Below are 72089 nucleotides of genomic sequence, written 5' to 3'. Positions count from 1 at the left end.
TTATATCAGACAGTTAAATATGATTATAAATATAGATAACAAATCTTGGTCGTAAGATAATTTAAGAAAGTAATTTACTTTCTACGTAAATCTGAGACAAAGGCAATCTGTTAGACATTACCTTTACTCCTTCATAAGTTATCATAAGATGCGTTGAACCTTTTTGGCCTTTAGCTTCTGTCTGAAAATATAGCTTTGACAAACACACAAATATTATACAAATAATAAACCAAGGTAGCTATATCCGAAGGAAAAGTGATCGTTTGTCCCACCTGTTAATTTGCACTTCTAATATAGTCTAGTTGGTCGTTGCCCATGCATAGCTCGTCGCACAATGACGTAGTTTATATAACATAAACTTTAAAGTATTTACTGATGCTTCAGCTAAGAAAAAAATCTTATTTATCAACATTTTAGTGGTAGTGAATTTTGTTTAAATGCTGCCAACGATTTTTATAACTGAACTAAAATTAAAATTATGTAAATGATACATGTATAATTCTTTTGTTAAATAGTAAGAATAGACATAAATAGTATAAAAGAAAATATCATGTGATAAACGTAGTAAGCTTTTGGAAATGTACATGCATCCTAATTATAATATGTCATTGCACAACATTTGGAGGCCGCTCCAATATCTAAAAAGTAATACCAATTACCGTCACAAACATAGGCACACACTACTGACAACTATTTATGCAAAAAAATCTGGAACACTTTTTTATGGCGGCCAACTATGTAAACCTTGTTAAAAAAATTGGTACGATCTGTCAAAATGTGTTTGTACATCGCATACCTGTAACGACTCGGCCGGTCGTTTTGAGAGTTATAGCCCTGTTTCCTCTATTTCTGCTTCCTTTTGTGTTTTTCAGCTATGTTATGTTATACCGGGCTAGTTAGTTCGGGTCCGGAGTGGTTTCAGAGTGGATTGAGATACTTAGTCTCTAAAGTAAAAGCTTAAGTTGGAAAAGTCAACCGGATGTTGACCTATATGTAAATGACCTCAGAATTTAATTTGGACGATTTCATTAGCTTCGTTAGGTGATTTTGGACTTAGTAGTGCATCCGGAATATGATTTGGAGGTCCGTAGTAGAATTAGGCTCGAATTGGCGAAAGTTGGAAATTTGACGATTTTGGTCGGTAGTAAAAAATTTGATATCGGGGTCGTAAAGGAATTCCGGAAGTTGGAGTAGGTTCGTAGTGTCATTTGTGATGTATGTGCAAACTTTGAGGTCATTCAGACATGGTTTGGTTGGTTTCAGCATCGGTTGTCGAATTTAGAAATTTAGAAGTTCTTAGGCTTGAATTCGAGGGTGAATTGGTATTTTGATGTTGTTTTAAGTGATTCGAGGGCTCGCCTAAGTTTGTATGTTGATATATGACTTGTTGGTATTTTTTGTTGAGATACCAAGGGCCCCGGGTGTGTTTCGGGGTGAGTTTTGAGCGAGTCCGAGCATTTTCGGAACTCAGGTATGGTTCTGGTGCTTTGAATTTTGCGGACCTCAGCAGAATTTCACGGACCTCAGCAGAATTTTGCGGACAGCATAATTCTGCCGCGGCTGCACTCTGGGGAAAAAGTTCTGCAGATCCATTGGTCCGACTTCGGAAGCCCATATCTTTTGATCTACAAGGAATTTTGAGATGATTCCAGAACTAAATTTGTAGCCCTTCGTGTCTAGTTTCCAGAAAGGTAAAGAAGTCATCATTTGGACATCTAGAGAGAAAGTTATAGCCAAAATACTAAATCCTAGCAGTGCAGCCACCAAAAGGTGCGGCTGCAGGACCTGGGAGGCGCGGCCGCGCTTGGAATTTCACGGACCGCATAGTGGAAGTTCAGAGGGTGCACTATATAAACGGGGTTTAGGGCATTATTTTACATTTTGGACCTAGGTAGCTCAGTTTGCGATGGTTTTTCGTGGGTTTTTCATCGGGGTAAGTATTTCTAACTCGAATTTGGTTAATATACATGAATATATCAATGATTTCATCATTTGATTAGTACTTTGAGGTGGAAATTTGGGAAAAATTGTAGAAAACTTCATAAAATAAATTTTTGGGATTTGAATGTCGATTCGAAGTCGGATTTGAGTAAAACTAGTATGGTTGGATTCGTGAGTGAATGGGTGTTCGTAATTTGTGACCCGATTCCGAGTCGTTGGACCGGGGGCCTGGTTTGAGCCAATTTCGGATTTTTGGTCTAAATTGGTAGTTTTTCTTTTGAAATTTATTCCATTAGCGTATATTGATGGTATTGTACTAATTGTGAATAGAGTCGGAGCATTTGGAGGCCGAGTCGAGAGGCAAGAGCATCGTGGGGAAGAGATTTGATCGGTTTGAGATAAGTAACGATTGTAAATCTAGTCCTGAGGGTATGAAACTCCGTATTTTGTATCATTTTACTATTTTTAGGTGACGCACATGCTAGGTGACGGGCGTGTGGGCGTGCACTGTTGGGGATTGTGACTTGGTCCGTCCCGTAGCAACTGTAAAGTTGCATATTTTGTTGGAACTATATGATACTTATGTGTTTTAGAAAGTGTTTCTGTAAATTGGGCTGAATGCCATGTTGGGGCCTTGTGCCAGTGCTATTTGGACCCTTAGGGGTCTTTTCTTACAATCCCCTCACTGTTTTCGATTGAAAATTTATACTCAGTCATGGTTATACTTGTTTACTGCGTAACTCAATTTTTATTACTCTATTTTGATGCATATAAATGTTGTTTTGGGCTGAATACCCAGTTTTACTGAGAGCCCGAGTGGCTTGAGAGGTTTATGACTTACTGAGGCCGAGGGCCTGATTGATTTATGCCATGATTTGGCTTGATATAGCGCTTGGGCTGAAGGAGCCCCTCCGGAGTCTGTACACACCCCCAATGAGCGCAGGTACCTACTGAGTGCCGAGTGTCGAGTGCTGAGTGACTGGGAGGCATGAGTGATGGTGAAGTATGCTCGATGGGCTGTTTACGAGTGATTGTGAGGTATGCCCGAGGGGCTGTTTATGATTTCATCATTTTTTTTCACCTTTGCATTGAGCCTCTGTTTGAAACTGTTGAAAAATATCTTTAAATGATTTTATTGGAATTGGGTTTCAACGAGATGATTCGATTCAAATACTGATTTTAAAAGCATGTGGTATTTTACTGAGATTTCATGATATGAACTTTATAGGCTTTACTGCTCGTCACTACTGCTCTGTCTTTATTTACTGTTGTTACTTATTGAGTTAGCGTACTCACGTTACCCCCTGCACCTTGTGTGCAGATCCAGGTATAGCTGGACATGGTAGCGGTTGTTGACTATTCCGGTTGCAGATTTTCTCGGGGCTAGCAAGGTAGCTGCCTGGCGATCGCAGCCCTACTCTTCTCCCTCCTATCTTTCTTTAGTTGTATTTAGCTATTTTTTAGACTATGTTAATCTTCATATTGTTAGACGAATTGTAGTAGATGCTCATGACTAGTGATACTCCGATGTAGGGCTTTCCCTCCTATCTTTCTCGGGGCTTTCCGCACTTTTGTTTTAATTTGAACTCTTTTACGAAGGCTTTTATGTTAAATGTCCTTGAAATTATCTTTAAAATAAAATATCGGTTTGTTTTAGAAATGAGCCGGCTTGCCTATTTCTACGATAGGCGCCATCACGACAGGGTTAGTTTGGATCGTGACAAACTAGTATCAGAGCCTAGGTTACATAGGTCTCACGATTCATGAGCGGATTTAGTAGAGTCTTGCGGATCGGTACGGAGACGTCTGTACTTATCTTCGAGAGGCTGCAGAACCCTTAGGAAACTCCACATTCTTGAATTTTTGTCATGCAAAGTTGTTGATTCTAGTAACTAAACATATATTATTTCATTCTCTCACAGATAGTGAGGACTCGTACTACCGGTCAGGAGGGCGAGCCACCAGTACCACCAGCCAGGGCCGCGAGAGGCCGAGTCCGCAGTAGAGGCCATGGTAGGGGCAGAGGTTCAGCCCATACAGCAGCTGGGGCAATACCTACAGATCCACCAGTTGTCCCTGATCAGGACCAGGTTCCAGTTGTTGATGCACCAGCTCAGGCACCACCTGTGCCTATTGTGATTCTAGGCCTTCAGGAGGCCCTAGCTCAGATTCTGACAACGTGTACCTACCTTGCACAGGCAGTCTCTATCTTGACGGCCGCAGGCACTTCTCAGGCCGGGGGAGGCACATGCACTCAGACACCCATCGCTAGCACACCCGAGCAGGTTGTTCAGGGACTCCAGACACCGAGGGCCCCACCAGCCCAGCCGGTTGTAGCTGTACAAGATTATGTGGTTCCTGCTATGCCTGAGGATGATCAACGTAGGTTGGAGAGGTTTGGGAGACTCCAGCCACCACCTTTCAGTGGCACAGAGAGAGAGGATGCTCAGGACTTCTTGGACAGGTGTTAGAGGATACTCCGTACAGCTTGTATTCTAGAGACTTGTGGGGTCTCATTCACTACTTTTCAGTTTTTCGTGGCTACACTCAGATAGTGGGAGACTTAAGAGAGGCATAGGCCTGTTGGCGCAGCACCTCTTACTTGGCAGCAGTTCTCCGTGGTCTTTTTAGAAAAGTTCGTGCCTCGGTCCCGCAGAGAGGAGCTGCGTAGACAGTTTGAGCAGCTTCGCCAGGGTGATATATCTGTGATGCAGTATGAGATGCGATTCTCAGAGTTGGCCCGACATTCTATCTGGTTAGTTCCCACGGATTTGGAGAGGATCATGAGGTTTATTGATGGTCTCACTTTTCAGCTATAGTTGCTTATGACTAGAGAGAGGGTGTCTAGTGCTACCTTTGATGAGGTTGTCGACATTGCTTGGCAGATTGAGATGGTTCACAGTTAGGAGAGGGTTGAGAGGGAGGCCAAGAGGCCTCGTGGTCAGGGTGGATTCAGCGGTGCTCCTTTTGAGGGTCAGTTCAAGCACGGTAGAGGTCGTCATTTCAGACAGGCTCAGTCAGCTCGTCCATTTCACCATGGTGCATCATCTGACCATGGTTTTCACAGTTATCAGCAGGGTCGTTCATCTCTTGGTGCCCTTCCAGCGCAGAGTTCTTCACGTGCTCCATCGGGTCAGAGTTCATCTATGCCGGGTCCTTTTGCTAGTCATCTCGGTGCTCAGGGCTCCCTTCAGTTCCCGCCACCAGCACCAGGGAGTTGTTTTGAGTGTGGGTAGTTTAGGCATATGTGGAGGCAGTATCTTCATCGTCATAGAGGTCTATCTCAGTAGAGGATTCAGCCTTCGACTTTAGCACCAGTTACTTCACCACCCGCCCAGTCAGCTCGGGGTGAAGGTCAGTCAGTTAGGGGTCGCCCTAGAGGGGGAGGAAGATCAGGGGGTGGCCAGGCCCGTTTCTATGCCCTCCATGCCAGACCAGATGCTATTGCTTCAGATGCTGTGAGTACAAGTATTGTCTCAGTTTGTCACAGAGATGCCTCCATATTATTTGACACTGGTTCCACGTATTCATATATTTCCTCATATTTTGCCCATTTTCTAGATATGCCCTATGAGTCTTTAGTTTTATCTGTTCATGTATCTACTTATGTGGGCAATACTATTATTGTGGACCGCGTATATCAGTCATGTGTGGTGACTATTGGGGGTCTGGAGACCCAAGTGGACCTTTTGTTGCTCAGTATGGTTGACTTTGATGTGATATTGGGTATGGATTAGTTATTTTCACGTCATGTTGTTCTAGATTTTCATGCAAAGACCGTGACGTTGGCGATGCCAGGATTTTCGAGGGTTGAGTGGAGAGGTTTTGTAGATTATGTACCAAGTAGGGTGATTTCATATTTGAAGGCTCAGCGTATGGTTGAGAAGGGTTGTCTGTCTTATTTGGCTTTTGTGAGGGATGTTAGTGCAGAGACTCCTACCATTGATTCTGTTCCGGTGGTACGTGATTTTCAGGATGTGTTTCCTGTAGACCTGTCGGGCATGCCGCCTGACAGGGATATTGACTTTGGTATTGATTTGGTGCCGGACACTCAGCCCATTTCTATTCCACCATATCGTATGTCACCGACGGAGTTGAAAGAACAGCTTCAGGAACTCCTTAATAAGGGGTTTATTCAGCCTAGTGTGTTACCTTGGGGTGCACCGGTTCTATTTATGAAGAAGAAGGATGGTTTCATGAGGATATGTATTGACTACAGCCAGTTGAACAAGGTCACAGTCAAAAACAAGTATCCCCTGCCTCGTATTGATGATTTATTTGACCATCTTCAGGAAGCGAGGGTGTTCTCCAAGATTGATTTGAGGTCCGGTTATCACCAACTGAAGATTCGGGATTCGGATATTCTTAAGACAGCTTTCAGGACCCGGTATAGCTATTATGAGTTCTTAGTGATGTCTTTTGGGCTGACCAATTCACCAACAGTGTTCATGCATTTGATGAACAGTGTATTCCAACCCTATTTGGACTCATTCGTTGTTGTATTCATTGATGACATCCTGGTGTACTCTCGTAGCCATAAGGAGCACGTTGAGCATTTGAGGATTGCATTACAGAGATTGAGGGAGGAGAAGCTTTATGCAAAGTTCTCCAAGTGTGAGTTTTGGCTAAGTTTTGTAGCATTCTCAGGACACGTGGTGTCCAGTGAGGGTATCCAGGTGGATCCGAAGAAGATAGAGACGGTGCAGAGTTGGCCTAGACCGTCCTCAGCCACGGAGATTAGGAGCTTTCTTGGTTTGGCGGGTTATTACCGTCACTTTGTGGAGGGATTTTCATCTATTGCATCGCCCTTGACCAAATTGACCTAGAAGGGTGCTCCATTCAAGTGGTAGGATGAATATGAGGCGAGCTTTCAGAAGATCAAGACTGCCTTGACCACATCTCCAGTGTTAGTTCTGCCATCAGCTTTAGGTTCTTACATCGTGTATTGTGATGCCTAGATGATAGGCATTAGTTGTGTTTTGATGCAGGAAGGTAGGGTGATTGCCTACGCCTCGTGCCAGTTGAAGACCCATAAGAAGAACTATCCTATCCATGATCTTCAGTTAGCAGTCATTGTTCACACCTTGAAGATTTGGCGTCATTATTTGTATGGGGTTCATTATGAGATTTATACTGATCACCAAAGTCTGCAACATCTGTTTAAGCAGAAGGATCTTAATTTGCATCAGCAGAGATGGTTGGAGCTTCTTAAGGACTATGATATCACTATTTTATACCATCCGGGGAAGGCCAATATGGTGGCCGACGCTTTGAGTCGCGGAGCAGAGAGTTTGGGGAATTTATCATATCTTCCAGCAGCAGAGGGACCTTTGGCATTGGATGTTCAGGCCTTAGCGGGCTAGCTTGTGAGATTGAATATTTCGGAGCCTAATCAGGTATTGGTTTGCGTGGTCTCCAGGTCTTCTCTTTATGACCATATTAGGGAGCGTCAGTATGATGACCCACACTTACTCGTTCTTCAGGACAGGGTTCGGATAGGTGATTCTAGGGATGTGACTATTGGTGATGATGACGTGTTAAGGATGCATGGCCGGATATGTATGCCTAATGTAGATGGGCTTCGGGAGTTGTTTCTTGAGGAGGCCCACAGCTCGTAGTATTCCATCCATCCGGGTGCCTCGAAGATGTATTAGGATTTGAGACAGCACTATTGGTGGAGGCGGATGAAGAAGGATATAATTGGGTTTGTATCTCGGTGTCTCAACTGTCAGCAGGTTAAGTATAAGCATTAGAGACCGGGTGACTTGCTTTAGAGATTAGAGATCCCGGGGTGGAAGTGGGAGCGGATCAACATGGACTTAGTAGTTGGGCTCCCACGGACTTCGAGGAAGTTCGATGCTATTTGGGTTATTGTGGATTGGATGACCAAGTCCGCGCACTTCATTCTAGTTGGCACTACTTAATCTTCATAGCAATTGGCTGAGATTTACATCCGAGAGATTGTTCGCCTGCATGGTGTCCCCATTTCAATCATTTCAGATAGGGGCACTCAGTTTACATCGCAGTTTTGGAGGGCCGTACAGCGAGAGTTGGGTACTCAAGTTTAGTTGAGCACAACTTTTCACCCTCAGACAAACGGGCAGTCCGAGCACACTATTCAGATATTGGACGACATGTTGCGTGCTTGTGTCATTGACTTTGGGGGTTCATGGGACCAGTTTCTGCCACTCGCGGAATTTGCATATAACGACAGTTATCAGTTGAGTATTCAGATGGCTCTGTACGAGGCTTTATATGGGAGGAGGTGTAGATCTCCGGTGGGATAGTTTGAGCCGGGTGAGGCTAGGCTCTTGGGTACATACTTTATCCAGGATGCATTAGATAAGGTGAAGTTGATTCAGGAGCTGCTTCACATGGCGCAGTTTAGGAAGAAGAGCTACACAGATAGGAAGGTCCGTGATGTGTCTTTTATGGTTGGGGAGAAAGTTTTGCTGAAGGTATCACCCATGAAGGGTGTTATGAGGTTTGGGAAGAGGGGAAAGTTGAGCCCCCGATTCATTGGGCCTTTTGAGGTGCTTCAGAGGATAGGGGAGGTGGCTTATAAGCTTGCCTTTCCACCTAGCTTGTCGAGTGTGCATCCAGTGTTACATGTTTCCATGCTCTGGAAGTATGTTGGCGATCCGTCCTATGTTTTGGACTTCAGCACGGTTCAGTTGGAGGGTGATATGACTTATGATGCGGAGCCGGTGACCATTTTGGATCGGCAGATTCGAAAGTTGAGGTCAAAGGATATAGCTTCGGTGAAGGTGCAGTGGAGAGGTCAGCATATAGAGGAGGCCACCTGGGAGACCTGAGTGGGAGATGCAGAGCAGATATCCACACTTATTCGAGACTTTAGGTATGTTTCTAGACCCGTTCGAGGACAAACGGTTGTTTAAGAAGGGGAGGATGTAAAGACTCGGCCGGTCGTTTCGAGAGTTATAGACATGTTTCCCCCATTTCTGCTTCCTTTTGTGTTTTTCAGCTATGTTATGTTATACCGGGTTAGTTGGTTCGGGTCCGGAGTGGTTTAAGAGTGGATTGAGACACTTAATCTCTAAAGTAGAAGCTTAAGTTGGAAAAGTCAACCGGATGTTGACTTATGTGTAAACGACCTTAGAATTTAATTCTGACGATTCCATTAGCTTCGTTAGGTGATTTTGGACTTAGGAGTGCGTCCGGAATGTGATTTGGAGGTTCGTAGTAGAATTAGGCTTGAATTGGCGAAAGTTGGAAATTTGGCGATTTTGGTCGGCAATGGAAAATTTGATATCAGGGTCGGGATGGAATTCTGAAAGTTAGAGTAGGTTCGTAGTAACATTTGTGACGTGTGTGCAAAATTTGAGGTCATTCAGACATGGTTTGGTTGGTTTTGGCATCGGTTGTCAAATTTGGAAATTTAGAAGTTCTTAGGCTTGAATCCGAGGGTAAATTGGTGTTTTGATGTTGTTTTGAGTAATTCAAAGGTTCAACTAAGTTTGTATGTTGATATATGACTGTTGGTATTATTGGTTGAGGTCCCGAGGGCCTCAGGTGTGTTTTAGGGTGAGTTTTGAGCGAGTCCGGACATTTTCGGAACTCAGGTATGGTTCTGGTGCTTTGAATTTTGCGGACCTCAGCAGAATTTCGCGGACCTCATAATTCTGCCTCGGCCGCACTCCGGGGAAAATGTTCTGCAAATCCGCTGGTCCCACTTAGGAAGCCCATATCTTTTGATCTACAAGGAATTGTGTGATGATTTAAAAATGAAACTTGTAGCTCTTCGTGTCTAGTTTCCAGAAGTAAAGAAGTCATCATTTGGACATCTGTAGAGAAAGTTATAGCCAAAATATAAAAACCTGGCAGTGCAGCCACCAAAAAGTGTGGCCGCACCATTTATTCGCGACCGCAGGACCTGGGAGGCGCGGCCGCGCTTGGCATTTCGCGGACCGCATAGTGGGAGTTCAGAGGGTGCACTATATAAATGGGGTTTAGGGAATTATTTCACATTTTGGACCAAGGGAGCTCAGTTTGTGGCGGTCTTTCATGGGTTTTTCAAGAAATTTATCGGGGTAAGTGATTCTAACTCGAATTTGGTTAGTATGCATGAATATATCAATGATTTCATCATTTGATTAGTACTTTGAGGTGAAAATTTGGGAAAAATTATAGAAACTTCATAAAATGAATTTTTGGGATTTGAATGTCGATTCGAAGTCGGATTTGAGTGAAACTAGTCTGGTTGAACTCGTGAGTGAATGGGTGTTCATAATTTGTGACTTTTACCTGATTCCGAGTTGTGGGCCTGGGGCCGGGTTTGAGCCAATTTTGGGTTTTTAGTCTAAATTGGTAGTTTTTCTTGTGGAATTCATTCCATTAATGTATATTGATGGTATTGTACTGATTGCGAATAGATTCAGAGCATTTGGAGGCCGAGTCGAGAGGCAAGAGCATCACGGGGTAGAGATTTGATCGGTTTGAGGTAAGTAACGATTGTAAATCTAGTCTTGAGGGTATGAAACCCCGGATTTCGTATCATTTTACTATTTTGAGGTGACGCACATGCTAGGTGACGGGCATGTGGGCATGCATTATTGGGGATTGTGACTTGGTCCGTCCCGTAGCAATTGTAAAGTTGCATATTTTGTTGAAACTATATGATACTTATGTGTTTTAGAAAGAGTTTCTGTAAATTGGGTTGAATGCCATGTTTGCGCCTTGTGCTAGTGCTTTTGGACCCTTAGGGGCTTTTCTTACTATCCCCTCACTATTTTCGGTTGAAAATTTATACTCAGTCATGGTTATACATGTTTACTGCATAACTCAGCTTTTATTACTCTATTTTGATGCATATAAATGTTGTTTTGGGCTGAATACCCTGTTTTACTGAGAGCCCAAGTGGCTTGAGAGGCTTATGACTAAGTGAGGCCGAGGGCTTGATTTGTGAGAATATTTATGGAATCGGGCTGCACGCCGCAGCATGTTTGGTATAGGCCGAGGGCCCAATTGATTTATGCCATAATTTGGCTTGATATAGCGCTTGGGCTGAAGGAGCCCCTTCGGAGTCTGTACACACCCCCAGTGAGCGCAGGTACCTACTGAGTGCGAGTGTCGAGTGCTGAGTGACTGGGAGGCATAAGTGATTGTAAGGTATTCCCGAGGGGCTGTTTACGAGTGATTGTGAAGTATGTCCGAGGGGCTGTATACGAGTGATTGTGAGGTATACCCGAGGGGCTGTTTATGATTTTATCATTTTTGTTCACCTTTGCATTGAGCCTCTATTTGAAACTGTTGAAAAATATCTTTAAATGATTTTATTGGAACTTGGTTTCAATGAGATGATTCGATTCAAATACTGATTTTAAAAGCATGTGGTATTTTACTGAGATTTCATGATATGAACTTTATATGCTTTACTGCTCGTCACTACTGTTGTCTTTATTTTCTGTTGTTACGTACTGAGTTGGCGTATTCACGTTACTCCTTGTACCTTGTGTGCAGATCCAGGTGTAGCTGGACACGGTAGCGGCTGTTGACTATTCTGGTTGCAGAATTTCTCGGGGATAGCAAGGTAGCTGCCTGGCGATCGCAACTCTGCTCTTCTCCCTCCTACCTTCCTTTAGTTATATTTAGCTACTTTCCAGACTATGTTAGTCTTGATATTGTTAGATAAATTGTAGTAGATGCTCATGACTAGTGACACCCCGATGTTGGACTTTTCTTTTCTGTACTTTTATTTTAATTTGAACTCCTTTACGAAGGCTTTTATGTTAAATGGCATTGAAATTATCTTTGAAACGAAAATATCGGTTTGCTTTGGAAATGAGTCGGCTTGTCTAGTTCCACGATAGGTGCCATCACGACAGGGTTAGTTTGGATCGTGACAATACCATCTGAGCGTACATTACTACCTCGACAAACTGTACAAATAAAATATTTATTTTAAGAAAATTAGTAGATGGTAAAATATGGTATTTGAATTTCTAAACTTGACTGTGTCTTTGGTAGAGTACTTGGTTCCCTTTTTCGTTTCTTAGTTCCTTTCACATCAGTCACAAGTATTGGCTCTTCTTCCATAGTTCCCTCGACACCTGCCACTGATGTTGACTCTTCTGGTAGAAACATGGTTAGTTTTTCAGTGTATTATAAAAAGACTAGAGAACCTGCATTTTTGTCCGGTGTTCTGGATGATGACCTTTGTAGCTGAACTCTGAATAATTTATTTGCAAGTTGTCGATTGATATGGGCAACAGGGAATAACTCATTCTGCAAAGAGATAGTAAAATAATGGATTTGTCGAAGCTTATGTTTATGTGTTAAGCATGAGAGTATTATATTAACTATGTTGGCTTATGTTAACCGTAGTGTTGTACGTGTATGTACCTTAACACTGACGATATCATATATCTGTTTAAATCTCATTGACAACATTCTTTCGGCCAAGCCTTCAGACATTGTTGCTATAGTTGTGCCGGTTTCGTCTGTAATATCTACCTCAAAGTGGCACCTATAATGTGGTATGTTGTAAATTACTTTAGTTGAGGTAGAATGGATGGCACACAGTATCAAATATTGTCAATGCATTATCTTATTAGTAGCAATTGTTACCTTGGAATTAACATTCGTTGTAGCCTGTAGTTTATGCATTGAACTTCTCTTTTTATTTTGCTCCGAACAAGATGGTTACATTTAGAACAACCTAGCAGATAAAATCGTTAGAAATGCTCAGGTAGAGAAATTTATCCTTCGACGTAAAAAATTTCCGCCTGCAAAATGTAAATGATGAAACAAGTCGTTAGTTTTATGTTTATAACGTAAACAGTGGAACCTGCTAAATCATCAATTGTTAATTGCATATAATTTTCAGCAGCCAAATAATACAAAGTTGCATAGTTAGTAAAACCTCATGAGCAGTGTGTTGTGACAGTAAAATATAAAAAATAGTTAACAAATATTATGTAAAACTAAATTGAAAACTATTCTGTTTGATATTAGAATAGATTTGTTTGAATCAACAACCTCTTTCCCAAATATTAAGATGACGTAGGATACAAATAGGATATGATATAGTGATCAAACTTTTAAAAAATATTTCAGAATAAATTTAATTGTAAAGCAAACAATATATAACTTCAATGAAGATTTTTTATAGTTGAACTTTAACGTAAGAGTTTATTCAAAAAATTTATAGTCTAATATTGTTTAAACTATACTGTTACTGGCCAACACGAACAATAGCATATTCGAATATATTGAATAGTTATCCATATTGTATAAAAGATACGCAATGGCAGAGTACGATGTGGCATTTTTTGGCATTTTCTTTTGTAATTTAATGAACTCACTGTGGAGGTTTGCATAGAAATAGCCGAAACAGATAATATTTCATCGTCAACAACTACAAGATTAAGTGATAAAGCTGACTCCGTTGAACTCTTCAATGTGTATTCGATTAGCATTTGTTTGTTCTCATTTGCCCTATAATTCGCACGGGAAATGTCAGACAATTGTTTTTTCACAGAAGTAACAATACTTAAATAATGACGTGATATATTTTAAGCACAATTTGTATTGTACCAATTTCGTAATTTTGTTGCTTGCACATACAGAGGACTGATTAACATTGTCGAGTTGTATCTTGTTGCCAAACAGGAAACTGTGTATGCAAATTTTTTTAATAAACAACGGGGAAGCATTATCCATATATAGAAACAGGAACTTCATAAGCTTACCGCCATGGTATTTTGTGGTAGCTATCCATTTCGCGAGAAAGACAGGGTATTCTTGCAGTTGTCTCACTTGTCTCAATAACTCAGTTCCTTCATTGCTTGCCAAGTCTTCCCATATAGTGAAGAAAAAAGGTTTCTTCTTGTATATTTATAAGTGTCAGCTAGAGATTTTTTTATGTAATAGAAGATTGAATGACTCACTTGTTGTCCATAACTATGGCCTCTTGAAATCTCTTAGTCTGATCAGCGGTGTATTGCATTGCCCCACAGTTTGCTACCACAACTAATAGATCTGTTGTTATAAATAGAAAATAAATATTTTGCATTCACCATGAGTTCCAAGAAATTAAGTTACTATAAGGTATATGATAATTTGGAACATAGCAAATTCAACACTATAAGGCTGTTGTTGAACATCGAGGAGCTAAATCGTAGTCAGTCTCGACGGAGGAGGTAACAGTGCCTCCTTTTCATTATTTTTTGGAATAGTGTGATGACCCATAATGTCATCTTTGAATTTAATAAGTAATTCTTTGTTCTAAGACCTCAAAAAAAATTATTTATCATTCTTCGACTTCCGTGCACAGTCCGTAAAATTTTCCGGAAAGTTTTCATGTAAAAAATGGATTTAAATGTGAAATAGAGCTTTAAAACTCAATAGAGTTGACTTTGGTCAATATTTTTAGCAACCTGACCCGTATCAGTGTTTTGACAGTTCTGGTAGCTCCGTATCGTGATTTGGGACTTGGGAGTATGACCGAAATTTAATTTGGAGGTTCCTAGCTCAAGTTATGACCATTTAACGGAACTAGCAATTTAAAGGCTAAAGACTTTCAAGTTTGACCACGAGGTTGATTTTTTGATATCGGAGCCGAAATCCGATTCTGAAAATTTGAATAATTCCGTTATGTCATTTATGACTTGTGTGCCAAATTTGAAGTCATTCCGGATTTATTTAATATGTTTTGGCACAAGATTTGCAAATGAAAAAGTTTAAAACTCAAAGTTCGAATCTAGGTGTGAATTATAATTTTGATGTTATTTGACGTGAATTGAAACCCCGAGTAAGTCCGTATTATATTTCTAGACTTGTTGGAATATTAGGACGAGGTCCCGAGTGGCTCGGATGAGTTTCGGACGAGCCACAAAGCAATTGGAACCTGTTGCCCAGTGCTGGTTCTGGTTTGTTGCACCTGTGACATTTTGTGCGCAGGTGCGTGGCCGCTCTTGCGAAATACCAGTTGCTTCTGCGACATTGGACAGCCTTGCCGAGCTCCGCTTCTAGAGAGAAATGAGCGCAGGTGCGAAACCGCATCCCGATGGATAGACGGTTATTATCGACGGTTCGTGGAAGGGTTTTCATCTATAGCAAGACCATTGACAAGATTAACCCAGAAAGGTGTCCTATTCAGATGGTCAGACGAGTGTGAGTTGAGCTTTCAGAAGCTCAAGACCACTTTGACTACGGCACCAGTGTTGGTATTACCCACAGGTTCAGGATCGTATACGGTATATTGTGATGCATCTCACATTGGGCTTGGTGCAGTATTAATGCAAGATGGCAAGGTAATTGCATATGCGTCGCAGTAGTTGAAAGTTCACGAGAAGAATTATCCTGTTCATGACTTAGAATTGGCAGCCATTGTTCATGCGCTGAAGATTTGGAGGCGTTACCTCTACGGTGTCTCATGTGAGGTATTTACTGATCATCGTAGCCTTCGTATCTGTTCAAATAAAAGGATCTTAATTTGAGGCAAAGAAGATGGTTGGAGTTGTTGAAAGACTATGATATCACCGTTTTGTATCACCCCGGAAAGGCTAGTGTGGTGGTCGATGCTTTGAGCAGAAAGGCTGTGAGTATGGGTAGTCTTGCGTATATTCCGGTTGGTGAGAGGCCTTTAGTTACAGATGTTCAGACTTTGGCTAATCAGTTTGTGAGGTTAGATGTTTCAGAACCCAGTCGGGTTCTAGCTTGCACAGTCGCTCGTTCTTCTTTATATGGGCACATCAGAGAGAGGCAGTATGATGATCCTCATTTACTTATCCTTAAGGACACGGTGCGGCACAGTGATGCCAAACAAGTTGTTGTGGGGAAAGATGGAGTTCTGGGAATGCAGGGTCGTATTTGTATGCTTAATGTGGATGGGCTTCGTGAATTAATTCTTGAAGAGGCACACAGTTCCAGGTATTCTATTCATCCAGGTGTCGCTAAAATATATCAAGATTTACGGCAACATTACTGGTAGAGGAGAATGAAAAAGGATATTGTTGCATATGTAGCTCGGTGTCTGAATTGTCAGCAGGTTAAGTACGAGCATCAAAGACCTGGTGGTTTGCTTCAGAAGTTAGAAATTCCTGAGTGGAAGTGGGAGCGTATCACTATGAATTTAGTTGTTAGGCTCCCACGAACTCAGAGAAAATTTGACGCAGTTTGGGTCATTATGGACAGGATGACGAAGTCAGTACATTTCATTCCAGTGGCAGTCACCTATTCTTCAGAGAGGTTAGCTGAAATTTACATCCGTGAGATTGTCCGCCTTCACGGTGTGCCCGTGTCTATTATTTCAGATCGAGGTATGCAGTTTACCTCACATTTCTGGAGGGCTGTGCAGCATGAGTTAGGCACGCGGGTGGAGTTGAGCACAACCTTTCATCCACAGACAGACGGACAGTCAGAGCGCACTATTCAGATATTGAAAAATATGCTCTGCGCTTGTGTTATAGACTTTGGAGGTTCTTGGGATCATTTCTTGCCACTTGCGGAGTTTGCTAATAATAATAACTACCAGTCGAGCATTCAGATGGCTCCATATAAGGCATTATACGGAAGGCGATGTCGATCGCCAGTTGGTTGTTTTAAACCGGGAGAGGCTCGGTTGTTGGGTACCGATTTGGTACAGGATGCCTTGGATAAGGTCAAGATTATTCAGGATCAACTTCGCTCAACTCAGTCTAGGCAAAAGAGTTATGTCGATCATAAAGTTCGTGATATTGCATTCATGGTTGGAGAAATAATATTGCTCCGGGTTTCACCTATAAAAGGTGTAATAAGGTTCGGAAAGAAGGGCAAGTTGAGCCCTAGGTATATCGGACCTTTTGAAATTCTTGAAAGGGTGGGTGAAGTAGCCTACATGCTTGCACTACCACCTAGTTTATCAGCGGTTCATCCATTGTTCCATGTGTCTATGCTCTGGAAATATCATCGTGATCCATCCCATGTGTTAGATTTCAGCTCAGTCCAATTGGACCAAGATTTGACTCACGAGGAGGAGCCGGTGGCTATTCTTTCCCAGTAGGTCCGACAGTTGAAGTCTAAGAGTTATCCTTCAGTTCAGGTGCAATGGAGAGGTCAGCCGGTAGAGGCATCTACCTGGGAGTCCGAGTCGGACATGCAAAGTAAATATCCACACCTTTTCTCCAGCTCAGGTACTTTTTCTAACTCCGTTCGAGGACGAACGTTTGTTTTAAAGGTGGAGAATGTGATGACCTAAAATGTCATCTTTAAATTTAATAAGTAATTTTGTGTTCTAAGACCTCAAAAAGTACCATTTATCATTTCTTGACTTGCGTGCACAGTCCATAAAATTTTTCAAAAAGTTTTCATGTGAAAAATAGATTAAAATGTGAAATAGAGCTTTAAAACCCAACCGAGTTGACTTTGGTCAACATTTTTAATAAATAGATCCGGATCAGTGTTTTGATAGTTTCAGTAGCTCCGTATCGTGATTTGAGACTTGGGCGTATGACCGGAATTTAATTTGGAGGTTTCTAGCTCAAGTTATGACCATTTAACGAAACTAGCAATTTAAAGGTTAAAGACTTCCAAGTTTGACCACGAGGTTGACTTTTTGATATCAGAGCCGGAATCCGATTATGGAAATTTGAATAGATCCGTTATGTCATTTATGACTTGTGTGCCAAATTTGAAGTCATTCCGGATTCATTTAATATATTTTGGCACAAGATTTGCAAATGGAAAAGTTTAAAACTCAAAGTTCGAATCGAGGTGTGAATTGTAATTTTGATATTGTTTGACATGAATTAAAACCCTGAGTTAGTCCGTATTATGTTTCTGGACTTATTGGAATATTCGGACGAGGTCTCGAGTAGCTCAGATGAGTTTTGGATGAGCCACAGAGCAATTGGAACCTGCTGCCCAGTGTTGGTTATGGTGTGTCGCACCTGCAACATTTTGTGCGCAGGTGCGTGGCCGCTCCTGCAGAATACCAGTCGCTTCTATGACATTGGACAACCTTGCCGAGCTTCGCTTCTGTGGATAAATGAGCACAAGTGCGAAACCGCATCCGCGATGGACAAGCCGCTTCTGCGAGGACGACCGCTTCTGCGAGGACGACCGCTTCTGCGGTCACTTTCTGCGGTCACTTGTGCGCTTCTGCGATGTCGCATGTGCGACATTTTTGGGCGCAGATGCGGCCACTGGTCAAGCTACCCTTTTCCGTAAATGCGAGCTTTGTCTCGCAAATGCGAGACCGCAGGTGCGAAAATATAGGCCGCATATGCGAAAATGCTGGGCAGAATACATAAAATCATGTCTTAGCCATTTTTGCTCATTTTTTAGTTTTAAGTCTCGAATTTTGGCGATTCCAAAGGGGTTTTTCACGACTTTGAATTGGGTAAGTGTTCTTTAACTAAAAGTGATTATATTTTACAAATCTATGTCTATATTCATCATTTATTTCGGATTTAGATGGAAGAAATTGAATTTTTTGTAAAACTTTCCAAAAAAATAAAAATTTAGATTTGAAGGTCCATTTGACATCCGAATTGGATAATTTTTGTATGGTTGAACTTGTAGCGGAACGTGTGTTCAAATTTCGTGAGTTTTTTTGGGATTTGAGACGTGGGTCCCACTATCGAATATTTTAATGAATTTTAGATTTTTATCCGAAAAATTAGTAAATTCAAATGGAATTAATTCCTATGATTAGTATTGAATATATCAAATTGTTTGTGAATAGATTTGAAGATTTTGGAGATAAATTTAAAAGAAAAAGCTGTGGTTGAGTAATTGATTGGAATTTGCAAAGCGAGGTAAGTATCGTGGTTAACCTTGACTTGAGGGAATAGAATTCTTAAATTATTTGTTATGTGAAATGCACGTGAATGACGTATAGGCAAGGTGACGAGTGTCTATACGTCGTCAAATTAATTATTTGCATAATTACTTGAAAAATCATAAATTGTTTTAAATCATGAATTAATTATTATAATAATTATTTCTCTCCTATTCTTTGCCAAATATTAATTCTTGAATTCCTGCATTAATTGTTACATGCTACTTGAATTATGTGTCTTAATTGTTATTTGACATTTAGCATATTAAATATTAAACTGCCTATTTTCTCCCTGATTTCTATAATAATTTGCTATTTGTCATTATTTATTTCATAATTAAATCATAATTATTGTATGCTTGTTGTCTTATAATTTTATATTAATTGTAGCATTTATTTGGGAAATTTCTTCTATAAGAATTGGTAAATGAATATGTTGGAGGAGCGGGTTGCACGCTGCAATAGAATTAATTATAATGAATATATTGGAGGATCGGGTTGCATGCCGTAACAGACTTATTAAAAGTCCATATTGGAAGATCGGGTTGCACGCCGCAACAGACTTATTAAAAATTTTATATTGGAGGATCGGGTTGCACGCCGCAACAGACTTATTAAAAGTCCATATTGGAGGATCGGGTTTCACGCCGCAACAGACTTATTAAAAGTCCATATTGGAGGATCGGGTTGCACGCCACAACAGACTTGACTAAAACGAATATATTGTGAGAGCGGATTACACGCTGCAACATAATTGAATGTGAATATAATGTGAGAGCGGGTTGCACGCTGCAACATAATTGAACGTGAATATAATGTGAGAGCGGGTTGCACGCTGCAACAGAATTGATGGAAATGATAATTGGTTATGACTGCTGAGTTTGCTTCAATTATTATAAATGAATTACCTGGTTTATTTTTATTATTGTTGTTGTTACTAATATTGCGTACAAGTAATGTAAGTGACCCGCCTTAGCCTCGTCACTATTTCGTCGAGGTTAGGCTCAGCACTTACCAGTACATGGGGTCGGTTATACTGATACTACACTCTGCACTTCTTGTGCAGATTTTGGAGTTGGTCCGAGCGACGTACCATAGACTTGCTCGGATTTCGGCTACTCAGAGGAGACTTGAGGTATAACTGCACGGCGTTCGTAGTTCTGAAGTCCCCGTCTATTTTACTTTAGCTGTGTTTTTATTTTCAGACAGCTTTAATTTATTCAGACCTTTATTTGTATTTATTCTAGAAGCTCGTGCACTTGTGATACCAATTCTGGGATGGTATTTAGACACCGTTATTTTTATGGATTATTCACTATATTTTAGACTTTATTTCCGTATTTGTTCTTTGATTATTAATAAATTTAAAAATTATTTTAAAAATTGATAATATTATTCTAACGTTGGCTTGCCTAACAAGTGAAATGTTAGGCGCCATCATAGTCCGAATGTTGAAATTTCGAGTCGTAACAAATAGACTCCACAATAGTGAATCTATCGACGACCCATTCAAACTAGCTAATATATAGTGAATAAGGCAGCGGATTTCTAACCTTGGCAGTTGAAATCATATACGTCTCAAAAAGTTCGAATAAGTTATCACATCGTCTAATATCGTCACCATAGAGTATTACACAAATTTGGTCCTCTTACAATGTTATTAAGAGAAATAATGCAATAATTACTGGGAGAGTACAAGTGAGAAGATGTTATGTTACAATTATAGTTGTAACTTGACTTACGTTTTCATCCTGGACAATTATTGTCTGAAAACGAACTCGTTGATCTCTACTGTCTCGCGGCCGAAATTTGTCTACAATCTGGACTTTGCAAGTCCATTATGTAGTTAGTAGTGTAATTTCACTGATACTAAGTCTTTCTTCCATTTTATCAATATAACCTGCATATTGATATTCGTAAAATTGCAAGAACAAACCATCCCACATTACAAATATGAGGCAACAAATAAAGAAAGTAAAAAAGAAGTAGATATAAAATTCATGAGAGAAATTCAATATTAATTGCAAACTAGTTGGAGAAAGACTGTTATTCCATGAAGCACATTGCAAGTATGAGTACAAAGAAAGCTTCCACTTTGATGGGGAATTCATTTCACTAGGGAAACTATTTCTAGCTTGTACTTATAAAATTTTTGAAAGTTATTTTCGCTCTGCTCTAATTCTGTATCGTTTACTCCTATAACATTTGAATATCATCTCCATTGTTTACTAATTTGTGATTATCAATGAAGTTGGTATACTATTCACTCTGTGTTCAACCAGATCAGGAAAATGACTTGGGAAAGTAGTATCCTTGAGTAAAATAATTTCTAAAATATTACTTTACACGCATATAGTTGCTCCTTTACGCCATACTGATAGGGGTATGTGTGACATTGCATAGAGGAATACAACCTAATTAATAGTTGTACAAAAATCACAAATACGTCCAATTAATCTATACCTAATTAATGTTCAGCTTTCAGGTGAGGATCCTCTTGCCAACAGTTGCTTGATTATGACCGGTATTTCTTCTGCTGAGACCAAAGATTGAAAGAAATGCATACTTGTGCAGAATAAAATAAAAACTACTTAAATACCCATAAACCTAAAGTTCTTGAAGAATCCAAGAAAATTAAGGAAAACCTTGAATATGAAAGACTTGGCGTATTCAATCAAAAAATTAAAACCCTTAGCTCACCGTCTTCGAAGAAAAAAAACATTAAACACATTGAAAATTAAACACAAACAAATAGAGTATTTGAAAAACCTTAGATAAATCAACGGACAATATAAATCAGAAACCTAAAAATAGATAAAGCAGAAAGGAAAGACACATAGTGAAAAAAGGAATATCCCCAAAATAAGAGTTCATACCGGTGAATAAATAAAGGAGTAAATGACTAATAAAATAAAAGAGCTTGAGAAGAGAGAATGGAAAAGATGAAGATTTTGTTAGTAGAAAAACAACGATTGGAGAAGAAGCACATTAGGGAAAGATTAGTTGAATTTCAGGCTTAGCAATGGAAAAAGGCCAAAGCAATTAGGTTTAAACTCCAATTTTTCACCTCAAAATTAGGTGAAGCATATAGATTTGGCAAGTAAAAAATTAGGTAAAGCATATAAAAAGAAGAATACACAGCAACACCCATAAATCACAGCAATTTTAAACCTTCTTCCGAATAAATAACTAGTACACCGGTACAACAAAACATAAAACAAAGATAAAGAACAGTAGGAAGTGTAAACTAACCAACTCAACTGCGAAAACAAAGAGGATGTACACAGGGAGAGCAGAGCAGATTAATCACTTTAAAATAGAGAGAAATCTAAAGATAAGCAGAGAAAGAAGATCTGTCAAAACATGCAGTAGAAACCCCAATTCCCTATTAAAGTAAAATTGATGTTCAGATCTAGACACAAAGAGTTTAAAATCGAAGGATGAAGGATTAAATAATGAAGAAGGAGAAGGCATGGCAATTGTAGACAAGCTAAGAGCGAGAAAAGCAAATCATTATGCGATGGCCATAGAGGTATTCCACGTGTAATGCTGTTAATATCAACCCAACATGTAAAATATGTATAAGTGGGCTTTGAAAATGTCCCAGAAATTTTCATTATTTATAAATTTCTCTAATAGCAATGAACGTAAAAAAATTGAAAAACGGGGGTAAAAATATAAAAGTCTAAGATGATGCCCCCGAACTGCATGGAATGACCATGATGCCCTCGAAGTGACAGGCAGAGATGTCATTCGCCTGCTTACTGCCTCTTATTAGATAGTAGAAAAAAATTAGGTGAAGCATATAGATTTGGCAAGTAAAAAATTAGATAAAGCATATAAAAAGAAGAATACACAGCAACACACATAAATCACGACAATTTTAAACCTTCTTCCGAATAAATAACCGGTACACCGATACAAAAAAAATAAAACAAAGACAAAGAACAGTAGTAAGCCAAACAAACCAACTGAGGTGTGGAAATAGTAGAAATATAATTTCCCGTTGACCAAAAAAAATGTACACGTGTAGAGAAGATTTCGAAAATCCAATTTTTTCACGAAGGTTTAAAAATGAAATGTCAAATTTGAAATATTTGTACACGTGTAGAGCGTGCGAGTCAGTTTTTAGGCACGAATAAGAGCCGAACGGCCTCCATTTCATGCCCCAATCCCTCCTCTATTTCTCTCTCTTCGCTGTCAAAACACACGCGCATTGTGCACTGCCGCCTTTCTCAGTCTGCTCGTAATCTCCGTCGACTCAACGATGACCGGTGACCAACGGAGAATGTCCATAGACGGCGAGAACGTGCAGGTACTCTAGTTTTCCTTTTTCCTTTTTTTTTTGTCTCGTTTACCTTAGACTAAGTGAACTGATGGCTTTTTAGCTGCTGGTTCTATTAAAACGCACATTCTGTGTTAGAGTTTGAGGCTAAGATATATAAACCCCCAAAACACTTAATTAATGCTAATAGACACTGGAAATTACATCATGCATGTATTCTGATACAATTCTCCTGAGAATTTAGATGCTTTTTTTGGCTGCTAACTTAAGATATCATTAATGTAGTATGAATCAGAGAATCTAGGGCTCCAGTTAGAGATTTTACGTGATCTCGGCCTTCTATGATATCCAACTGCATATATATATTTCACGATCATGTAGGAATTAAAGGAGGATGTTAGGATCCAGCAGAATGGGAATTTTTCAAAGCAAGAGCGGGGTGGGGGGTGCTTTTTATTTAAAGGTTGAGCTTTGAGATAAGTCTCATTAAGTCCACCACTTTTTTTTCTAGCCCGGTATATTGACTCTCAACCTACTGAAATTTTATGCTTCCCTTTTACTTTTGAACCAGAGTTCCTTTTCTTTTCATTCACTAAGAATTAAAATAACTTAAAAATAACCCTTGACTGAGGAGGGTGTCAGAAATAACAAACATTTTACCGATGGTTGGTGGTCAATCAGACCTACGTCCACAAGTTGAGAGAAGCAATTCACTATTTTAGTGATGGGTACAAGGAGAGCACAAAATTAGAGACGACGCACGACACTAGTAATATCTGAAAGTAATAGGAGAGAGAATAACCTCTGATAATACACTCACAAGGAGCTCACAGAGAGGTTTTCTCAAGTGTAAGGTTTGAGACTTTTTTTAATAAATAACCTAACAGTAAACCTAATTCTAAAACCTACATCTTAAAGTAGATGCTACTCAAGATAGTGTCAATTTATAGGTGGATTCAGTCTCCGGCGAATTCTTTTTGCATTTAATATAGCAAATCTTCAGACTACGACCTAATTTAATTCTTCAGATCACAGTTTATCAAAGAAATGCGCTTGTTGCACCCATTTTGTCGGAACAATGCATGACTTGCTAATGACTGTGTTACGTGCTCCTTGCACCACAACAACGCCCTAAAGTTAGATGATGACATTTGAAATCAAACAAATCTGGCGGCATTAAGGAGGCTGCCAAGTTGAATAAACATTGCCCATCAACTTGTATTGAGAAGATTCACCTGCTGAAATCAGGACGAAACAAACAAAGGAGTTGGGGCCTGCCTTCTTTGAGAATGAAGGCCACTTGGAGGAAAGTTGAAGATTTCCAAATGCTTTTGGTTTTATCCCCATGCCTGAACGTGACAGTTCACTTTGAGTATTCTGTTTATTTTTTTTAGTATTCTGTTAGCTTTTGTCAAAGCTGCAAGTTATCTTGTAGTTGTGCATTAATTTTCAAGAACTACTAGAGGCTAGATGCGCAAGACAGTTGTATTTCTTTTTAGATTCACATCGGAAGAGAGCAAACATGGATGTAACTAAGAGGAAAAACTTTGTCAAGTTTCATGCTAACCAACTTGATCTGTGGGAGCAAACATGCTCTTTTTGACATTGGATCCGATTACATTATTGAAGGTCCTCAAGTTTGTTTTTATGTATTTGTGTTTGTTAAGTCTAGTAGGGGCATGTAAACAGGCGTACTTATTGAACAAATGGCATGTAAACCGGAGTTGATCTTGTGGTTGGGAAATAATTGAGGACTGCATTCAAGATATCTGAGATTTTTATTTAGTCACTGCCTTATTTTATTTTATTTTATTTTTCTAATCCATTTGACTGCTCGCACTTGGGATATGGGAGAGTCATCTTCTTCTGCAAGATATGCTGCAATAGTGAGGTTGGCTAAGGGTTTCGCTGACTTGCTATTATGTTGCTAGGAAGGGTCCAGGTGGCGGATATTGGTCTGCTGGTATTCATCTGCTTGCTTATTGACTGTGGAAACCTGAGAGTCCTACTACCATTTCTTTTTTCACTTTATATTTGTGTTGTCCTTTCTCTTCAAACAGATTGAGAATGCACTTATGAGCAGATTTTTCATTCTGAGAACCATTTTTCTTTCTGAACACAATAATATCAATCCCTTTGCCGTTTCCCGTTACCAATTTCAATTTTATACCTGCAACCTTGAGGGACTTAGCTTCAAAGCACTTTCATTTGTTAAAGTTGAAGCCAGTATTTGCACTAGTAGCTGAAATAGTCAAGTTTGTCTTCCATTGCCAAATTGTTGGTCACGTGTTCAAAATTTACTAAAAATGTGAGCTGTTAAATTAAAACTACAACACCAGTTTATACTTTAGACCTCTTTCTATCTATGGTATATCGGCTGCAGAAACTTTTGGCATCCTGTATTTGAAATATGCATGTTCAACCTTTCAATATATATTTTCAGAAGGAAAGTATACTGTATGTTCCTCCTAAATGAAACAAAGATAAAAAGTGGCTTGAAGTACAATTTACATATTGTTACTTGTTACATGGTAGATATGGCGGGAGACTCTAGGGCCTTATGAATAGACACTTGTTGAATCTTTTCTTGATAAGCAACTCCAAATACTGATGTTTGCTCTTATTTTTCTTTGATTCCAGCTACCTATCAGTCCTAAGGCACTAGCTGTGCATGATCCATCAAAGTTCAATCAAGGAGGTCAGATTAATTCCTCTGTTTTTGCTGGCGACCGCGACACGATGCAAAATGGAGCTGCTGAGGCAGTTATCTGCAATTCCAAGGTTGTTAAAATTATGAAAGATATCTGCCCAGGTTGTTTTATTTTATCATGCATGGATGGAATATGCACAATAATCTTGATTTTAGGTATAGATATATCTATTTACAGCCATTATTTGAGATGATAATGGACATTTAGTTATTGTGAAATAGATGGATCAATATTAATAATTAATTCATTTAATTTTGCAGAAACTTCAAGATGCAATGCAGGAGATTGGTCTGAAAATTAAACACCATGAAGATAATATCAAATTCTTAAAGGCTCAGAAGAATATATTGGATGATTCAATTCTAGACACACAAGGTACTGTTTCCTTCTGTACAAGATACTGTTTCCTTCTTTTCACGTTTATTAGGTTGCTGCAAAATGCATGTGTAAACTTTTAAAAGGCACTGTAGTTACTTTGTTCTTTCAGTATCCTAGAATATTATGCTTTTACGCTTCTCTTTATGGAAGGGAACAATCCAACACGGTAAGATCTTCATATCAAGTGTTGTGCTCCACGTTTCAAGTATATATGGATATTTTCAGTATTCTAGAATATTATGCTTTTACGCTTGTCTTTATAGAAGGGAAGTAGGGAACAATCAAACATGGTAAGATCTTCATATCAAGGGCTGTGTTCCACGTTTCAAGTATATATGGATATTGTGATTACCTGTAGCGTGAAATATCGGCCATCAGCTTGTTTAAACGATCTGACAGAGGCCTAATATCTTCTCCATGGGTTTAATTGTTGGGTATTGCGTATTTGAAAGCACTCCATGTGGACTATATCATTCAGTTTAATTTTGTCTTTCCCTTTTTTGCATATGCTTTTTCACTGTTTCTCAATTTTAAATTCTTGTGCTTGTGTGGTACTGTAGTTGCTCTTGGCAGGTATCAATCAGCAAGTGAACCTGGCTCTCAAAATAACGAATCTTCCAATAGGCGGAATGAGGAGGAGATCATTGAACAAATTCTAAAACATGATAAATCTGCAGCTGGCATCTATTGCCAGCTGAAAACTCATCATGGACCTCAGGTTACTCATCTTCCGTTACTGAAGGACGTGATAGGAATTGTTGCTTTGCTTGGGAAGGTTGACGATGATAATCTCAGCAGGTTAATTTCACATATCATCCAGTATTTGCTTGCATTTTCTACCAAAAAAGAAGAATCTGTTCCACGTTTTTTGTTGTCTTAAATCCAAATTCTCTGCTAGTTTTCTCCAGCCATGTTTTAGAAATTATACCATTTATTCACGCTCAATCAAGATGACATGTGGCTGCATGAAGGTTAAGACAGAAAGTTTGATTATTTTCTGGTCTTTGAATTTATCACAGGTATAGTCGAAGTGATAGTTGATATTTGTAAGGCTAAGATAATATATGGTATTATCTATGTTAGCTTATATTCTAGGACATTAAAATTTTACCTTCCAAGGAAAATAGTCAAGTAAATCGAGACAGACGAAAATGGAAGTAGGTTAAGTAAATTGATATTGAGGGAGTAGTGCTTTTTGATGTCTCTTCATTGGGTTCATTTTGTATCCAAAAGGATTTTTGTTTCCAGAAATTTTAGATGTGTTTGCATTAATTATTTTCTGATTAATTAGGCGTGTTTGTATGATCATAATAGTATTATTATTATTATTATTTACTATTATTGTTGTTGTTGTTGTTACTGTTATTTTTCTCGTTTGCTTTTACAAACTGATCTGGGGATAACCCATTGTTCGGAACACTACCTACAGTTGATACTGTGAAGTTATTAAATAAGATAAACCCTTTTACTTCTGCCAACTACCAAACAAAGGGTTCCGAATTTTGTTTGGATTTAGAAGTAGGAGATGGTGAAATAGACCTATTTCAAAGCTCTAGCCGGACTTCTCTTCTGCACACCGGCACATCAAGAATCAGGTGTTGGTCATCCCCCCCCCCTTCTTGTCGTTCAATTTCCTCCTCCTCCTCCTTGCCGATGGTGGAAGGCCCTTCTATTTCCAGTGCTGAGTCACCAGAAGGCTTTCTGGTCCAAATCTAACCCCATCTACCATAAAGGAATGTTTTGCATGTAATATGCATACTTAGTTATATGAGTTTTTCTGTAGATTTGATCAGAAAATGTGTAGGACTTGCTGGTGATTTAGAGATCAGAGTGGGCTTTGACTATTGATTAAATTCTCTAGTCTCTCTCCCTGTTCTACATTTACTTGCCTAGAAAAAAATCTGACTCTCTTGCACTGTCTTATTTTTGGGCCTTTTTTCTTGAGAATGGTAAGAATTTAAGGGGAGAAAGGGAAACATAAAAGTTATAGTTGACAAACAAGCCCTTAGCATGTTGAGACTCTTTTGTGTATGAAAATAAGCTTCTCTTTGCTTGAAAAAATGTCTTGGCGTGATGTAGGAGTTAGAATCTGAGTAATTCTCTGCATTTCGTGAGCAGAAGATGATGGAAGCATGATGTTTAAAGAAGTAGGCAGATAATGGAAGTTCGTTCTGTATCATGATTGACATTTGTATCTTAATCTCTGAAATGCAGGTTGCTCTCAGATTATCTGGGGCTAGAAACCATGTTAGCAGTTGTTTGCAAGACACCTGATGGAATTAAAGCACTGGAAACTTATGATAAGGAAGGTTTTATAAACAAAAGTTCGGGTCTCTATGCCCTTGGAGCTTCAATTGGTAGGGCTTTGGATGCCCGATTTGTTGTTATCTGTCTTGGGAACTTAAGGTTTGAGGTTAAAATGATCTCCTTTTGCAACTGCTGATTATCTTTAACACCTCTTTACTCTCTTTCCATTTTTCTTTTATTCTTTTTTTTTTGGGTTATAAATTTAGACCATATGAAGGTGCATTCATTGCTGATGACCCTCAGAGGAGGCTAGCTTTAATGAAGCCAAGATTGCCCAATGGGGAAACTCCTCCTGGTTTCCTTGGTTTTGCTGTTAATATGATCAATATTGACAGTGCGAACTTATATTGTGCTACAAGCACTGGTCATGGCTTGAGAGAGACTCTCTTCTATAAACTCTTCTCACGGTTGCAAGTATACAAAACAAGGACAGAGATGCTGCAGGCACTAACTGTCATAACACATGGAGCCATATCTTTGGATGGTGGGATCATAAAAAGTAATGGTGTATTTGCCTTAGGCTACAGGTAAAGAGGCTTTCTTAACTAGTGATATATCTGTATTTCATTCATTCATTTTTTTTATTTCTTTCAAAATTCAGCTTGTTTGATGATGGTACCCTAAAGAAGCTGGTCAGCTTGTTTTATTCCTAACTATTTTTTTTGAATTAGTTATCCTAAAAGGAAAAAAGAAAAAAGGAAAGAAGAAAAAAGTTTATAACACATTTTAGTAGTTAATCAGGAAAGATGACCTATAATATAATTATCTGCAGAAGAGTTTTGACAATTTTTCACATTTAGAGTTGGCAGTGGTAATTGAATACATTTCTGTTTGATGTATGACCTATAATTTAATTATCTGCAGAAGAATTTTCACAATTTTTCACATTTGGAGTTGGCAATAGTAATTGAATACATTTCTGCTTGATGTATGATGTGAGGCTTAACTTTCTCTATCATGGTTGATAACGTGCCAAAAATGCTTAGAAGAGATGGATCAAGTATCTTGGGAGATATTCCAGGTTGGAATGGGATAAAGTTGATGAATCCTTACAGGAATATAGGAGGAACAAAAAATGATTAGGAGAGCAGGAACAAGTATTTCTCTGGTGAAGTCATGTTACGGACGCTTGCTCAGGCCCTCAGGGGTAGTTAGAGAAGGCCAGATGCATCAATATGGAAAACTAAATCACCTAAGAAAGTGGCATTCTTTACGTGGTGTGCGATTTGGGAGGCTATCCTTACGACAAAGACGAGATGCATTGGGGTGTGTGAGTTAGTATTGTATGTGTTAGATGCTGAGGGAGGATGCGGTCATTTACTGTTACATTGTAGTTCAACCCATCAGTTAGTAAGTTCCATTTTAAAAAAAAATAAATATATTTTACATTGCAGTTTCTCAATGGAGCTATGTGCCATTATATATTCTATGGGTTATAGAGGTTGTAGCAACTGAAATGTTTTGCAATTAAAAAAAAAAAATTGGGGAGACAATCACCCGTTTTGATTGAACATGCTACCAATCAATACCTTGCCTTAACCAGTTGACAAATTTACGGAAAGTTGGAGGGTGGAGAGAATAGAGGTTACAATGAAACTGATTAATGTCAAAGAATCATTTGTTTCAGTTGTTTTTTTGGTGTGAAGAAACTGTAGATAGTCGGATGGATTTTATGGATTTTTAAATGGCATACCTTTTCTAAATTGAACATTGTCTTGGTGGCCCACGATTGAATTCAAGTTACCCGAACGGCTTCTATCAGTTATTTAGCATTTTAATCTTCACATACATAATACACACACACACACACACACACACACACACACACACACATATATATATATATATTTATATATATATATCAGATGTATTTGAGTATGCTGCATATTTTATTGTTTTATTGATTGCATCACTGAATCTTTTGGGTTCTCTTTCTCTTGTACTTTTTGCGTGAAGTGAAGTAGAGGTCAAATTTCCAAAGAGTTCCGGAAGGTCAAATCTGCCTGAAAACTATTTTGATACTGAGAGCCGGTTGAAAGAGCTGAAGTGGAAAAGGGATAGATTTCTGGAAGATTTACATAGAGAACAAACATTGCTGGACCATGCAAAGTTCAACTTTGAAATAAAGAAGCAGGAGTTTGTCAAGTTTCTTGCGCATAGCTCATCCTTTGCTACCCCGGTAATTACTCGAGTTTGTCTAGTCAGAATATGCATGCTAAGTCAACGGTAATAGTTTGTGCTTTTGATACCAAGCAGAAATAAATGAAGTCATCTCATAGTTGATTTTGGTGAAAGCTTGGCCGTTTTAGCTTGATCATCATCCTGCGTTAATTAATTGACACGTGAGTGGACCCACATAGTGTTAAGAGGGTTCAAATAAACCCGCTTCATCGAAAAAATTTGGTATTTTATTGTAACTTAAATTCTCTAAAATATCGATATAAATTTTGATTGAATCCACTTGACCTAAGGTGATCTTGTGGAAAGATGGTCAATTGAGTTCAAACTTTTATGTTAGTTGGGCATCCGAAGCCTAATTGTCGCAAATTTCTCGCAAGCTAGCTTTTTAGTTTATTCTTCTTTTCCCTTTTTCTTTTTTCTTTTTAAATTATGAAGACCTATAACCTGTTTGGTCAAGCTTCTCCAAGGCTAAAAACACTCTTTTTTTTAAAAAAAAATACTTTTTTTTTCAAAGTTGAAGTGTTTGGCCAAGCTTTTAGAAGAAAAAAGTACTTTTGAGTAAAAACAGAAGCAATTTTGGAGAAGCGGAAAAAAGTAGCTTCTCCCAAAAGCACTTTTTTGAGAAGTACTTTTGAGAAAAATAAACTTAAAAGCACTTTTTAAAAACTTGGTCAAACACTAATTGCTGCTCAGAAGTGTTTTTCCAATTAATTAACCAAACACAAACTGCTTCTCACGAAAGTACTTTTGAATAAAGCACTTAAAAAAAAAACACTTCTCAAAATAAGCTGATTTTAGAAGCTTAGCCAAACATGCTACTAGCCTTGTTAGCTAATTGGCTTATTCCCCTTAGTGTGTTTTAATTTTTTTTATCTCTATTTTCTACTACTTTATTTTCTATTTTATTTTATATTTAGTCTTTCTACTCAAATCCAAAAGGAGTCATTGTACCTTCTCTTTTTTTTAATCAGGTAAGGTAATTTGTACCTTCTATTTTACTTTAAAAGATCAAAAATTTCTACAATGTGAAATCTTACATTAGTTTTGCTAAAATACGCAAGTGCAATCATTGAAATTATTTATAATTGGTTAGTTCCTCTTAAATTAGTTTATACTAATTCTTTTATTTATGTTACATTGAAATTATTAGTTTACTCTATAGCTCTCTTCTCTATAGCCTGTATTAGTTTGTTTTAAGTTATACTCACTTTAATTTTGTTGTCTTTTGTTTGTGAATTAACGACTTTGTTCTTTATCAATAAGAAAAAGATTTTAGATTTAGTCAAATTTCATTAGAGTCTGATAAATAATTTGGTAAAATAGAACTTTTTCGATTCAAGTTTAACAAATTTGAAAGTTCATTGATTTTACATTGTGAATTAAATAGAAAAATTCTTAAATACTTTTAGTTAAATTGATGATCTTTGTTAAATGTTTTATATTTCTTGCCCAACTTTTTACGAAAAAAATAGTAAAACGAATGCCGACCTCAACTTTTTAAAATTGTTCATTTTTTTGGTAGCATTATGATCCAAAAAAAGAGACACAAATCTCACTTGTCAGAATCACCCTTATAGTCGCTTAACGTCATTTTTCATTGAACCCCCTTGCGTAAAACATTTGGGTCCACCACTGGATTAACAATGACATTTGATAGATGCAATTATGCACTTGCATTTATTATGCTAGCAGAGAACTACTCTACATAGAAAGAGATGCCCTTTTTTCCATTGGAGCTTTTAAGCTTGTCCTTTCTTTGTATGCCGTTTATAGATGTTCTCTTTGAGCATTCTAAAGATGTAGAGATTAGGAAATTGAGATGCTAAAACATTGGTTAATTTTTGCTACAGTAGTTTCATGAGGAAGGGACAGAAATGGTTTTTTCTTGGATGCAGTAAAACTATCCTTTTTCAATTACGGACGTTTATACTGAACCTCATTACAGATGAGAGAGAACACATTTTTTAAGTTTGTACTGGAACATTCAAATAACAAGGGTGCGCTTACTAATGTAGCAAGTTTTGGTATCACATGTTTGCTTCCTCTGAAGTAAATTGTTACTAGAGAAGATATGGACAATAGAAAATTTAGTAGTTTAGGTATTAAATTGGTCGTTTTATTTCGATATTTTAGGAATAAATGCCAAATCTCCTAGTAATACTAGTATAAATTCAGGAGAGCAAACAGATTGAAGAAATGAGTGGAAGATATGATTAGGACACCAAAGAGAAGATTACTAGTAGATTAAGGATGCAATTTAGGAAGATCTGGAGTGCAGTTCCTTTGTGTATCATCTGTACTGTTTGGAAAGAAGAAATCAGAGCTGTTTTGAATGAAGAGCAGAGGCATTATTACATAGTATAGAACATACATCTTTGCTAAATCTAGCTTTTTGGTGTAAAATTCAAGATGCATATGATTTTTGACTCAGATGGACCTTATAATGCATTGCATTGTTGTAAGCTTTTTGGTATAAGAAGCAAGATGTATATGATTTTAACTCTATAGAATCCATTACTAGTTGTAAGAAAGGTAGTCGATGCTCTATCTACATATCTCTCCCTCGGTGCTGTTTTTGTAAATTAAGTTATCCGTCCTATAAAATAAAAAAAAAGGATGTCAGGTTATGAACTACAATTCTCTTTTGAAGGATCTATTACTTACTAGACCTTATGAAGTTTTACTATCAGTGTATGACATATTGTCTCTGTGTATGCAGCAAAAGTTTCCGGCAGGAGGGGAGCAGTCGACCCCGATATCATGAATGATTGCGTGGGAAATTTCAGACCAATTCTAGTATTAGACAGGAGGAAAAGCTTTATCAGTTAATTCAAAGCTACAGCTTTAATTTATAGTCCGGACAATGCTCTCTTGGATCACAAGGATTATATGTGCAGTTATATGGTATCCTTGTTTGGGTCAATTTCAGATTTGGGTGCAGACTTATGTCTGTCTGATTATTCTTTAGGTCAATTTTCAAAATGGATCGTTCATTTAGGACAGGGTACCCTTTTCTCCTTATCCCTTCTTTTAGGTATAGAATGTGCATCAACTGTACAGTCGTGTTAGCTTGCAAATTCTCTTGATACTTGAGGTTGAAAAATATGCTGTTTCCTTGGCCATAGTGCTAAATTTTATCCAATTCATAAATTGCAGCTACCGACCCTTGAAATGTTGAAACTACCCTATTGGTTATTGCTATCTAATTTCTATCGTTTCATTGGCAATCTGGCTTTTAGGGGTGTCAATGGATATTTAAAAATCGATTAAACCGATCGAACCGTAATGAACCGATTTCTAGGTTTCTTTTAATAAAATTGTAGGTTTTTTTTTTTTTATATAAATCTATAAACGAACCGATAACTAGGATAGGTTTTTTATTTTATAAAAATAAATCGAAAAAATATCGAATTGTACCGAATAAATTTACATGTGAAAAACATATTTATATATTAAGTTAAAGAATAATAATGAATTAAAATTTTCCTTGGGGCTTGAAATTGTGAAAATGGTTAGAAACTGAAAAATATGTATGGTACAAATTTTAGAAAGTGACTGTTAGAACCGAACCATTGACACCCCTACTGGCTTTGCTCTTCCTGGATTTGCTTTAATCGAATATTTATTAGAAATTTCGGTTGTACAGCTATTTATAAATTCAAATTGACAAAAAAAGAAGACAAGATAGAGTAGAAAAAAATTGTCCTCTTTAAATTTACTGTGTGTTAAACAAACGACAATGGAAGGAATTGAGAGAGAGGTGGTTCTCTTTTTATAACGAATAGTTTCCATTAAACTTGCTTTGTACATTATGTATAGTAATGGAGAATCTTAAAGAATAGTATCTTCTTAATGATAATGTCTTCTTCTTCTCAGTAAAAACCTATTCTTTTTTTTTTTCCTATTCTTTTGCAATGATAAAGGGAAGAATGGCTTCCAAGTACTGGTTATAAAATGAAGCACCCATTAAAAATCATCACCTACATCTATCTTCACACCCTTTTTCGATATATATACACCATCTTTTGTATACATACATAGAGATCCATTAATCTATTCTATACAAACGACACGACACGACACATACATAATTTACAGAACTATTCTCTTTCTTCGTTAGAAAATAGTTCTTGTTCATGACCAATATTGATGTTACTCCGTGATTTGCTGGTGGAAATCAAAGGATTATAGCAACAAAATGATTTTTGGCGCCACATAGGTTATCTGCTATTCTAATGGGTAGACTAAGGTGAGGTGATTGTAGTAATTCATTGCTTAGCTTGGGAAAGATTATAATCTTCTCTTATTGAAAAACGGCGAGGTGACAGTGGTTTGTTTGCAATATCTTTTCATTTTTTTTCTTACTACAAAAAAATTCTAATAACAAGAACAAAACTACCAAATCTTTACTTATACTAGATATAAGTTACACACTCCTAGAAATATAAAACTTACTCAAAATTGTTTAATATATCTTAGAATACTAATATAAACATCTTAAATAATATAGATATAGATACAAATATAGATATAGATATAGACATAGATATGGATAGATTTGCCTAGGTATTTGTCTTATTTATTTGATTTGCATACAACAAGTATTAATTTTGAAAGTGGGTCTCGATGTCTAGCTTCTGTATACTATTGCATGAAATATGTTGAAGTAGATGAGATCAGGACCAGAAGTAGTTTTATGTAAATTTTAAAAAGTGTTACAAATAAATTTTGATAGATTTCATGAAAGGTACTGTTTTTGATCGTACGCATGAGTCTTTAGTTGTAATTTTCACAATGTGCAGACTGCAGACGATATTGTCTCATGCCTTTCTAAAGAATAGTTAGTGGCAATTATGTGTTCTATTTTACCTAAAGCGTCCTTATTTATTTTTTTAATTTCAATGTGGTTTTCGTTTTTTGCAATAATTATTTTGGTTGCCTTCTCTAACCATTCATATATATTTTTCGTCATCATTTGCTTCGTAATTCTTTGAGCTTTCAAAATGACTTTATTTGGGATCAGATCGACGATATTATTTTTAACATTTTCTGCATCCATTTTTGATCTTATACTTATTCATTTAGTTGAAAGCAGAAACTACATTGATCTACTTGGAATTAAAAATCCGTGTTTGAAATAATAGCAGGAATCACATCATATTATCAATATACATTTGCCGCTAATGAAAGTTCTATTAAATTAAACGTTCTGGCTCATTGTATACGTGCTTTGGTGTATCAGTCTAAAGTTGGATGTGAAATTTTATATTTCATATAAGCTTAACATCACATATTAACAACAACAAACAACAACGACCCATTTGAAATCCCAACTAGTGGGTATGGAGAGGGTAGTGTGTACGAAGACCTTACCCTTACCCCTAGGGGTAAAGAGGTTGTTTCTGAAAAATCCTCGGCTAAAAAAGACGAAAATAGGCAATATATCAATAGCATCAATAAAAACCATAGAAAAAACAACAATATCACAAGAACCAGAAAATAGATGAAAAGCAAAATAATAACTAGTAGATAAAGCCCGGCACTACGAGGAACGAAAGAATAGTGAAAACTCAACACTAAGCACTAACAATCTAAGACTAAATCCTAACAAACTAGTCTCACTCTAGTGCGCCGTAGAAATATGCACAACTACCTCCTAACCTGCAACCTTAAATGCTCGACCTCACAACTTCATGTCTAAGACCATGTCCTTGGTAATCCGAAGCCACGCCATGTCCTGTTTGATCACCTCTCCCCAATACTTCTTAGGCCGCCCTCTACCTCTCCTCATACCCACCAAAGCCAACCGCTCACACCTCCTCACATGGGCATCTGGGCTTCTCCTCTGAACGTACCCGAACCAACTGAGCTTTGCTTCCCGTAGCTTTTCATCCATGGGGGCCATGCCCACCTTCTCCCGAATATCTTCATTCCTAATCTTATCCATCTTAGTGTGCCCTCACATCCATCTCAACATCCTCATCTCTACTACTTTCATCTTCTGGATATATGAGTTCTTAATTGGCCAACACTCAGCCCCATATAATATGGTCGACCTAACCATCGCTCAATAAAGCTTACCTTTGAATATCACTGGCACTTTCTTGTCACACAAGACTCCACACGCTAACCTTTACTTCATCCACCCCACCCCTATACGGTGTGTGACATTCTCGTCGATCTCCCTATCCCCCTGTATAGCCGACCCAAGGTACTTGAAACTACCCATCTTGGGTATGACCCGAGAGTCAAGCCTCACATCCAATCCCGCTTCCATCGGCTCAATGCTGAACTTACACTCTAGGTATTCCATCTTAGTCATGCTCAACTTGAAACCCTTAGATTCAAGGGCCTGTCTACAAACCTCCAACCTCTCGTTGACACCGCCTCAGGTCTTATCAATCAGAACTATGTCGTTAGCAAATAATATACATCATGGCACCTCCCCTTGAATATGGTGTGATAGTGCATCCATCACTAGGGTAAATAGGAATGGGTTGAGCGCAGACCCTTGGTACAACCCCATAACAACCGTAAAATACACTGAGTCGCCTCCCACTGTCCTAACCCGAGTCTTAGCTCCATCATACATGTCCTTAATCAACCTAATGTAAGCAACTGTCACACCTTTTGCCTCGAGGCATCTCCATAGAACCTCCGTAGGAACCTTGTCATATGCTTTCTCCAGATCAATAAACACCATGTGCAAATCCTTCTTCCTATCCCTGTACTGTTCCACCAACCTCTTAATAAGGTGGATAATTTCCGTGGTAGAGCGCCCCGGCATGAACCCAAACTGGTTGTCTGAAATAGACATCGTCCTCCTCACCCTCACTCTGTCACGATTGAAAATCCAACTAGTCGTGATGGCACCTAACCCAACCCGCTAGGTAAGCCAATTATCAATTATCCAATTTCAATAATAATTATTAAAGCAATTTAAGTAAAGAAATATCTTAATCTTATTCATTCCCCCCAAGAACTGGTAGTACAAATCATGAGTTTGTAAGAATAGAGTTTACAAAACTGGTACGAAATAAATACACCATATATTTGAAAAGTACATAAACAGAGTTTTATGAATCTAAGGCTACCATGAACAAGAGACAGCTACAATCGGGACGCAGGTACATCTTCAATTTCAGCTCCCGTCGATCACAGCAACGTCAGCAGTCAATATCTGCACGCTAGGTGTAAAAGTGTAGTATGAGTACAACCGACCCCATGTACTCAATAAGTAACATACCTAACCTTAGGTTGAAAGTAGTGACGAGCTAACACAAAGGTCACGATCCAGCTCCAATAACCAACAATAGTTCATAACAACATAAACAAGCAATACCAGAAGTAACTCAACAATCAAATGCTCAACAAAAATATGATTTCTGAAAATAATTCTGCCTTTCAAGTACATCAATGAAAACCCAAATCGTTTACTGGAGTTGCCAAAATATGAATAAGTTTAAAAACAATGATTTTCCCAAAAAGAAATCCTTTCAACAATGATAAGATATTTTATTTTCTTTCCAGATAACCAGTGGAAAATGCATCACTATGCCCATATGTCAATATGTGTGAGAAGTCATTAATGACGTGATACCGTACAATATGAGAAAAATGCATCTCTATGCATGTATGTCAAATGTGCATGTCAATATGATGCAACTCAGTGATAAAATCATATGTATACTCTCAGAGTATCATTTCACTTAGTCCTCCCAATCACTCAGTCCTTCCACTCACTCAGTCTTCACAGTCACTCAGTCCTCATAGTCACTCATGCCTCACAACCACTCAATCCTCCCAAATCACTCGACACTCACACTCGACACTCGCGCTCGACACTCGCACTCGGCACTCACACTCAGTAGGTACTTGCGCTCACTAGGAGTGTGTACAGACTCCGTAGGGGATCATTCAACCCAAGCGCTATATCAAGCCAATCATGGCATAAATCAATAAAAACATGTTGTGGTGTGCAACCTGATGCCATAATATCCTCACAATTAGGCCCTCGGCCTCACTCAGTCATCAATATCTCCAGTCTTTCGGGCTTACAATGTCATGAAAATAGCCAAAAAATGATGATATAATGTATTAATAAATAACAACAGAGACTGAGATATGATATGTAATGAAATGAATATGACTGTGTATAAATTTTCAATTTAAACAAATAATTTAAAACAATATGACCTTTGTGGGTCCCAATAATACTGACACAAAGCCTCAACATGATTTTTAATATGATTCTTAGCTCAATTTCTTTAACACATAAAACTGCATAGAAAATGCCAAGATTATTTGACTACAAAGTTTCACAGAAACAATTATGTCATAATTTCTATGGTGCACGCCCACACGCCCGTCACCTAGCATGTGCGTCACCTCCCAACAATCCACATAATACATATATTCAAGGTTCATACCCTCAGCTCCAAGATTAGAAGAGTTACTTACCTCGAGCAAGACGAATCCAATGTCGAGCAAGCTAAACAATGCTCCAGAAATTTTATTTTGCGTGTATCAACTTCCGAACGGCTCGAATCTAGCCACAATTAATTTGATTCAGTCCACAAAATTATAGGAATTAATTCCATATCAAAATACTAATATCTTCCACAAAATCCGAAATTACACCCCAAAAATCACATGTGGATCCCACGTCTTGGAACCCGAGAAAAGTTACAAAATATGAACGCCCATTCAACACGAGTCCATCCATATAAATTTTACTCAAATCCGGCATCAACTCGACCCTCAAATCTCCAAATTAAACCAAGAGGGTTTTCCCAATTTTCTAACTTAATTTACCAATTAAATGTTAAAAACAACCATGGATTCGTGTAATTTAACCAATATTGAGTTAAGAACACTTACCCCGTTGTTCTCCTTGAAAATCTCCCAAAAATTGCCTCTTTTCGAGCTCCAATCCGTCAAAAAATGGAAAATGGGACGAAGTCCCATTTTCATAACTTAAACTCACTGCCCAGGCTTTGCTTCTTCGCGAACGCGGTCAGTGCCTCACGTTCGCGAAGCACAAAATTGATCCCGTCCAAATTCCTCCTTCGCGAACGCGACATCCCCCTCGTGTTCGTGAAGCACAAAGTGACTTTGCCTCGATGCCTTCTACGCAAACGCGTTCAACCAATCGCGAATGTGGTGCTTTGTTTCCCCCTCACTACGCGAATGCGTAGACCAATTGCATGTGGTCCTGAGCTGCTTCCTCTCTTCTTCGCGAACGCGTAACACCTCTCGCATTCGCAATGCACACCCTGTCCACCCTTCGCGAACGCATCTTTCTCTTCGCGAATGCGAAGAGAAAATATTTCCAGCCTCTCAGTTCCTCTTCGCGAATGCGAGGCTCCACTCGCGAACGCGATGAAGGAAATCAGATGGTGCATCAGAAAAATTCTAGCAGAGTTCCAAGTCCAAAATCCAACCCGTTCACCATCCGAAACTTACTCGTGGCCCTCGGGACCTCACCCAAATATACCGTCAAGTCCCATAACATCATACAAACTTAGTCGAACCCTCAAATAACCTCAAACAATGCTAAAATCACGAATCATACCCCAATTCAAGCCTAATGAACTTTGAAATTTCAAGTTTCTACCAACGACGCTGGAACCTATCAAATCAAGTCCGATTGGCCTCATATTTTGCACACAATTCATAAATGACATAACAGACCTATCAAAATTTTTAGAATCGGATTTCAACCCCGATATCAAAAAGTCAACCCCCCGGTCAAACTTCCAAAAAATTTAACTTTCTCCATTTCAAGCTTAATTCCACTGTGGACCTCCAAATAGTTTTCCGGACACGCTCCTAAGTTCAAAAGCACCATACAGAGCTACTGAAATCATCAGGATTCGAATCCGAGGTCGTTTACACATAGATCAATATCCAGTCGACTTTTTTAACTTAAGCTTTCCATTTAAGAGACTAAGTGTCTCCTTTCACTCTAAATTCTCTTCGGACCCGAACTAACTAACCCAATAAGTCATACAATAGCTATAAAGCTCAAACAGAGCAGTAAATGGGGAATGGGACTGTAATACTCAAAACGACCAGCCGGGTCGTTACATTCTTTCCCAGTTAAACATACGTTCATTCTCGGACGTGCCAAAAGTTATTTCCAAGCCATCAAATAACTATTTCATATTACCACGCACGTACCCGGGGGTGATCCCACGTCACCCTATTCTACATAGGCATGACAACACAATACAACTGAAAATCCTTAATTTAACCTTAGCCCAAAAACCTTGAAATTCAATTCCCAACCTTCAAAATTTCTTTTCAAGACACGAATCTTACATTTACACATTGTATGAGTCTGAACAAGCTGCATCGAGCTATAACTATAATCACGAATATAATCACCCAGCATATTACACAACTCGCCCGCTCGTAGCACCATTCCTGATCATAGTAACTACTCCAAACCAACTAAGTACTTGCATTAAACCCCATATCGAACAAAACCTCATCCCAACACCTTCGTACACTGTTGATAATAAAAACACATAGAATCTCGTAACCCCTTATCAGATCAACAAGTCATGGAGCTCTCTCGCCCCAACTATAACCATAATCACTTTCTAAGCCGACTTTCAATATTATACTCCCGAATATACCGTAATCAAACCTGATAGTACCCGTTTTAGGTCCAATGACCTTATATTATTAAACACAACTATCCCACAAACACGCCACATCAATATAACTTCAGACACAACTACGCAATCCGTGTACCCAAATATGGGAGATGTCTCAAGGATGAGAACCATATTGCAAGTTCAACAAGCACCACCACAACCACAATGTTACAACCAACTTCTCAATTTTCGTGAAGAGACTAACCATAGGCATATGTGCACAATTGTAGAGGAAGGAAATTAATGAATCAAATAAATTATCATAGAAATAAAATTCCCATATACGGCACGGGCAACTCACGTGCCTATAATATGAATCGCCCGGCATGGTCACAGGCCTCCAGTCCCAGCATATCATACATGAGCAATTTAACAAGTACACTTGTATATGATAATGAAATAATATTCTCTTACTCCTGGACTGGTATAAATAACACATCATAGTGTAAGCATGTGCAAAGTCTGCTATCATACTTCAAATCGACAATTTAACGCAGAAATAGTAACTACCCCGTTTATTCGGGGAATTAGCCTATTTGTAACCTCAAGTGTAGCCCAGATAGTTCTCAACAAAGGTAAGAACACGAGAAGTATTATAACTTTACGCTTAACAGTCAACTCTAGGCATATCATAGCCTAAGCATTCTTTCGAGTATAAATACATGGCCCAATGCCCGCACATTGGCTCAATCTCACATATATGCACACTTATAGCGTGTAGCTATTACAAATAATTAACGCAACTAGTGCATCCACTGAGTTAAAATAAACTACTCACCTCAAATAGCCGCAACCCGAAACAATATACTTCTAAGAACTCCCAATCTCCAAATTCATCGAACACATGAATCACCGTAACTGATCCCAACTCCAGCACTAGAATGACTAACACATCTTCCATTCACGATAATCTCATGATGAATACTTTCATAATTCTTCCGTGCCACATAGCAATAATTTGAATAGCAGCAGTCTATCAACCAGGTGAGTACTACAATACCGACGAGCATCCGTAAGTCAAAACACAATGCGCCTTCTGAAATGCGCACCCTTCTCAGGAATTACCGGGCAGTTATAACATTCATCGAAATATCTGAAACTGATCATGTTGTCCAACATTCGTTACCTTCTCTTCAAGACTGAACTGTCACTTTGTACATGTAAATCCTAATCCCGCACAACACACCACATCTATTATGCCATCATGTGGCAAACACAAGAATCCCATTATCAACTCTGAGTCACCAACAATTTACATACCCGATTAGTTAGAAACCTTCTTCTTACTTCCTTCCAGGAGGAAATCATAATACACAACATGTTTCCCATACCAGTAGAAAATATCCGGTTCAAACCATGGCATAAACCATCAAGAACACTTTGAAATCCATCTGCACATAACCAAGCTATTAGAACTAAATTCCTCTAACTCGACCAAACCACGTAGGTCACCAAAACACAAGAATATTGCCACAACTGTAACACTCACTCTGAAAATACCTTATGTGAATTTGAAATTGTTCTTCTTACTTTCATTATACTAAAATGTAGAATCCATAGTCATACAAAATTTCCACAAGTCCAAGCACCATCAAATGCAAATCTCAGATTTTATCTATACACAAGTCCGGAAAAATTCTCAATTGCTATATATAAACCTCGAACCTATTGGAACTTTCTCAAGAGTCTCCCCCTTTGTTCAAATCCAAATTACACCGCCCAAATGGGCTGAAAGACATGTGCCCCATTAGCACAACATCACTCAAACAGGTAATCCTGCCTTAAGACCACCGATCGAATTCATACTCCGTGCGCACTACATCATTCACAAATAACAACTCACTCATCCTATGATTTTCATATACTCATAAAGTACAATATAATCCGTATCCAGAAATTTTCTTACTCGAGTCATTCTCGAACTCCACCCCTACAAGTCATCACTGATTCCCAAGTATACTTCAGACCAAAACAAATATTTGACACCTACACATGAATTGATTTGTCCGTAGCAGACTCCCCCACTTGGCTCAAAGCTATAAATTAAAACACTCAATAACTCACAATTTTCATACTCTATTACTGTCATAATACCGTAGTCAGTACAATGAAAATTTTTCTCAAGCTCATACAACGCCAACCAGAAAAATACCTCAATCTTCCGCTATACTCGCAATCATTCTCTTGTCACTCAAGTCAACTTTCTCAACGAGATTCAAATTTAAATCTCAACACATACGCCCCGCTGGAAGAAAAGAAACTCTCCCCTCACATTATAAGGAACACACCTACGTAGTTTACTCCGCAGGGGATAATCCACCTACTTAGCCTCAAATCGGTATCTCGTTATACCCTTTCGCAGTCACAATTACTATGAAATCACTTAGTCTATCAGAGTCCAAACTCATTAACCAGACACGGGAATTTAATTTGTCCCAAAATATAGCAACGTGAAAGATCTTTCAAAACATTCACACTCGAGGCTATACGTCACATCAAAACAAAAATGAAGCACCCAATGGCCTTCCTTTACATTTCAAGGAAACACTTCTCGTCACATTCAAATCGTCTTAACACACCTCGCAGTTACATCATACTCATCACAAGGCCATTCCGCCGCTCATCGAGCCATAAATTCCACTCGTAGGGACATTACCAAACATATAAGTCCAAATGTACAAGTTACAACTGAAGCTACCGAACTTAAGCTGCGGTCTAACCATGGACTCAAGTTCTTCAGACTGGCCCATCTCCAAGACACAGAATACATATCTCAAACCTTGTTTATAGAATCACAAGCCGGCGATGCACAACTGATACCGATCGCTCATGTGCGCATACGAATGCGTGGAAGGAATTCAAAGAGTTAGGTCTTAAGCTGAATCAATTTCGCACGATAAGGAAAGAAATATGGGAAGTTTATCCTAAAATGACCTGTAGACTCTCAAAGATAAGTATGGACGTCATCATACCGATCCACAAGACTTTACTAGACACTTGCTCAAGACCTGTAGAGCCTATGAACCTAGAGCTCTGATACCACCTTGTCACGACCTAAAACCCAACTAGTCGTGATGGCACCTAACCCAACCCGCTAGGTAAGCCAATTATACACTATCTAATTCCAATAATAATTATTAAAGCAATTTAAGTAAAAAATATCTTAATCTTATTCATTCCCCAAGAACTGGTAGTACAAATCATGAGCTTCTAAGAATAGAGTTTACAAAATTGGTACGAAATAAATATATCATCTGTTTGAAAAGTACATAAACGAAGTTTTATGAATCTAAGGCTACCATGAACAAGAGGCAGCTACAACCAGGACGCATGTACATCTTCAATTCCGGCTCCCGTCGATCACAACAACGTCAGCAGTCAATATCTACACGGAAGGTGTAGAAGTATAGAATGAGTACAACCGACCCCATGTACTCAATAAGTAACAAACCTAACCTTAGGTTAAAAGTAGTGATGAGCTAACACAAAGGTCATGGTCCTACTCCAATAACCAGCAATAGCTCATAACAACATAAACAAGTAATACCAGAAGTAACTCAATAATCAAATGCTCAACAAAAACATGATTTCTAAAAATAGTTCTGCCTTTCAAGTACATCAATGAAAATCCAAATCGTATATCCGAGTTGCCAAAAATATGAATAAGTTTGAAAACAATAATTTTCCACCCAAAAAACCCTTTCAACAATGATAAGATATTTTATTTTCTTTCCAGATAACCAATGGAAAATGCATCACTATGCCCATATGCCAATATGTGTGAGAAGTCATGAACGACGTGATACTGTACAATATGAGAAAAATGCATCTCTATGCCTGTATGTCAAATGTGCATGTCAATGCGATGCAACTCAGTGATAAAATCATATGCATACTCTCAGAGTATTATTTCACTCAGTCCTCCCAGTCACTCAGTCCTCACAGTCACTCAATCCTCCCAAATCACTCGGCACTCGCGCTTGGCACTCGCACTCAGTAGGTACCTGCGCTCACTGGAGGTGTGTACAGACTCCGGAGGGGCTCCTTCAGCCCAAGTGCTATATCAAGCCAATCATGGCATAAATAAATAAAAATATGATGCGGCGTGTAACCTGATCCCATAATATCCTCACAATTAGGCCCTAGGCCTCACTCAGTCATCAATCTCTCCAGTCTCCCGGGCTTACAATGTTATGAAAATATCCCAAAAATAATGATATAATGTATCAATAAATAAACAACAGAGACTGAGATATGATATGTAATAAAATGAATATGACTGAGTATAAATTTTCAATTTAAAAAAAAATTCACAATAATATGACCTCTGTGGGTCCCAATAATACTGGCACAAATCCTCAACATGATTTTTAATATGATTCTTAGCTCAATTTCTTTAACGCATAAAACTGCATAGAAAATGCCAAGATTATTTGACTACAAAGTTCCACAGAAATAATTATGCCACAATTTCTATGGTGCATGCCCATACGCCCGTAACCTAGCATGTGCGTCACCTCCCAACAATTCACATAATACATATATTCAGGGTCCATACCCTCAACTCCAAGATTAGAAGAGCTACTTACCTCGAGCAAGACTAATCCAATGTCGAGCAAGCTAAACAATGCTCCAGAAATTTCATTCTGCGTGTATCAACTTCCGAACGGCTCGAATCTAGCCACAATTAATTTGATTCAGTCCATAAAATTATAGGAATTAATTCCATATAAAAATACTAATATTTTTCACAAAATCCGAAATTACACCCCAAAAATCACCCGTGGGTCCCATGTCTCGGAACCCGACAAAAGTTATAAAATATGCACGCCCATTCAACCATGAGTTCAACCATACAAATATTACTCAAATCCGGCATCAACTCGACCCTCAAATCTCCAAATTAAACCAAGAGGGTTTTCACAATTTTCCAACTCAATTCACCAATTAAATATTAAAAACAACTATGGATTCAGGTAATTTAACCAATATTGAGTTAAGAACACTTACCCCGTTGTTCTCCTTGAAGAACTCCCAAAAATCGCCTCTTCTCGAGCTCAAATCCGTCAAAAATTCAGAACTTAAACTCACTGCCTAGGCTTTTCTTCTTCGCGAACGTGGTTAGTGCCTCGCGTTCGCGAAGCACAAAATTGATCCCGTCCAAGTTCCTCTTTCGCGAACGCGACATCCCCCTCGCATTCGCGAATCACAAAGTGCCTCTACCTCGATGCCTTCTACGCGAACACGTTCAACCAATCTCGAATGCGGTGCTTCGTTTCCCCCTCACTACGCGAACGCGACACCCCCTACGCGAACTCGTAGACAAATTTCCTGGGGTCCTCAGCTACTTCCTCACTTCTTCGCGAACGCGTAACACCTCTCGCATTCGCGATGCACACCCTGTCCACCCTTCGCGAACGCGTCCTTTTCTTCGTGAACGTAAAGATAAAATATTGCCAGCCTCTCAGTTCCTCTTCGCGAACGCGATGCTCCACTCGCGAACGCGATGAAGGAACTAGATGGTGCATTAGAAAAATTCCAGCAGAGTTCCAAGTCCAAAATCCAACCCGTTCACCATCCGAAACTTACCCATGGCCCCCGGGACCTCACCCAAACATTCCGTCAAGTCCCATAACATCATACGGACTTAGTTGAACCCTTAAATCACCTCAAACAATGCTAAAACCATGAATCATACCCCAATTCAAGCCTAATGAACTTCGAAATTTCAAGTTTCCACCAACGACGCTGAAACCTACCAAATCAATTCCGATTGGCCTCAAATTTTTCACACAAGTCATAAATGACATAAAAAACCTATCAAAATTTTCAGAATCGGATTTCGACCCCGATATCAAAAAGTCAACCCCCGGTCAAACTTCCAAAAAATTCGGCTTTCGCCATTTCAAGCCTTATTCCACTACGGACGTCCAAATAATTTTTTGGACATGCTCCTAAGTCCAAAATCACCATACAGAGCTACTAAAATCATCAGAATTTGAATCCGAGATCGTTTACACATAGATCAACATCCGGTCGACTTTTCCAACTTAAGCTTTCCATTTAAGAGACTAAGTGTCTCCTTTCACTCTGAATTCTCTTTGGACTCAATAAGTTATACAACAACTATAAAGCTCAAACGGAGCTGTAAATGAGGGAATGGGGCTGTAATGCTCAAAATGACCGGCAGGGTCGTTGCACACTCCTATTACCCTCTACTAAACTTTCATAATATGACTCGGTAACTTGAAACCCCTATAGTTGTTACAACTGTGAATATCACCTTTGTTCTTGTACAACGGAACCACCATTCTCCACCTCCACTCCTCCGGCATCCTCTTCGTCTTGAAAATATTATTAAACAGCCCAATCAGCCACTTCAAGCTTGCTCTACCCACACACCTCCAAAATCAACCGGAATTTCATCCAGCCCAGTAGCCCTGCCCCTACTCATATTACGCATAGCCTCCACAACCTCCTCAACCTTAATCTGCCTGCAATACCTAAAGTCACGGTGACACTCAGAATGCCCCAATTCATCTAGCACAATATCCCGATCCCCTTCTTCATTTAGAGTAGAAGTTTATGAAAGTAGGTCTGCCATCTCCGTTTCATCTAGTCCTCCCCCATCAAAACTATACCATCCTCGTCTTTGATGCACCTCACTTGGTCCAGATCCTGAGCCTTCATCTCTCTCCTTGGCCACATATTAACGATTTGAATTTTTTAACTTTTTAGTTTATGTCTTTCCACTTTTATAATAATATAGATAGATACTTATTATCCTTCAAAAGTGTGATGACCCAAAATGTTATCTTTAAATTTAATAATTAATTTTGTATTCTAAGACCTCAAAAAGCACTATTTATCATTCCTCGACTTGCGTGCACAGTCCGTAAAATTTTCCGGAAAGTTTTCAGGTGAAAAATGAATTAAAATGTGAATTAGAGCTTTAAAACTCAATTGAGTTGACTTTGGTCAACATTTTGAGCAAACGGACTCGGATCAGTATTTTGATAGTTTTGGTAGGTCCGTATCATGATTTGGGACTTAGGGGTATGCCCGGAATCAAATTCCGAGGTCCCTAGCCCGAGATATGGAATTTTGATAAAAAATTAAAAGTTTAAGTTCAAATAGTGACCGGATATCAAATTATGTGCAAACGACCCCGGAATAGAATTTTGATGATTCCCACAGCTCCGTATGGTGATTTTGGACTTAGGAGCATGATCGAAATTTTATTTGGAAGTCCGTAGTGGAATTAGGCTTGAAATGCCAAAAGTTAAATTTTTGGGAAGTTTGACCGGGGGTTGACATTTTTATATCGAGGTCAGAATCTTATTCTAGAAATTGGAATAGGTCTGTTATATCATTTATGAATTGTGTGCAAAATTTGTAGTCATTCCAAATTGATTTGATGTGTTTCGGCACAAGATATATAATTTGAAAGTTCAAAATTCATAGATTTTGATTTGAGGTGCGATTCGTCATTTTGATGCTGTTTGATGTGGTTTGAAGCCTCGACTAAGTTTGTATTGTATTTTGGGACATATTGGTATAATTGGTTAAGGTCCCGAGGGTCTCGGGTGGATTTCGGAAGGTAAACAGAATGGATTTCGGAAAAAGAAGGTTGCTGGAAATTTCTGTTGCAGAAATTTCGCCAATTTCTGGTGCGTGGAGCCAAATTTGGAAGCTTATATTATTGTTGAAATGTGGAAAAATATTATTGTTGAATTATTTTGACATCTTTATTGTAAAAAAATATTATTGATGATTTATTTTGGCATGAGCCGTGAGCTCTTTATTGTGAAAAAATACTGTCGTTGAATTATTTTGGCAAGTTAAATTATTTGAGCACTTTAGATACAAATTGTGATATATTGTGATATTGATACGCATGCGGTGGTATAAGGTCTTGGTGTTGAAACGCATGCGGTGAGATAAGGATGGCTTGATACGCGTGGCTAGTAGGGGTAACTACTAGAAGTCATGCGGTATGATAAGGGTGGCTAAAACGTGGGATGCTATTTCGGGAAAAAGTATTTTCTTTAAATAAATTGTGAAGGCTCCCGCGGTGATATAAGTAAATGAGATATTGTGAAATTATTTATAACTTGGGACTACGAGGCGGTACCTCGGTAGTGCCCTTGTTGATATTGATTTATGGCCATAGTTGCTTTCGATTAATTATTGTGATTTTCATAAAGTTGAAGAAAATTCTGTTTTGATTCCACGAGATATTATTTGCAATTATATGGTGTCATTAAATGTGACATACTATTTGATTCATTTCCAATGTTATTTTATTTTACTACATTGATAAATATTTTACCATGCCATTATTATATTCCAGTAGGGCCTCACCTGACCTCGTCACTACTCTACCGAGGTTAGGCTTGGCACTTACTGGGTACCGCTGTGGTGTACTCATACTACACTTCTGCATATCGTTTTGTGCAGATCCAGGTACATTTTACCAGCCTAGACGTTAGTGAGTTACCTGCGCACGGAGACTTCGAGGTATATCTGCCAGCGTCCACAGACTCCGGAGTCCCCTACTATCATTTTATGTTGCTTCCTTATATTTTATTTACACCTTGACATATAGAGACATTGAAAATAAATTCTTAAAAGCTTGTGACTTATTTCTACCGGGTTTTGGGAGTTGAAATTGTTTGAATTGTAGTTTATTTATTTCAGATATATATTATTATTCCGCATTGATAGGCTTACCTAGTCTTAGAGACTAGGTTCCATCACGACATCCTACAGAGGGAATTTGGGGTCGTGACAAGTTGGTATCAGAGCTCTAGGTTCATAGGTGTCATGAGTCACAAGCCGGTTTAGTATTGTCTTGCGGATCGGTATGGAGATATCTGTACTTATCTTCGAGAGGCTATGGAACTGTTAGGAAATATTCACTTCTTTGACTCTTTATCGTGCAGCATTGATTTATCTTGAAACATATATCTTATATTCCTTTGTATCCACTCGTGTATGACATTACGCACTCGGTATCAGTTATGCGTCGACGGTTCGTGATGTCGTAGATGGACTATGAGGGAGCCAGAGATGCTCAAACATTGCCTCAATGTGTGGTTCCGACTGAAGATACGGACGTATTGAGAGATCACCTAGTGAATCATGCGGGGGTGCAACGGACGTTGGCGTCTAGTTGATTTATCCAAGCTGTGAAGGTTATTATTGTGGAGTATCGGACGTTGTGACCTATGACTTCGCGCCGAGTAGGGGAAGTCTACTACCAATGGGTGGATTGCGGGATCATGTATTATATCAGTTTTGGCCTGAAATATATATATGTGGTACTGAAAGGTTCCCTAAAATTTACACATGTTTAAGACCTGAGATTTTGTAGAGGATAAGGTTGGGACTTGCGGTATGTCCGCCTCCTTAATAATCCTATACTTCAATACCAAAGGAGTTATAGAAACAACTCTAAATTTGTAGAAGGTCTACTCAGCGTGGACGTCACTGTTGCGAATTTTGGGGTGCTTCGGAGTAAGTACACTTGTTGACGAGAGTCTAGACTATGTGGTTCGTGACAAGATTTGTCTGTATGGAGCTCTAATTTAGTGATCGTTGTGTATAAATAGGGGTAAGGGTTACCCCAAAGAAGAGTCAAAGAGTATGTTAAGAAATTGGTCAGCTCAACAGTGTAGAGTCAGTATAACAAAAGAAGAAATTCACCTTGGGAGAGATAATTCTCCACCGGTGTTCGTGGCAAGCCTATAAAGAGAGCAGACCAACTAATGCAACACCGCCCACTTGGCTCAGTTCTCAGAAATGCTTTTGAAAGAGTTTGTTTTCTGGACTCTCCGTAATGCGTGGCACATAGGGTTTGAACGGTTGCGTCATGTCACCATTGACGATGTCAGAATATGCCATCAAGTTCAATAAGTTAGCCCGTCATACTCCTACTTTGCTTCCTACAGCCAGAGGGCGAGTCCATAGACTCATTAAAGAACTCAATTATGATCGTATAATTTTGTACGACTCGGGAGCTACAAGCTGATACTTTATTTCTGCTAGTTGTCAGCATAACAAAAGAAGAAATTTGCCTTGGGAGAGATAATTCTCCACCAGTGTTCGTGGTAAGACTATGAAGAGGGGAGACCAGCCAATGCAACACCGCCCACTTGGCTCAGGCAGTCGTCCAGTCCAGTCTGCACATCGGATTACTCGGGGTGCTCCAGTAAGTTCTTTTAATGCACCACCGACATGAGTTCCTACAATGGTTATTCCAGTTTTCTGGCACAGACTCAATATGAGCAGCCTAACCCGCAAAGGAGTTGTTATGAATACGGTGATACTAGGCACATCATGAGAAAAATTGTCAAAAACTTGGGAGAGACTTATTTCATCAAAGCACTCAGGCTACGTGCCCCATTGCAGTTACTACACCACCCACACGACCAGTTAGGGGTGAAGGTCATATGAGTAAAAGGCGTCCTAGAGGTGGAGACCCAGCCGTTGATATATTTGTTTTACGGTATGGCGGAGGTCGCTACATCAGATGGTGTCGTTGCAGGTACGACCTCGATTTAATATAAAGGAATAATTTCCTTAAGTTGATTCGGTTCTCAATATCGAAACGAGTCTTCCTATTGTGCTCCACTTATGAGTGAGCTTCATAATTCTATAATCTACTTATGTGTTTACCCCTGTTGGGAGATTTTATGGAGATAACTACGCCTATCATTTCGTGTTGGTCACTAATAAGAGCTGCGAGGCTAAATGTGGCTTTCTGTTACTCATTTCGATAAATTTTGATGTAAATTCCGAATAATTAATTGCAAATTATGAATTATATGTCCTACTGGTGTGGGGTTCATTATGTGTTGTGATTTGGTGTAACCGAAATTATTTAAAAGGAGAAAATGGAAATTTTCAATTGGCACGATGTGCATATTACTTGTGATTCAGAACTGAGGACGAGATCCTCACATTTTTATATAAATTGATATATTTAAACCGGGCTACGAGCTACGGTGGAAGTTATATAAGGACGAGATCCTTGTGAGGAAAATTCTTGTGTTTAAGTTCTCCCTTGTGAAATTAAATTTGTACTATAGTACTAATAAGGAGTCATGCCTGTTAGGCTTATTTGAAAATTCTTATATGAAATTCTCTGTGCATAGTTATCAAATTCGTGCTGTAATTATTAATTTTTAACCTACGAGGTAGGTGCCCGCCTAGGTGGCGTTAAATGTGACTCGTTAATTCGGGTAAATAATTATGAAGTCTTCATGTCTCGCATCTAGTTATCAGTATTGTGAAGGTTTGCAACGAGATTTTTGTTAACATGAAGTTAAATGACGATTCTGTAATTGATTATGAACAACTATTAAGACCAAATTGATCCAAGAGGGTGCCCCATTTACAGGGTCAGACGAGTGTGAGTTAAGCTTTCAGAAGCTCAAGATCACTTTGACTCCGACACAAGCGTTGGTATTACTTACATATTCAAGGTGTTATACTGTGTATTGTGACGCGTAGCGTATTGGTCTCGGCGCGATGTTGATGCAAGACGGTAGGGTGATTGCCTACGCGTCCAGACAGTTGAGGAAGCACGAGAGGAATTATCTGACCCACGACCTCGAGTTAGCTGCAATTGTCCATGCACTTAAGATATGGCGGCATTATTTATATGGTGTTCATGTTGATGTATTTACTGATCATAAAAGCCTACAATATATCTTCAAGCAGAAAGAGTTGAATTTGCGACAGAGGCGATGGCTTGAGTTATTGAAAGATTACGATGTTAACATTCTCTACCATCCAGGGAAAGCTAATGTTGTAGCAGATGCCTTAAGTCGCCGATCTATGGGTAGCTTAGCACATGTAGAGCCCGAGAAAAGACAATTAGCTAGAGATATTCATCAATTGGCTTCGTTGGGGGTTCGGTTAGTAGATTCTGAGGATGGTGGAGTTGTAATCCAAAACACTGCAAAATCATCCCTCATAGCTGAAGTCAAGGAAAGGCAGTACGAGGACCCAGAGTTGGTCGAGTTGAGAGAGCGAGTTCCGCAGCAGAAGAAGCCATTGTTAGAGCTCAAGGGAGATGGGGTTCTCAGATACAAGGGTCGTTTGTGTGTTCCAGATGTAGCAGGGCTACGAGACAGGATTATGTCAGAGGCAAATTGCTGCTATTTATAAAGATTGGCCATGTGTGGCATGCATAGTATGTTTCTGGCTACGTGCAGGTTGGTTTTAACCTAGTGTACGAAGGATACTCTGGAAAAAGTTTCCAAAGTCTCCAAGAGTAAACATTCGAGGACGAATGTTCCCAAGGGGGGAGTGATGTTACACCCTATATTTTCGTATGTAAAAATGCGTCGTAAGCAAACTAATGTAGGACAAAAAAATGAGATAATATTTAAAAGTATATAAAGTAAGTTAATCATGTTACCTCTGAGGTTACAAATATTGAAGATCATGAACAACAAGTACAAAGAGGGTTGGACAGTTCAGAAGCTAAAGCAATTAAATAAAATAATGTTTCATCGAAAGTCGACAAGTTGGGAATGTTATAACATGTACCTTTGGGGTGAGACTAGGGTGATTAACATGATAAAGAGATTATGTTATGATTTATATTAGTCGTATTACATCCGTGTGTTATGTTTTTAAGTCAAGCGAGTTGTGGAACAAAAGTCGATGAAAGTCATCACAAGTTACATTCATAAGTTTTACTGAAACTTTGGGTCAAATGTAACTGAAATTTTCTCCCAATATACTTAGAGTTATGGTGTGTTACACACATCAAATTAAAGATCTATGAGTCTATTTTCCAATGCATTAAACCATTTGTCAATACGACATCGGAGTAGAGAGATATGTGTATTTTTGCGATACTGCGCAAGCTGCTAGGTGACAAGTAGGTGTGTCACCTACTTGCTTAAATGAAAGCCCAAAAATGGGCCATTTCGGGTCGTCCAAAGAGGCCTTTTAAGGGCCTATTTTCTTCATATATTAGACTTAAAATAGAGCATAATAACCAGACATAAGCTCTGCAAAGAATCCTCCCAAAAATTTCCCACAAACCCTAATTGATTTTCTCTCCCTTTCAAGTTCCAATTGGAGGTAAAACTTAGAGTTTGAAGAACCAAGATAGGAGCTGAGTTATCCAACAAATAAGGTGAGTTTACTGCTCTCTTTCATCCATTTTTTCTTCTGTAAATTCATGGTAAGTCGTTCTATACTTGTAAGAACTCACGGGATGGTGATCGGAAGCCGTGAGTTCGAGTTATTCACTTGTAGCGGACTGTTTTGTGGACTGTTTTGTGTTGCTGTTGGGCTGCATGTTTTATTACTATTTTGTGGAGTTTTGGAGGAGGAAGGGGGTTTATAAACACCATATAAATGTAGGGTGGTTGGCTGGTCGTTCGTCATAACATTTTCGGGTCGTTTGACACTACTACGGTGGTCGTTTTGTGTACGAAGAGATTGGGGTGTGTTGGGCTGTTTTGTAGTATTTGATGGTGTATATAGGGCTGGAAAATGATGTATATATGTTGTTATTGTTCTGTCCTTGTATTGTTGGTGTTATCTTGAAGTTGGAGGAAGGGCATATTATAGGGGAGATGCTGCCCGTTTTAATACAAAATAGGTTTGTCGTTCGTTGTGCGATAGTTGTACCTTTCGTAACTTAACGATAGTATTATTATCATTCTTGTAGATTAAGGTGCGAAGAGGTGAGTTCAACTTGGTGATTGAAAAGATTGTGATAAGGTATGTTAAGGCTAAGCCTTCCTTCATTTTGGCATGATCTCGTAGCTACATGTGTTAGTAATGAGACAAAAAGAGAAGTTCATATTCATGAATTTATTCACACTATTCTAGTCTCATAAGTTACAATATTATTCCTTATCGAGACTCTATATTCAATTTTAGTATTGTCTTCTTTCAGTCAAGAGAGCAGCAAGCCTATATATACAGTATTACAGTATTTTCATTACCATCGAGCTATAATCGATGGGCAGGCCCCTATTGGGCAACCACTGATCAGATGGAAAGTTATATACCGAGCCTACTGTGGCCGAGCGCCTATGAGCGAGCCCAGCATGGTCGAGATACATAGCCTAGTATGGCCGAGCGCCTATAAGCGAGCCTACTATGGCAGAGCAGTTATATATACCGAGCCTTATAAGGCCGTACAATTATTTTACTTACTATATTGAAGGAGTTGAGTCAGTATCAGCAGGTAAGTATATCTCCAGATCATCTTTGACTCCCAGTTAATTTCAGTTATCATATTATCAGTTCAGTTTTAGATTTCAGTTATTTTATTGCCTTACATACTCGGTACATTATTTCGTACTGACGTCCCTTTTTTGGGGGCGCTGCATTTCATGCGTGCAGGTTCAGACAGACAGACGGGTAGACCTCCTCAGTAGGTGTTTTCCGAGTTCCGCCTGATCGGTAAGCTCCACGTCTTTCGGAGTTGCCAGGACTAGAGTTTTGTGTACATCTTATGTATATCTGTATATATGTTATGGGTAGGTCGGGGCCCTGTTCCGATCACAGTACATCTATCAGTAGAGGCTTGTAGGCATATCCTGTTGGTTAGTGCAGTATGTTGGGTTTGTATAAATTGGTGGTTTGTCAGCTGTAGTAGCTATGACGGCCTTGTCAGCCTAGCTTTATATTGATATTTAGTTAGTGCTAGTTTCCATTCAGTTTTATATTTTGCTTCGCAAATTGTCTTGCAAGGTGGCCCCATGGCCAAAGTATGACATTATGTGTTCAGAGTCCCTTAGTCGCAATTTGGTACGCCAGGTTAGGTGAGGCACGGGGTGCTTGTCTCGCTCCTAGGTTCGGGGCGTGACAAACTTGGTATCAGAGCAGTTCTGTCCTAGGGAGTCTACAAGCCGTGTCTAGTAGGGTCTTGTTTATAGATGTGTTGTGCACCACATTATATAAGCAAGGAACTACAGGGCATTTAGGAGTTGGTTACACTTCTTTGAAATCTAAATCGTGCTATAGAACTGAGTTATAGGAAATTTGAATTAAACTTATGTGTTGGTGTTTGCATGCACAGATGACGGTGACTAGGAAGACTACGGCTAGCCAGAGGAGAGATACAGTAGTAGGTGAGGGGACCAACAGGGTACCCCCAGTAGATGGGGCCCAGTCTGAGGCTCAAGGGGAGACCCCTACTCAGCCATTACCGGCTCCTCCACCAACTACGGAGATTCCTAGGGAAACCGCACATCCAGTTCCCCCTCCACTTCCATCAGATCAGGACTTAAGGAGTGCGGTGCATTTGTTGACACAGTTGGTAGCTACCCAGCAACATGCTAGGGCATCAGCTAGTGCAGGAACTTCTGAGGGGTCTGGGAGTTCAAGGGTCCGAGAGTTTATTGCTTTGAGTCCCCCAGAGTTCACGGGGACAGATCAGAGGGAGGACCCGCAGGATTTCATAGATCAGCTTCACAGGATCTTTCGTGTTATGCATGCCACGGAGAAAGAGGCAGTTGAGCTAGCAGCTTTTCGACTCCGAGATATAGCCATCCTTTGGTATGAGGGATGGGAGAGGTCCAGGGGACGTGATACACCTCCAGCTATTTGGGAGAATTTTTCAGATGCTTTCCTTGACCAGTACTTACCGCGGGAGATCCGACAGGCTCGAGTCGATCAGTTTCTAGCCCTCAAGCAGGGTAATATGAGTGTTCGAGAGTATAGTCTCCGTTTTGACTCATTGGCCAGATATGCACCATCCATAGTTTCTACTATGTGGGACAGGATTCACAGGTTTATAGCAGGGTTAGCCCCAGAGTTAACCGAGGCATGTGCCACCGCTGCATTGCAGGATAGTATGGATATCTCCCGGATTCAGGCATTCGCCCAGAATATAGAAAGGGGTAGGCGTCGGCAGCAGGGTACAGAGAGGGCTGAGCAAGGGCAACGTAAGAGGATGAGATTTCCCAGGTCTCAGGAGCAATCTCAGGGTAGTTATAGGACCCAGTACTTCGGACGGCCACCTAGGCCTCCGCCACCTCAGTTACAGGGTTACGGGTATGACCGCTATACTCAGTCAGGACCAGGTGAGAGCTCACGGGCGTCGGGTTTGCAGCGACAACGAGGTTCTGCGCAGACATGGTCATTTCCTCCGCGGTGTGACATCTGTGGTAGAGGACACTTGGGTCAATGCCGAGCAGGTTCTGATGCTTGTTATACATGTGGGCGTCCGGGGCATATGATGCGAGATTGCCCAAATAGAGATTCTGGGGGAATGGCACAACCAGCGAGTTCAGCAACAGGATCGTCTATGTCCGTGCATCCTTCAAGGCGTGAGTCTCAGTCTTCGGTTGGTAGAGGTCGAGGCAGAGGTAGAGGTTCCAGTTCAAGTGGTAATCAGAACCGTATCTATGCTTTAGCGGGTCGACAGGACCAGGAGTCTTCACCAGACGTTGTGACAGGTATATTAACCATTTGCTCTCACGATGCTTATGCTTTGATAGACCCAGGATCTACTTTATCGTATATTACCCCATTTGTCGCGAGGAAGTTTGGTATAGTGCCTGAAATACTAAGTGATCCTTTTGCGGTATCTACACCGGTCGGAGAATCGATTATTGCTAGATGGGTTTACCGAGGTTGTACGGTGACAATTTGTAGTCGTCAGACCTCAGCTGACCTAGTTGAGCTAGAGATGATGGACTTTGATGCTATCATGGGCATGGACTGGTTGGCAGCTTGCTATGCCACAGTTGATTGCCGAGCAAAGGTAGCCAAATTTCATTTTCCGGGTGAGCCAGTCCTTGAATGGGTAGGTAATACACCAACACCCAGAGGTAGGTTTATTTCCTATCTGAAGGCGAGGAAAATGATCGCAAAAGGGTGCATTTATCATATTGTGCGAGTTAGAGATGCAGATGCTGAGATACCTACACTTCAGTCTATTCCCATAGTCAAAGAGTATGCAGATGTGTTTCCAGATGAGCTTCCAGGTATTCCTCCAGAGCGAGAGATTGATTTTAGCATCGATTTGCTTCCAGGAACTCAACCAATATCCGTCCCTCCGTATAGAATGGCACCTGCCGAATTGAAGGAGTTGAAGGAGCAGTTAAAAGATTTGCTGGAGAAAGGTTACATTAGGCCCAGTACCTCACCTTGGGGTGCACCGGTACTATTTGTGCGGAAGAAAGACGGCTCGCTGAGGATGTGTATCGATTATAGGCAGTTGAACAAGGTAACTATTAAGAATAAGTATCCACTTCCAAGGATCGATGACTTGTTTGATCAGTTGCAGGGAGCTAGATGCTTTTCCAAGATTGATTTGAGGTCGGGGTACCACCAGGTCAGAGTTCGGGAAAAAGATATTCCGAAGACAGCCTTCAGGACCCGATATGGCCACTTCGAGTTCCTTGTCATGTCCTTCGGGTTGACTAATGCACCCACTGTATTTATGGACTTGATGAATAGCCTATTCCGGCCATTTTTAGATCTGTTCGTGATAGTATTTATTGATGATATTCTGGTTTATTCCCGTTCAGAGGATGAGCATGCGGACCACCTGCGAGCGGTACTCCAAACCCTCCGTGATCGTAAGTTGTATGCTAAGTTTTCTAAATGTGAGTTCTGGTTAAAGTCTGTAGCATTCTTGGGGCATATTGTATCAGATGAAGGGATAAAGGTGGACACTCAGAAGATTGAGGCCGTGAAATCTTGGCCTAGACCTACCACTCCGACAGAGGTTCGTAGCTTTCTAGGCTTAGCAGGATACTATCGGAGGTTCGTAGAGGGTTTTTCTTCCCTTTCGGCACCATTGACGAAGTTGACACAGAAAGAAACTAAGTTTCAATGGACAGAGGCTTGTGAGCGGAGTTTCCAAGAGCTTAAGAACAAGTTGACCTCAGCTCCAGTTCTAACACTTCCAGAGGGTCTAGAGGGTTATGCCGTGTATTGTGATGCATCAGGTGTCGGGTTAGGATGTGTCCTGATGCAACATGGGAAGGTAATTGCATATGCTTCAAGGCAGTTGAGGAAGCACGAGAGGAATTATCCGACCCACGACCTCGAGTTAGCTGCGGTTGTCCATGCACTTAAGATATGGCGGCATTATTTATATGGTGTTCATGTTGATATATTTACTGATCATAAAAGCCTACAATATATTTTCAAGCAGAAAGAGTTGAATTTGCGACAGAGGCGATGGCTTGAGTTATTGAAAGATTACGATGTTAACATTCTCTACCATCCAGGGAAAGCTAATGTTGTAGCAGATGCCTTAAGTCGCCGATCTATGGGTAGCTTAGCACATGTAGAGCCCGAGAAAAGACAATTAGCTAGAGATATTCATCAATTGGCTTCGTTGGGGGTTCGGTTAGTAGATTCTGAGGATGGTGGAGTTGTAATCCAAAACACTGCAAAATCATCCCTCATAGCTGAAGTCAAGGAAAGGCAGTACGAGGACCCAGAGTTGGTCGAGTTGAGAGAGCGAGTTCCGCAGCAGAAGAAGCCATTGTTAGAGCTCAAGGGAGATGGGGTTCTCAGATACAAGGGTCGTTTGTGTGTTCCAGATGTAGCAGGGCTACGAGACAGGATTATGTCAGAGGCACATTATTCATGGTATTCCATCCACCCTGGATCGACGAAGATGTATCATGACATTAAGGATATGTACTGGTGGAATGATATGAAGAAGAACATTGCTGAGTTTGTCGCCCAATGTACTAGTTGCCAGCAAGTGAAGGTAGAACACCAGAAGCCCGGAGGGCTAATGCAGACTATAGAGATCCCGACATGGAAATGGGAGGCGATAAACATGGACTTTATCATGGGTTTACCTCGTTCTAATCGTAAGTTCGATTCCATATGGGTGATAGTCGATAGGCTCACGAAATCAGCTCACTTCCTACCGGTCAGATCTACATATACAGCAGAAGATTATGCAAAGTTATATATTAAGGAGATAGTGCGGCTACACGGAGTACCAGTTTCTATTATATCTGACCGTGGGGCTCAGTTTACAGCACATTTTTGGAGGTCATTTCAGAGAGGTCTAGGGACTCAGGTGAATCTCAGCACAACTTTTCATCCACAGACTGATGGACAAGCCGAGCGCACAATTCAGACGCTCGAGGATATGTTACGAGTATGTGTGTTGGATTTTAAAAGAAGTTGGGATGAACATCTACCTCTTATCGAGTTTGCATATAATAACAGTTACCACTCCAGTATCCAGATGGCTCCGTACGAGGCTTTGTATGGGCGTAAGTGCAGATCTCCTATAGGGTGGTTTGATGTTGGAGAATCTGGGTTACATGGGCCAGACCTGGTTCAGCAGGCCGTAGAGAAAGTAAAGGTTATCCGGGAGCGACTGTTGACAGCTCAGAGTCGTCAGAAGTCATATTTTGACGTGCGGCGATGAGACTTAGAGTTCAGGATTAATGACTGGGTATTCTTAAAGGTATCACCTATGAAGGGCGTGATGAGGTTTGGCAAGAAAGGAAAGCTTAGCCCACGGTATATTGGGCCTTATAGGATCATTCGGAGAGTGGGCCAACTAGCTTATGAGTTAGAGTTGCCCTCAGAATTGGAGTCTGTCCATCCGGTTTTTCACGTATCTATGCTACGGAAGTGCATTGGTGATCCTACCCGAGTGGTGCCCACGGATGATGTACAGATTACAGAGGACTTGTCATATGAGGAAATTCCAGTTGCCATCCTAGACCGACAAATCCGCAATCTACGAAATAAGGAGGTAGCTTCCGTAAAGGTTTTATGGAGGAGCAAGAATGTAGAAGAGATGACGTGGGAATCGGAGGAAGAAATGAAGTCTAAATACCCCCACCTATTTCAAAATGAAGATATGGTTCGAGATGGGACGCTACAACATAGCTCTATGTAGGCTAGCAGGTCATCAGGTAAGCTTTTATTTTTCACTTTCAATATTTATGATTTACGGTCGGTGAGGCAAATTGCTGCTATTTATAAAGATTGGCCATGTGTGGCATGCATAGTATGTTTCTGGCTACGTGCAGGTTGGTTTTAACCTAGTGTACGAAGGATACTCTGGAAAAAGTTTCCAAAGTCTCCAAGAGTAAACATTCGAGGACGAATGTTCCCAAGGGGGAGTGATGTTACACCCTATATTTTCGTATGTAAAAATGCGTCGTAAGCAAACTAATGTAGGACAAAAAAATGAGATAATATTTAAAAGTATATAAAGTAAGTTAATCATGTTACCTCTGAGGTTACAAATATTGAAGATCATGAACAACAAGTACAAAGAGGGTTGGACAGTTCAGAAGCTAAAGCAATTAAATAAAACAATGTTTCATCGAAAGTCGACAAGTTGGGAATGTTATAACATGTACCTTTGGGGTGAGACTAGGGTGATTAACATGATAAAGAGATTATGTTATGATTTATATTAGTCGTATTACATCCGTGTGTTATGTTTTTAAGTCAAGCGAGTTGTGGAACAAAAGTCGATGAAAGTCATCACAAGTTACATTCATAAGTTTTACTGAAACTTTGGGTCAAATGTAACTGCAATTTTCTCCCAATATACTTAGAGTTATGGTGTGTTACACACATCAAATTAAAGATCTATGAGTCTATTTTCCAACGCATTAAACCATTTGTCAATACGACATCGGAGTAGAGAGATATGTGCATTTTTGCGATACTGCGCAAGCTGCTAGGTGACAAGTAGGTGTGTCACCTACTTGCTTAAATGAAAGCCCAAAAATGGGCCATTTCGGGTCGTCCAAAGAGGCCTTTTAAGGGCCTATTTTCTTCATATATTAGACTTAAAATAGAGCATAATAACCAGACATAAGCTCTGCAAAGAATCCTCCCAAAAATTTCCCACAAACCCTAATTGATTTTCTCTCCCTTTCAAGTTCCAATTGGAGGTAAAACTTAGAGTTTGAAGAACCAAGATAGGAGCTGAGTTATCCAACAAATAAGGTGAGTTTACTGCTCTCTTTCATCCATTTTTTCTTCTGTAAATTCATGGTAAGTCGTTCTATACTTGTAAGAACTCACGGGATGGTGATCGGAAGCCGTGAGTTCGAGTTATTCACTTGTAGAGGACTGTTTTGTAGACTGTTTTGTGTTGCTGTTGGGCTGCATGTTTTATTACTATTTTGTGGAGTTTTGGAGGAGGAAGGGGGTTTATAAACACCATATAAATGTAGGGTGGTTGGCTGGTCGTTCGTCATAACATTTTCGGGTCGTTTGACACTACTACGGTGGTCGTTTTGTGTACGAAGAGATTGGGGTGTGTTGGGCTGTTTTGTAGTATTTGATGGTGTATATAGGGCTGGAAAATGATGTATATATGTTGTTATTGTTCTGTCCTTGTATTGTTGGTGTTATCTTGAAGTTGGAGGAAGGGCATATTATAGGGGAGATGCTGCCCGTTTTAATACAAAATAGGTTTGTCGTTCGTTGTGCGATAGTTGTACCTTTCGTAACTTAACGATAGTATTATTATCATTCTTGTAGATTAAGGTGCGAAGAGGTGAGTTCAACTTGGTGATTGAAAAGATTGTGATAAGGTATGTTAAGGCTAAGCCTTCCTTCATTTTGGCATGATCTCGTAGCTACATGTGTTAGTAATGAGACAAAAAGAGAAGTTCATATTCATGAATTTATTCACACTATTCTAGTCTCATAAGTTACAATATTATTCCTTATCGAGACTCTATATTCAATTTTAGTATTGTCTTCTTTCAGTCAAGAGAGCAGCAAGCCTATATATACAGTATTACAGTATTTTCATTACCATCGAGCTATAATCGATGGGCAGGCCCCTATTGGGCAACCACTGATCAGATGGAAAGTTATATACCGAGCCTACTGTGGCCGAGCGCCTATGAGCGAGCCCAGCATGGTCGAGATACATAGCCTAGTATGGCCGAGCGCCTATAAGCGAGCCTACTATGGCAGAGCAGTTATATATACCGAGCCTTATAAGGCCGTACAATTATTTTACTTACTATATTGAAGGAGTTGAGTCAGTATCAGCAGGTAAGTATATCTCCAGATCATCTTTGACTCCCAGTTAATTTCAGTTATCATATTATCAGTTCAGTTTCAGATTTCAGTTATTTTATTGCCTTACATACTCGGTACATTATTTCGTACTGACGTCCCTTTTTGGGGGCGCTGCATTTCATGCGTGCAGGTTCAGACAGACAGACGGGTAGACCTCCTCAGTAGGTGTTTTCCGAGTTCCGCCTGATCGGTAAGCTCCACGTCTTTCGGAGTTGCCAGGACTAGAGTTTTGTGTACATCTTATGTATATCTGTATATATGTTATGGGTAGGTCGGGGCCCTGTTCCGATCACAGTACATCTATCAGTAGAGGCTTGTAGGCATATCCTGTTGGTTAGTGCAGTATGTTGGGTTTGTATAAATTGGTGGTTTGTCAGCTGTAGTAGCTATGACGGCCTTGTCGGCCTAGCTTTATATTGATATTTAGTTAGTGCTAGTTTCCATTCAGTTTTATATTTTGCTTCGCAAATTGTCTTGCAAGGTGGCCCCATGGCCAAAGTATGACATTATGTGTTCAGAGTCCCTTAGTCGCAATTTGGTACGCCAGGTTAGGTGAGGCACGGGGTGCTTGTCTCGCTCCTAGGTTCGGGGCGTGACATATGAATTTTGTTGTTAGGCTCCCACGGACTCGGAGGAAGTTCGATGCAGTTTGGGTGATTGTGGATAGATTGACCAAGTCAGCTCATTTCATTCCTGTGATTACTACTTACTCTTCAGAGCAGTTAGCTCAGGTATATATTCGCGAGATTGTCAGACTTCACAGTGTACCGGTATCTATCATCTCTGACCGGGGTACACAGCTTACCTTATGATTTTGGAGGGCTGTACATCGAGAGTTGGGTACTCGTGTGGAGTTGAGTACAACATTTCACCCTCAGACGGACGGGCAGTCCGAACACACTATTCAGATACTGGAGGATATGCTTCGTGCGTGTGTGATAGATTTTAGGGGTGCTTGGGATCAGTTCTTACCACTTGCGTAGTTTGCTTACAACAACAATTGTCAGTCAAGCATTCAGATGACTCCGTATGAGGCCTTGTATGGTAGGTGGTGCCAGTCCCCAGTGGGTTGGTTCGAACCGGGCGAGGCTAGGCTAGGCTATTGGGTACAGACTTGGTTCAGGATGCCTTGGAAAAGGTTAAGTTGATTCAGGATTGACTTCGTACAGCCTAATCTAGACAAAAGAGTTATGCGAATCGGAAGGTTCGTGATGTTGCATTCATGGTTAGTGAGCGGGTATTGCTCCAGGTTTCGCCTATGAAGGGTGTGATGAGGTTCGGGAAGAAGGGCAATTTGAGCCCTAGGTATATTGGGCCTTTTAAGATTCTTGAGAGAGTTGGAGAGGTGGCTTACAAACTTGCACTACCACCTAGTCTCTTTGCCGGTCATCCGGTATTCCATGTTTCCATACTTCGAAAATATCACGACGATCCGTCTCATGTGTTAGATTTCAGTTCGGCTCAGTTGGATAAGGATCTATCTTATGGTGAGGAACCAATGGCTATTTTGGATAGGCATGTTCGAAAGCTGAGGTCAAAGAACATTACTTCCGTGAAGGTTCAGTGGAGGGGTCATACGGTCGAGGATGCGACTTGGGAGATCGAGCATGATATGCGCAGCTGTTATCCACACTTATTCACCAGCTTAGGTACTTTTTCTAACTCCGTTCGACGACGAACGTTTGTTTTAGAGGTGGAGAATGTGATGACCCAAAATGTCATCTTTAAATTTAATAATTCATTTTGTATTCTAAGACCTCGAAAAGAACTATTTATCATTTCTCGACTTGCGTGCGCAGTCCGTAAAATTTTTCGGAAAGTTTTCAGGTAAAAAATGAATTAAAATGTGAATTAGAGCTTTAAAACTCAACTGAGTTGACTTTGGTCAATATTTTGAGTAAACGGACTCAGATCAGTGTTTTGATAGTTTTGATAGGTCCGTATCGTGATTTGGGACTTAGACGTATGCCCGGAATCAAATTCTGAGGTCCCTAGTCCGAGATATGGAATTTTGATGAAAAATTAAAAGTTTAGGTTTAAATAGTGATCGGATGTCAAATTATGTGCAAACGACCCCGAAATAGAATTTTAATGATTCCAACAGCTCCGTATGGTGATTTTGGACTTAGTAGCATGATTGGTATTTTATTTGGAAGTCCGTAGTGAAATTAGGCTTGAAATGCCAAAAGTTAATTTTTTGGAAAGTTTGACCGGGGATTGACTTTTTGATATCGAGGTCGGAATCCGATTCTAGAAATTAAAATAGGTCTGCTATGTCATTTATGACTTGTGTGCAAAATTTGAAGTCATTCCGAATTGATTTGATGTGTTTCGGCACAAGATATAGAATTTGAAAGTTCAAAGTTCATAGATTTTGATTTGAGGTGCGATTCGTCGTTTTGATGTTGTTTGATGTGGTTTGAAGCCTCGACTAAGTTTTTATTGTATTTTGGGACATGTTGGTATAATTGGTTAAGGTCCCGAGGGTCTCAGGTGGATTTCGGAAGGTAAACGGAATGGATTTCGGACAAAGAAGGCTGCTGGAAATTTATGTTGCAGAAATTTCACTAGAAATTTCTGGTGCATGAAGCCAAATTTGGAAGCTTATATCGCGCAATCTATAAGGAATCAAAAAATTTTCAAAACATAAAAGTTGTAGAACTTTGATTCTAGTTTTCAGAAAGTTAAACCATTCATCATTTTAACATTTGTACAGAAAGTTATGATGGATTGAATGAAGGCTCGTAGAGCAGTTTTGCCAGAAATTTCGCCAGAAATTTATGATGTGTGGAGCCGACTTTGGAAGCTTATATCTCGAAATTCTTAAGGAATCGGAAAATGTTCAAAACATAAAAGTTGTATTAGTTTGATTCTAGTTTCCAGAAAGTTACACCATTCATCATTTGGACATTTGTACATAATGCTATGTTCAATTGAAGGAAGGCTGGTAGAGTAGTTTCTGGTGGACTTTTAGTGACGAAAAATGGACTTTTAGTGACGGATTGACAGAAACTTAAGGACCAAAAATGGTCATTTCATTCATTTCGTTTTGGATTTTTGGAGCACAGTTGTTGGGCGATTTTTACGGGAAAATATTGGGGTAAGTGTTCCTTATCCTATATTGATTATATTTCATGATTCCATACTCATTTACATCATGAATCCGTGAATTTATGGAAGAAAAATCAAGATTTTTGCAAAATCTTCCAAAAATAAAAATTTAAGATTTGGAGGTCGAGTTGTTATTGGATTTTGGTAAAATTGGTATGGGTGGACTCGTAATTGAATGAGTTATCGGATTTTATAAGTTTCACCAGATTCCGAGATGTGGGCCCCACGGGCAAATTTTGAACTAATTTTGAATTTTATTAAAAATGTAATATTTTCTTATGAAATTGATTACTATAATTTATGTTGACTGTATCGAATTAATTATGACTAGATACGAGTCGATCGGAGTCGAAAAATCGAGGAAAAAGCATAATACTTGGTTAAATTAGAGCAAGTTGAGGTAAGTAACTTGTTTAACCTTGTGTGTAGGAAATTTTCCCTAGAATTGATAATTGTAATGTGTGGAAAGTCGTGTACACGAGGTGACGAGTGTGTACACGTGCAAAATATGAATGATTATATTTTAAATTGTGTAGATCATTATTGCGCATTAATTAAATTATTTAATTTTATTATATTCTTTATTATTGATTTAATGTTTATATTTTAAATTTGTTTGACCTTTTCCGGCTAATTATTTTTTTTGTTTAGTTGGAACTTGGTTTCTTTTATTCTGTGCATTATTTGAAGGTTGGTTTTGTTTAAATTAAATATTATTAATATGAAATATTTGACATTTTTAAACTTGATATTGAAGCAACATATTAAAGATTTTGAAATATTATTTTCCTGAATTATTTACTCCTGAATATTTTTGTAAGATTTTCGAATTCATTGTGATGGAGCAGTGAGCTCTTTATTGTGAAAAAATATTATTGTTGAATTATTTTGACATGAGCTGTGAGCTCTTTTTGTGAAAAAATATTATTGTTGAATTATTTTGACATGAGTCGTGAGCTCTTTATTGTAGAAAAAATATTATTGTTAAATTATTTTGGCATGAGCCGTGAGCTCTTTATTGTGAAAACATACTGTTGTTGAATTATTTTGACATGAGCCGTGAGCTCTTTATTGTATAAAAATATTATTGATGATTTATTTTGGCATGAGCCGTGAGCTCTTTATTGTCAAAAAATACCGTTGTTGAATTATTTTGGCAAGTTAAATTATTTGAGCACTTGAGGTGCAAATTGTGATATATTGTGATATTGATACGCATGCGGTGGTATAAGGTCTGAGTGTTGAAACGCATGCGATGAGATAAGGGTGGCTTGATACGCGTGGCTAGTAGGGGTAACTACTAGAAGTCATGCGGTGTGATAAGGGTGGCTAAAATGTGGGATGCTATTTCGGGAAAAAATATTTTCTTTAAATAAATTGTGAAGTCTCCCGCGGTGATATAAGAAAATGAGATATTGTGAAATTATTTATAACTTGGGACTACGAGGCGGTACCTCGGTAGTGCCCTTGTTGATATTGATTTATGGCCATAGTTGCTTTCGATTAATTGTTGTGATTTTCATAAAGTTGAAGGAAATTCTGTTTCTATTCCAAGAGATATTATTTGTAATTATTTGGTGTCATTAAATGTGATATACTATTTGATTCATTTCCAATGTCATTTTATTTTACTACATTGATAAACATTTTACCATACCATTATTATATTCCAGTAGGGCCTCACCTGACCTCCTCACTACTCTACTGAGGTTAGGCTTGACACTTACTGGGTACCGCTGTGGTGTACTCATACTACGCTTCTGTACATCTTTTTGTGCAGATCCAGGTACATTTTACCAGCCTAGACGTCAGTGAGTTACCTGCGCACGGAGACTTCGAGGTATATCTGCCAGCGTCCGCAGACTTCGGAGTCCCCTTCTATCATTTTATGTTGCTTCCTTATATTTTATTTAGACCTTGACATATAGAGATATTAAGAATAAATTCTTTGAAGCTTGTGACTTATTTCTACCGGGTTTTGGGAGTTGAAATTGTTTGATTTGTAGTTTATTTATTTTAAATATTTATTATTATTCTGCATTAATAGGCTTACCTAGTCTTAGAGACTAGGTACTATCACGACATCCTACGGAGGGAATTTGGGATCGTGACAAAGCGTTTTAATATAATTAAATAATTATTCTCTAGATGCTATTTTTGTAGCATGACACTTTTTGAATAGATAGAGGATGAGGGAATTTGGAGCATGACACTTTTTGAATAGATAGAGGATGAGTTACGTACAGTTGCATTCTGAAACACTTTATATTATCAAGTCACTCAAAAAATATAACCTTGTATTAAAACAAGTTATATGCCACAAGCCTACAACATATAAAGATCAAGTAATCTATATTATTATAAAAACATAAATATAATGTCGATTTACAAAAATAACCTTTTAATATTAAACATAATAACTCACAATAAAATGACATAATCAGAATTCTAGACATTAGCCTTGTAATCTTATTAGTTTTAGGACATATACTACACCTTAGGAATTCGTTATGTGTGTATCTAATTTATTTGTTTACTTTTGTTTGTTGTTTATATATTTCACATTAGTTATAACATTATTATGATTCAACATCGTATAGAATACTTTCGTCTCCTTTTTTGAATGAAATGCTGCAATTAATCGGATTCATTTATTTTTTTGGATGATGTTTACAATTTGGTTTCAACAATGAAATAAGACCATATTTAGAGTACGTAATTATTTAAAACTCCATATTTATCTCAATATATGGTTTTTACCAATATAACCTATTGATTTAATGGAAAACTTGATGTAATTAAGACTATTTTGTCTACTAATTTACTTTAAATACTTTCAGGCATAGACATATAATACTACATGTTAGCACGTAAACGTGATACCTTTAGGAATACGTTAGGTTTCCTTTTAGTATAATTACTTTCGGGATAAAGATATATTTTTAGTCATGTAATCCTATTACTTTTAGGATATACTTCTTAAAAATTTCTATTACTAATTTAATTTAAAAATATATTATAATGTCTTATTACTAATTTAATTTGAGAATGTATTATATTGTCCAAATTCATTTATAAAAAGGAGAGCCTATATTATTATAAAAATACGAATACAATATTGATAGACCAAAATAGCCTTAAAATATTAAATAGAAGAACTCACAGGGAAATGACATAACTGTAATAACCTATTTTTTGGGCTACAATACCTTCTATGTTCATTTTTTAATATTTAAGATTTTAACTGTAATAAAACTTTGTCTATTAAATTCTCATTAAAAATATGTAGGAAGTTTCGTTCTGTGACTCTCCATATTTTCCAAATTTCAAACCGCTACGACCCAGCAAGAAAACGGATGCGCTAACGCCCTTATTAGAATAGGCTTGAGCGCTAGCACGCCCTTATTAGAATAGGCTTGAGCGCTAGCACCCCCCTATCTCGTCAGTCGTTGCTTGTTTGGTCGAGCACTTCGTTCCTTACTTTTCAGTCTTTTTCTGAACTTCCTTCTAGATTACTGTCAAAATGGGTTCTTCTGCCGCTTCATTGGTTGATCAGCATGCGAGGGTATCAGCACTAAGAAAGCAAATCGGACAATAAAGTTCAGTATTAAGTTAGAATTAATAAAATAAATTCTATAAAGATCCTCCGTATTGGCAATACATTACCACTCTATAATTTCTAATACCAAAAAAATAAAAGTAATGTTAAAAGGAATGCATAAAGCGTTGAAATTAAGAAAACAATATCCCAACGATAATATATTTTTATATTATATTTGAATTATTTTTCTACTCAAATAAAAAGTTTATATCAATTTTATCGTGTAATATTAAAAAATATACCCAATTATTAAACAAAAACTAAGAAAATATTTAAGAATATAAATATGTGCGAAAGAGAAAGAAATATGGTTGGTAAGGTCAATACCACTAATGATTCTGCAAACATAAAGATCTAAAAGTAAAATGTCAGATCGATCTTTTTACTCTTGAAAATAAAATTAATGGTGAATAAAATTATAATTAAGATTAAATATTCAAAACAAGAGATGAACTAATATTAAAATATGAATCAATATAAAATAAATTATTTTTTATTTAAGACCAAATAATTAAAATTTTCAATTAATTATTTAGTAAGAGAATCCAATTCAATTATTTTTTTTTATCATCTTATGAGTAAAATTATTTTTCAAGTTAAAAAAAAAAAGAAATCTTAGGGGTCGTTTGGTACCAGAGATAAGGATAATAATCACGACATAAAGTTTGGAATTAACTTTATCCCATGTTTAGTTTGGGGTATAAGCTAATACCGAATAATTTTTACACTAAAATGGTGGAATTAGTTATCCCATATAGAAGGTGGGATAACTAATCCCATGGGATATCCCACCTCATGGGATATTCCATCATTGTACCAAACAGCCCCTTAGGGTACATAAATTTATTCCATAAAAAGAGCGTTAGAGTTAAAAAAAATTAGAACAGAAAGTAAAAAACGTTAGTATAGTATTAAGATTCAAAACGCCATACAAGTGTGTGAGGAAGCACAATCAAAGCTAAAAAAAATGAACAAGAACAAGCTTTCAAGACTATATTATAAAGAGCTGACTCTGGTATACCAGGATTTTCTTTTGTAGATGCCTCCGGCGAAATCGAAATAATATTTTTATGTCATACATTACTTGCAAATGGCAGACCACAGGCATGAAACTGTTAGCAATAATAACAAGTGGTATACCAATAATAATTTTATTATGAGGCCACCCACTTTAGATTTGATATACCTCTTCAAACAACTGAAATGACCATCACAAATATATCAAAGCAGCGCAATATTGTTAATAATGAAAGAAAAATTGATAAGATGAGATAAAGTATTTATGGCTAAGTGTCAAATAATCGAAATAACTGCCTGGAGTTCTAGAGATATATTGAATGTCATGAACCGTTTGGTGGAAAATTAATGGGTTGGGAGGTGATTTCTGTCAAATACTACTAGTAGTTTCAAAATAGACGAAAGCAGAAACTGTAAAAGTTAACTTGCCAAAATTATACTTATGGCCTCAAATGAAAAAAAATCAATTGATAAGAAATATAAAGTACGAACAACATCCAGTATTCAGTAACTTCTTCTTCGTGTCAGAAACGAAAAAGAACATCCAATAAAAGATGATTTGATTCTTCCAAAATACTTGATTATCAACCCTAGTGGAAATAGTAGTGCATTTAATAAGGGTAATATTTCTATCATTAGATTAAAACACAATTTGTAAATTGCATGATGGAAATTAAAAAGTTATTTTAGCTAGCACAAATGAATATGTTGATAAACTAAATAAAAGGTTGATAACAAATTTCATGGTAAAAATAAAATATTTTTCAGTTTTTGACTTAGCAGAAGATGATACCAATAATTATTACCAAAAAGAATACTTAAATTCTTTAATACCAAATGGCCTTCTACCATACATGTTTGTTGTCAAATTTATTATTTCTTACGTATGTTAGTGTCATCGTATATATAATAGACTAAGTTAAATTGATATTCCGTTGTATATAGATTGATTTTGAAGAAAAAAATGCCCGCCATGCTATTGAAAATTTTAGATCCGCCGAATAGCTTATGTAATAGCACACAAATAGTATATAGAAGTTTTGACAATAACATCATACATGAAAAAATTATGATA

General features: G+C 38.7%; 2 protein-coding genes and 1 long non-coding RNA gene across 5 annotated transcripts; 1 reads left to right on the top strand and 2 right to left on the bottom strand.

Moving 5' to 3' along the window:
- Positions 1 to 11815: 11815 nt before the first annotated feature.
- On the bottom strand, positions 11816 to 21924 carry LOC108946120 (uncharacterized). The gene is made up of 10 exons (XR_004508450.2): positions 21188 to 21924; positions 20754 to 20940; positions 20278 to 20624; positions 13847 to 13941; positions 13653 to 13785; positions 13498 to 13576; positions 13266 to 13398; positions 12529 to 12686; positions 12304 to 12427; positions 11816 to 12186 (listed from the first exon to the last, which is right to left on the bottom strand). It is a non-coding gene; the product is annotated as an uncharacterized lncRNA (long non-coding RNA).
- Positions 21925 to 22878: 954 nt separating this feature from the next.
- On the top strand, positions 22879 to 33766 carry LOC104101889 (protein DEFECTIVE IN MERISTEM SILENCING 3-like). 3 transcript variants are annotated; one of them, XR_001970344.3, is made up of 8 exons: positions 22879 to 23039; positions 25650 to 25790; positions 25981 to 26095; positions 26659 to 26896; positions 28313 to 28504; positions 28612 to 28932; positions 29543 to 29755; positions 30362 to 30500. XR_001970344.3 is itself a non-coding variant. In XM_009609428.4 (8 exons), exons 1-8 carry the CDS (start codon positions 22992 to 22994, stop codon positions 33348 to 33350), a joined length of 1323 nt encoding a protein of 440 aa, XP_009607723.1. In that variant the 5' UTR covers positions 22879 to 22991; the 3' UTR covers positions 33351 to 33766. The 3 variants fall into 3 exon arrangements, 2 of the variants coding, with proteins under 2 accessions (XP_009607723.1, XP_009607722.1); XM_009609428.4 differs by lacking the exon at positions 29543 to 29755 and adding an exon at positions 33306 to 33766 and having other exon boundaries at positions 30362 to 30584; XM_009609427.4 differs by lacking the exon at positions 29543 to 29755 and having other exon boundaries at positions 30362 to 30952.
- Positions 33767 to 37019: 3253 nt separating this feature from the next.
- Positions 37020 to 37403, bottom strand: LOC138908158 (secreted RxLR effector protein 78-like). Its single transcript, XM_070198805.1, has one exon. It carries the CDS (start codon positions 37401 to 37403, stop codon positions 37020 to 37022), a length of 384 nt encoding a protein of 127 aa, XP_070054906.1.
- Between the last annotated feature and the right edge of the window lie 34686 nt (positions 37404 to 72089).

This window comes from Nicotiana tomentosiformis, chromosome 3 (assembly GCF_000390325.3).
Source record: "Nicotiana tomentosiformis chromosome 3, ASM39032v3, whole genome shotgun sequence".
NCBI classification, from domain to species: Eukaryota; Viridiplantae; Streptophyta; class Magnoliopsida; order Solanales; family Solanaceae; genus Nicotiana; species Nicotiana tomentosiformis.
Note: the sequence above shows the minus strand (reverse complement) of the source record. Positions and strands in the feature narration are given on the sequence as shown.

Bases quoted from the DNA above. Each gene is read 5' to 3' on its own strand.
- LOC104101889 (XM_009609427.4), top strand. From the start codon at position 22,992: ATGACCGGTGACCAACGGAGAATGTCCATAGACGGCGAGAACGTGCAG. The intron at 23,040-25,649 runs GTACTCTAGTTT...CTTTGATTCCAG, and splicing joins TAGACGGCGAGAACGTGCAG to CTACCTATCAGTCCTAAGGC. The intron at 28,505-28,611 runs GTTTGAGGTTAA...TTATAAATTTAG, and splicing joins ATCTGTCTTGGGAACTTAAG to ACCATATGAAGGTGCATTCA.
- LOC138908158 (XM_070198805.1), bottom strand. From the start codon at position 37,403: ATGTCTATTTCAGACAACCAGTTTGGGTTCATGCCGGGGCGCTCTACC.